Source organism: Rosa rugosa, chromosome 7 (assembly GCF_958449725.1).
Source record: "Rosa rugosa chromosome 7, drRosRugo1.1, whole genome shotgun sequence".
Taxonomy (NCBI): Eukaryota; Viridiplantae; Streptophyta; class Magnoliopsida; order Rosales; family Rosaceae; genus Rosa; species Rosa rugosa.
In genome coordinates, this window is record NC_084826.1 from 28,914,766 (window position 1) to 28,982,872 (window position 68,107).

A 68,107-nucleotide genomic window follows, 5' to 3' on the forward strand; every position below is an offset into this window, starting at 1 on the left:
TGGGATTTTCCGGGGTATTACAGTACCAACATCAACTTTCTGTCACGGCACCGTTAAATTTACCACGTGTGACTGTGTGAGGCACGTGAGGTACAAAATGAAGGTAAAATGACTGATTTGCCCGATAATTGAAATTTTAAATATTTTTTTTGGTAAAAACATTTTAAATATTTTTTTTTTGGTAAAAAGACTGATTTACCTTTAATTTTTTTAATTAATTTTTTTCACCCCTCCACCTCTCGTCTTCTTCCTCTCCCCTCGATCAACCACTCTCTAAAAAGACTGGTTGTCCTCGCCAATTCCTCCCACAACAACACCTCAGTACTCCTCGATTTCAGGCACACAGCGCTGACGCTGTTGACCTTGACGAAAGGATCGGCGGCGCACTTCATCACCGATTTCAGATCTTTGACAAGCGAGGCTTCAAGAAGACTATGTCCTTCATTTTGGAGGACGAAATTGAAATTGAAATTGGGATTGGGATTTGGATTTGGATTGGGTTCTCTGGAAACTTCGACGGTACTCAAAGCGGGACTTGAGATCGAGGAAGGAGGAGGGTGGAGAGATCATCTATATCATTACTTGCTGGTGTTTTTGTTGTAGTTAATAACTTGATATTAATGGATTTTGAGTTTGAGTTCGAGTTTTGGTGGAGGTGTGGGTGTGGGTGGTGACGAAAAATGAAATTCAGGGTTTCTGCAACGTCTTCTTGGTTCTTCTTCTTCATTGCCCATTTCACAACAGGTATGCATTGATGTTGTTGAGGCGATTTCAAAGGAGGAATGAAATTTTGTGTTAATTCGATCTGATACATCTGTGATTGTTTTGGTTGTTTTGCAATCCAAGTCTTCGTGCTTTCTCTGTTGGACTTGGAGGTGTTGAAGAGGCCATCGACCTCGCGGCGGAAGCTGATAAGGCAGCGGGTCTTCTCCTAGATCCAATGCTCGACCCGCTTCTTCGGGACGCAGACCTCATGGTCCTCGCCGCAGCTGCTGGTGTTGCCACCAATTAAGGCAGACTTGGGAGTTGAATAGGGTTGAATGATTTTGCAGAAACAAGTTGGACTTGGTTTTGTGTTTTGTGTTTTAGAAGTGAATCGAACGAGAAGCTTTGCTAAAAAAAATTATTTCTCATTCTTTTTTGTTCTTGGAGTTCCCAGATATTTCATTTCTCTTTCAAAATGGGTTTGTTGAGTTTAAGAAGATGAACAAGAATGGGTTCAAGAACATGAACAATTGAGATTTCTTTTGTTTTTTATTTTTTTGCCTTTTTGCTGGGTTTGAGAAGATGAACATGAAGAAATGTTAGGTTCATACTTATCGGATTGGGATTTTTTTTTTTTTTTTTTTGAGAATATATTGGATTGATCTTGGTTAATAGAAAAAGCAAAAAAAATTAATCATCTTTTATTTTCAATATAGAAAATTATTATGTTTTTATCATCAATTTTAAATTTATTCATTTAGGATTTGATGGAGTGAAAAAGTTTTTTTTGCCCTCATTTTCGGCCTCACATGCATCAGACGTGACTCGAACTGACGGAGCCGTGACGGAAAGTTGATGTAGGTACTACGTTGACAAGAAAATATAAGTCTAGGTATCACATTGATACGTTTGAAAATTCAGGTATCATTTTGACAGTCCTCAGAGCCTCCAGACACTGTTCGTGCATTTTTCCCTTTAGGATTTGATGGAGTGGAAAAGTCTTTTTTGCCCTCATTTTCGGCCTCACATGCGTCACACGTGACTCGAACTGACGGAGCCGTAACGGAAAATTGATGTAGGTACTACGTTGACAAGAAAATATAAATCCAGGTATCACATTGATACGTTTGAAAGTTCAGGTATCATTTTGACAGTCCTCAGAGTCTCCAAACACTGTTAGAGCAAGAGAGATTATGTTAGTGACATTGAATTTTAACTCTTTATTACCTAATAAAGCAATTCTCTAATTATAACTTTCAGTGTGCTCGTTCCTGACCAGATTTTGTATCCTGTAAAGATGCAGATAAGCAATAAAAAATGAATAAGTATCACCAGTTTAGTAAATTCAAGGATATCACCGAAATTGTAATATTACGTATCCAATAATTGATAATCTGGGGTCTCTTTTATCCCCTAGTTGATAACACAGGGAAAGAGTGAAAGTGTACATATTTAGTCTTAGAATGACAGTAAAGAACAAGTACTACCACAGAAGGAAAGATGCAAATTATGGAAGTAAAACATACCTCAAGCCAAAATCAAAAACAGATAGTTAACTTGAGAATCAAATGAGTAAACTCATTGAACCGATGCCATAAACCAAAAACAAGCTGTTCTTGACACCTGTAATTTGATAACACAGGGAAAGAGTGAGTTCACTCTCTATTGGAAAAAGAGGAATTATACTCACAAATAATACATCAACAGTAAAATTGGAGAGTTGCAATTACAAATAAACAGAATAATATACTGAAGTACACGAACTTTTGTTGTTCCTTGCAGAGCCCAAATTACGCTAAGAAAAAGAATGAACCTGGTGGTGATCAATATGTACACTTAAACAACATCCAAATGTCATATTGCATTCAGTGCTAGATGTCATAAGAAAATGTCTTATTGCAATGCAGAATGCAGACCTATACAAATTGAGTGAGAAACTTTAAGGTATCAAATCCCCATGGGCTTAATAAGCAATTATTACTGATGCACCTGTTTTATAAAAGAAAAAAAGAAGGTGTTTTAATATGGAATGAGGTATACACTCCCCCTCAGTAATGTATGAGGGTTGTTCAAGCTCCATGACCACACTAGATGAAGATCGTAGTTGGCTGACAATGACATAAATTTCCGGCATTACCAGTAAATTCGTATAGCCATGTACATGAAACTTAACAGACATGGAGAGATAAAGGAAGGAATTACCCTTGATAGAATTCTGCAATATTCATTCAATTAGAGGTTTCGACCTCCATAGCTTCACCATCTGCTGGCCCATTGTTCGATAGGTTTTTTGAGTTGTTCATGCAAGCAAAGTTCTGATCCGCAGATGGATTTGTTCTTCAAACTGTCAGGAAATACTCCATTTGATTTGACAAGGTCGCTAAGCCAGCTGTTTTGCGTTCCATGACATCGTAGTAGAAAGCAGGTGCACCATAATATTTTCCTGACAGATCCAAAGGGCCACTTACCAAGTTATCGAATCGCTGGGAACTGATCAAAACTAAGTCAAACAACTCGATTACCCTCTAGAAAGCCATTGATTATTCCATACTATATAAAGCTAAACATGTTTGGATAATGCAAACCTAAATCCCCAGACCACGGAATAACTCTCCTACTCTGAAGCATATAGCTCTGATAAGACTCTACCTTCAAAAAATTCATCAACTTCAGAGGTCCAGCCGTCCCACATCCCCTGAGACTGAACAAGTATCAGAACCATCGGTCTTGTTCAGATTGGAAGTCCCAATCATCATCGGAGTCACCACCCCATTCATGATTTGGAATATTCCATCCTTGAGTTGGAGAAAACGCCCCACAAATTTCAATCAAACTGAGGCAAATCAATGTCAACCCCAAATTCAATGAATACACATACAAAACACAAAACAACATTTCAAAATTGAGATTGAGATTGAGATTGTCACCTGGGCTGAGACAAGATAGTCCGAAGCCATTCGCGTGTCTCGCCGACTTCAGATTTGAACTCTGAAGGGGAGAGAGAGAGAGAGAGAGAGAGGAGGGAGAAAAAACAAAGAGAGATTAGAAGAAGGAAAGGGGCCTTGTGTCAATTGAGCGTTCGATCAGCTCTTCACTGATCCGACGGACGGCTAGAATAGATCACCACAGCTGATAAAAGGATTAAAAGACATATAGATTAAACAAATAATATTTTGTATCTACTGTATACCATACACACTGATGATCAGTGAGAGGAAAAAAAAACCCACCAATGTTTTATATCAGTGTGAAGAGCCTCATTTTGGCACTGATGATTTTTAGTGGCTAAAAAGGGGTTGCTAATGAGGGGAAAATTGTAGTAGTGGAGAGTAAATTTCTTAGGCCAAAACCTAATTAAGCAATACCACTCATTATAAATTTATTTTAAGGTCGCTATAAAAACTTTGATCTCGATTACCACCCCTAAAAAGTTTATTTATACACCTAATAAACATACTTATCCTTATTTTATTTTATTATTATTATTTTTTTAGAAAAAAAGGGCTGGTGCGGCTGCTCTGACGCCTTATCCATTAATGAAACAGTAGAATACATGGGGGGGATATAGTGTAGTACCCCGGAAATTCATTATTATTTTCCGAAGATTTTCCGGAATTTAACTAGTGCTTGTTGGAAGATTTTGTGGTGCATGGATGAGGCGGAAGTGTTTCGGACGAATTTTTATTCGAAAAGTATGGTTTTAGGGGGGGGCACGCAAATGTTGACTTTTCATACGTTGTGATTCTCAGAAAACTTCATTCATGAAAGTCGTAGAACGCGTCGATACGAGTTTGTGGACATGCGGAACGCGAATATCGGAGTTAGTATGAAGAAGTTATGAGCTTCGGAAAAACTTTCCATTTTTGTATAAAGGACGAATTTTTGTGAAAATTGCAAAAAAAAACCCAGATTTCCCTAAAAGGAAACCCGATCTTCCTTCTCTCTCCGCGAGCCGCGCGCTGTACCTCCCTTCGCCGGCCTCGTTCTCCACCGTCCGGCCACCATAGGACGTCAAACAAAGTGGGCTTTCTTCGCCTCGATCTCCTCTACAAGTCTGTGGAAGAAATTCACCAAGATTCGAGCTGTGGAAGGAGAATCGTTGACGAGAAGAAGCCGCGGCGGAGCTAAAATCGCCATTGTCAGTTCTTCCTCCTCCGGCCACCATAGCCAGTGTTTCTTGAGGGGTTTTGTAGCCCAGAGGCTGGGGAAGGTTTCTCCCAAGGTGGGTTGCAGCAATTTCACGTGTGGAGGACGAATCGAGGATTTGAAACTCTAGGGTTTCAAATCGGCCCCTTTTGTTCTAAGGTAAAATTTCATCAATTGGCTTATAATTTGACTTCGATGTAGTTGGGAAAGTTTTAATTCGTGTTGTGAAGAAGATTTTTGGTTTAGGAAGTTTGGCCAAATTCCGAGTTTGGGCCGGCAGCGGCGCCGCCACTGTGGCGGTGTTTTCCGGCAGGTTCCGGCCGCCTCTGGGGCAGTTTCTGCTCTTCATTGTGATCTACTCGTCGATACGAGCATTTCGATATATAGATTATAATTTTTGGAGATCGAATGAGTATGTTATGATTTTTACGATTTCGAACCGTTCGATTATTTGATCCTTGAGGATTCGAGTGTTCGATCGTCTTGTGGCTTTGACATATCAATCGTAGAAGTATTCCGGAGACTTTGGGTGGTCTCGGATGTGGTTTCGCCTCGATTGGCGTCACTTTTGTCGTTTTAGTTCAAAACAGGGGTTCAGACTACAATCACTTTGTGATTCGTGCACTGAATCGAGACCGTATGTGTTTAGGTACTTGACAAGCTTGTGTTGAGCGGATTGCGGCGATTTGTGCTTGTCTTGGTTAGCGTGAGAAGACGCAGCAGGATTCAGATGTGAGTAAATCTCACGATATTCGTTATGAGCATAATTATCATATTGTCTTGGAGTTATTAGGTTAACTATGACTATAGTTGGTATTAGTGGCATTCTTGAGTGGATGACTACTTGTGTATGTATGTATATATATATATATATATATATATATATATATATATATTGGTGGCTTTGTTGTGATGTGAACAATAATTGAAATGAGTTCATTATTGCTCGAGAATGGTGAAATTGTGTATTGAGTTGTGATTGTAGAATTTCATGTGTTGAGATACCATGGGTCTAGTATGACTGTCTTAATTGAGATTTAAGATATGGTAGCTTGTGTAGGAATATTTGTGTAATGAATCGATGAAATCTGTGTGATAATCAGTTGGATGATTGCTATCTATGTGATGACCGGCGAAATTTGTGTGATGATCAGTACGATGATGGCTATATGTGTGATGACCGGTGAAATCTGTGTGATGACTGCTGTGATGGTCGGAGCTACCTACGGATGTCAGAGTGTGGGGTTATGATGATTACTATGACTTGAATTGCTTGTCTTAATGTGACCTCCTGAACTAAAACTAGACGCAGGGGTTACTATGAATTGTTTCGCTTGTTTTGAATTGTGATTACCTTGTTTTCTTCTTGATTTTATTGATTGATGGTTTGATTTATCTTAAGGGCCATAGTGGTGACGATTGTGCTCTGTGGTGAGGAGAGGAAGGTGATTCATTGTTTTCACATTTGATGTCATGTTGATGACAAAAGCTTTCGGTGGGAAGGAAATGAGTGTGATCTTTGTGACTCGCCGTTGTGCGTCAAAAGATTTCCAAACATTACTTGAGGAGGTTTTGTTTGACTGGAATTTGTGTAATTGGATGCTAGGTTGAGAATCTGAGCATGTGGTTTTAGTCACGAGTTGACCTACATAAGCATGTTATGGAAGGTTATGAAACAGATGGTTGTACTTGTGACACTATGCCAAAAAGGCTTTCAGACGACACGCATCAGACGACATAAGTTTTGTTTTATGTCGTCTGAGTTTTTCAGACGACATAATTTTTTTTTCTGTCGTCTGAATATACACTAAAACCATACTGGTTTAATTTGAAAAAATGGTGAGCATTCAGACAACACATTTGTGTAGTTGTAGAAGGTGGTGATTTCCTCTCTCAAATTTGGATAAATGGTGAGCATTTAGACAACACATTTGTGTAGTTGTAGAAGGTGGTGATTTCCTATCTCAAATTTGGATAAATGGTGAGCATTCAGACAACACATTTGTGTAGTTGTAGAATGTGGTGATTTCCTATCAAATTTGGAGGGATCGATATCCAAAAATTGATTGAGTATTTTCCCTCTCAAATAGCCACGCTCTAATTGACTAGAATTTGTGACATTCAGACAACATTTAAATGTCGTCTGAGTGTAGAGCTTGTTTTAAAATTTTCCAAGTTATTTTGACTTGTGCTTTTGGACATAGATCCCTCGCAATTAAGTCATTTTCTGTCATTCTCACTCGATCAGCTCTCTCAGCTTGACCTAGAACTCGCAAAACTGAAAACCTCAAAAACCAGCCTCTCTCTTTCTCACTCAGCTTTCTCATATCTCGATTCTCATTCTCTCCTTCGTCTTCTCTCTCTCTCAATTCTTCTTAGTTTTGATTTTAGGGTTTGATTTCAATTAGGTTTTCCTTCTATTTAGGGATGGGGTGATTGGATTTTACTTTTCCTCTTATCCTCGCCAAAATGACCAACACTGTTCGGTGTTCTAATTACTGAAAACCAAGACCTCTCTCTCTCTGACTCTCAACCTCCTTCAATGTCGACGGCGGCGAAACGGCGGCATTCAGTGACTCTTGTCTTGGTCTCTCCATGAATATGAAGTGAATCACTTAGTGACTCGTTGTCCCTCTCTCTCAATCTCTCCTGGACGGTCGTCGGCACTAGCCCTCTCCCTCTATCCTCAAAGGTCGACGGCACCGACTCTTTCTCCTCGAATTAGATCAGGTGCAAGTTCTCGTTTAAGCTTTGTTTTTGAAAAAGGTGTTGGCTTTGGTGAATTTCTCCGGGATTTATGTGATCTGGGTTTTCGTTCGATTTGGTTTTTATTGTGTTTTTCATGCTTTTCTTGCTAGCTTTGGTTGCTGGGATATTGAAGACAAAATAAAAGAGAAGAAAATGAAATGGGCTCTGTTTGATTGTTGGTTTGATCTTATTTGAGCTTCTGAATCTGTTTCTTTTGTTCAAATTTTGAAGACTATGAAGAGTTAATTAGGATGGGGCTTGGCAATTAGATCCATATAGATTCCAAATTTTGGTTGTTCCTGACTTTTGTTCTTCCGCCGACTGCTACTCTGAGTGCTCTCCCAAATCTCTCTCCTCACTTTTCAGATGAAAGTCACGAAATTCTTCCAGAAATTTGTCCAGGTAATTCTCTCTTGCTCGAATTCCATGTCTCTTCTAGTTCTTCAATTGGGTAGATACGAAAGGTCGAGATTTAGGATTCTAGGTTATGATGATTTGTGTTTGGGTACTGGGTGATGATAATTTGCATTTGGGTACTGGGTTGGTGAGTGGGTCTGTAGGAATGTAAGAGATGAAAGCCTCTGGTTCTCCTTTGTTCTTTAATTTCAAATTGATTGTTTGTGCTACTACTGTGCTTCGTATCTCTTGGTTCATTTGTGCTGATCAAATCTTAGTAAGAATAATGTTTTGTAGTTCATTTCTAGGTTGTCTAGTTATGATCATTGTTCTATACCTTCATTATATGTTTATTATTTTCTCATTCCCATCTTTGCTGCTCTTTATTGGTCAAAGAGCAATTGAACCATATATATGAGAACCGAGCTGTATAAGAAAAGAAAAAAAAAAATAGTACAAGGCACATGGATTAGGGTCTCAATTATGAAAATTAAACTAGAAACTTCATGATTCATCGGTTTACAAAAGTATTGTAAACATATCTTAAAGTTTTAATTGAAAATTGTTTTTCTTTGTTTAATATTAGGATAATGGTGTTGTATAATTTGTATGGCACTATGACAGTAAGTTTGAATTGAAAATGGTTTTGTTGGTTTGATACATTGGTATTTTTTATTATATGGCAATATGTTTAGATCAAAATTTCCATATCTATTTTATCTTTTATAGGTTATGATGGCTCCGATTAGGAAGTATCCTTCTGGGGTTAAAAAAAGAAAAGAGAAGCAAAAGAGAGAGGCATTGGTTAAGCTTCAAGCCGGATCCCTTCGTAAGTACTTTAACTCAAATAATGAACAAGTACAAGAGAATGAGAATGATAATGTGAATGAGAGTACAGAAGAGAAATTTTTTTTAAATATATTTAAAGGTAGGGAGCCCCAATTTTTTTTTTCCGCCTAGAGCCCTGGAAATCCCAGGGCCGGCTCTGCCCTTTTATTATTACCAGCTACGACTGCCATGCCCCCATTGATGAATATGGTGAGAAATTTGAATTCATGATAAATATGTGTAAGCATTTCTTCAGATGTATATTATAAAGTGTGAAAAATTACCAGCTTGCAGTCATCTAACTCGTAACTAACTTGATAGGCTTGATCAGGTAACCCAAGTATGGTCATTTCAGATTTTAGTCATTCTAACACATAACCATGGTCATTTTTTTCTCTTCCTTTTAAGTTAGCAAAACTTTTAGTTCAGGTCATCATCTGTTGTAATAATAGAGGAAACAGTGAATAGCAATTTGTTAGACTCTTGATTTATGGTCAAGACCTCTCTTCTTGTAGAATGCATTCTATGTAGTAAGTTTCAATCAACATAACTATAAGATGGCAGTTCTGCCTGATTATACTGCATAGGAAGAGAGGTTGTCTTCTTGTGATATCCGTAATTTTTTAATTGAGTGCTTGTTATCTAGACTAGTAACTTGGTATCATCCCACTGTTGTGCTTATTGTTTTCTTTTTCTTCTTTATTGTTTTATCTTTGCTTTATTGTGTTTGCTATTGTGTGGACTGAAACAAGGCATTGTTTTTTTTTTCTTTTCTTTTTTTAAGTTTGCTCTTGTAATTGCTTGACGTGGCTAGAGTTTAGAAAGACACCAAACTAGTTTACCTTTTGGCTATTCAAATGTTGTTCTTATTTGAACTTGTAAAGGGAGGCCGCTGGAGCTTTAAGGAGTGGGTAGAGAACTTGCTTTGGACAGGAAATTAGGTCGGAGAAGAGAATAAACGATAAGAATTTGGTTTGGTTTGGGTATTGACAAAACTAAGGGGAGATCAATCTTTTTGGTTTCTCAACGGATTTTGAAGGTTAATTTCCTTCTCTCTTCATTTTGTTTTGACTCTTGAAAGAGGAGCTGGAACCTTGTTATTTGTAGTGTGATTTTGTTGGTTTACTTTTGTTGTTCAGTATCAATGTTTCATGCACACAAGGTGTTTGACAAAATAATTCTAAATTGCTTTATTCAGGTTACCATGTAGTCTTGGAGTAGTTTTATTCATTGCTTTTGGTTGTTTATCTTACTAAGTCATGAATAACTATTCAATTAAAGACTTCTAAGGTTGGATACTTTTGTGTGTTTTGAAGGTGTTGACGGATGTACTTGAACTTTTGCTCTTTGTGGTTAGAGGACCTATTTTGTACCAGGTGAGAGTCTTACTAAAAGAAGCTACCAACTATATGTTGATTTTGTTAAACTCTACCTTTATCGAGAGTGTAATCATACTCTGAAACTTCTGAATGTGTGTTGGATTGTATATATGTGTGGGTGTTTGAACTTGTGTTTTGTTCTACTTGGGATTTCTCAAATTTATTTACTTTCTTGTACCTTTTCTGGTGGTAAACTTTTGTTACAGCTTATGAACTCACAATTAATAGGGATTGGGGTGTGACACTTATGCTCTGTATCTTCAAATCAGCACCATCAGAATGTCATAAATATTCGTTACTCACTCTAGGGGCTGGTCTTTCATGGATAGACCAGGCTTTTTGCTTGCAATATCCTTCATTATAACTCAAATGGGACTGAAGTACAATGAACTTATTTATACTCGACTCAACTAATTACATCAGAATATATGATTCTTTTGATAAAATTAAATGCTTGTGCCCTACCCCTTGCAGATTGCTACAGCTATATCTGCCACTGCAACCTGGGAATTTACACATATCAAGTATCGGTTGGGGCTCGAAGGGTGTTGTTTGGTTGTTTAACATTGCTACTTATATGCTGCCCATTATGCACTGAGTAGACATGCTTCAGCAACTGAACAGAAAAGGGAGGTAGAGATTACAAGCATGCTGATATCATTGTAGGAAAAATTTAGAAAGTAAAGTTCTGGATATTACAAAATCTGGATTTACAACAGCATGGTTGCCCGCATGAACTCATTCCTCTGCCTCAGAAGGTTGGTGCATGAAATTCATTGTTGGGGAGCTATTGCAGCCTGGGGGATATCTCAAATTGATTGAGTTGGGTCTTGAAGGTAAGCAATCACCTAATCTAGAATTGTGTGCATTTTGAAATTGTTTAATTTAACTTCATACTTCTACTGAAGTTGAATGATTATTACTAAACTAGTACCTAAATTTTGATGAACATTGAACAATATCTATTCCTGACCACAGATTGTGCAAATGAGTAGATTGATGCCCAGAAGTGTTTGGTTACGCTCTTTACAAAGATGGGAAGGATACAACACTGTCTTATCCCTTGGAGGCTTGGAGGCATCTGCTCATATGGACCAGTTTCTCTTCTCTCTGGTCTTAACCCTTGTCCATTACACTTGTTTCTCCATTTCTTTGCAGCTGCCATCTATGGTGTTGGCCGCTTAATGCTTCCGTTCCCTTCACCTAAACGCATGTGGCTTGGGTTTCTATTGATCTTGGTATGTCAAAGAAATTATTTACACTTCTTTCTTGTGTTCACGTTTGTCAGTTATGTATAAATTTCCATGTAAACATAACTGGCTGCTTATAAATATCTCTCTGGTGTTCTATTTTCAGAGTGCATCACACATCATATTCAGTCTCTTAAGGTAAGTTCTAAGTTTGAATTGGTTAATGACTTAATGGGTAGTTGGGTACTGAATCTATTTCAATATTTTGCAATTGGATTGAACAATTGGAGTATTGGACAGTTTGAACTTTGAAGAGAAGAATTTGTTCTTCAGTGGTTCACTTCTTCATATCTATTTGAATGAGTTTGTTGCTTCTAATTTTGGTACTTAGTCTTGATTTGGATGAGTTAGCTACTTCTAATTTTGCTTATTTACGTGAATTTTTCTATTTGGCTGAGATTGATTTTGTTTTGTGTTTTCCTTTTGTAGATCATAGTGATTTTCATTGCTGGTAGTCTGGTACATATGATATGCTGCTTTCCTTTTCGTGTTGTATGATGACGAGTTAAGTACAAGGTTAGTACAGGTCCAAAATAGGAGTAATTGTGATGATGCTTATTATATATGAAGCTTGTCGCCTCCATTGCTTAATGTCTAAAATAAGAGATCCCAGGTCTGTTAGTGTTAGTTAATGCTCTGCTGGTTCATTTTTTATTTTTGTAAGCTGCCGTTTCAATTGGTTAATGCTCTATTGCTCTACTATTTCAAATTTTCAATTCTTTGATTTCTTTGATTTTTGATTCTTTGGTGCTTTGTGTGTTTTGTCTTCTTCGCTCTTGGTGTGTTTTGTCTTCGTCTTTTTTTTTTTTTTTTTTCCCTTCTTGTTTTGGGTACACAAAGGAAGCCTAAGGCCTGGGAAGGGAAGGGGAGGGGCTAAGCTGGCCTTGGGTTTTGAGTAAATGTTCTAAATGGGGTGCTCTGGTCCGAAAGTGAGTCAGCAATTTACAGGACACTAGGATCAGTAATAAAGCAGTGAGCTAGCAGCAATGTACTTTTCAGGACACCATGACATTATGATCTAACAGTCTACTTGTGTGTACTTTTCAGCAATCAAATGAAGCACTATGTCATGCTAAATAAAGTTTAGGGTCAACCACTGATTTAATCATATGGTATATCACTCCTAGAGGTAACTAAAACGTAAGGAATAATTGAGTTTATGGTAACTGGATTGTTCATTGGAAGATACTGGACTGTTCATGCTAATGGTAACTGCAGCGCGTGCAATTATTTTGGTACATTCAGGATTAACAAGTGCCAATTTGGTTGTCTCCAACCGACTCAACAATGGTATGTATAAACTTGTTTACCACTGGATCAGAAAAAAGCATTAAGTACCTATTTACTAGTTTCCTATATTCTATCTATGTTTCAGGTATCATGTTCCTCGGTATTGGCTCAAGCCATCCCAAAATTTGTTGGTGGTATTTGAGGAGCTTGCTGGCGATGTTACAAAGATTGATCTTCTGAAAGTCACCCACGTGTTGAGAAATGGCAGACCAAGAACCTACTATATGCATGCAGTACTGAAGGAGCAAACTGAAGGAGCAAAAGAAGCCTAAACTTCGTCTAGAGTGTACAAACGAGCAATCCATTTCTACTATTAAATTTTCAAGCTTCGGTACTCCACCTAGAAGCTATGGGAACTGTAACCATGGTACCTGTCACGATGTGCTGAATAAGGTACCCTCACAGTAGTGTCACGCTGCTACTGCTTTGCTTCAGTTCAGGGTCAAAAGTTTTTCCATTTACCCAAGTTCAAGATCAATAAAACCTTGGACAAACTTGCAGTATTGCTAGCTATTTTGCTATGTTGTTTACTTGGTTGCCCGAATTGTGTAGTGCTTCTAGGTTATTACCTTGCAGTACTGCATGCATATATTTTGTTAGCTACCTAGATTATTAGATATGGGCCATTTTGAACTAATGTTCATGATTAGGCATGTGTACACGAGACGATGATGAATTATTTTCAGAATGATTTTGGATGTGGATTTTATGGTTTCAGGAATAGCCAATTTTAATTTCCAGAATGCACGCATACCAATTGTACAGGGGACTACTAAAATGTGTCATCACAAACTGCAAGCTACAACAAAAGCACACCAAAATGTGTGGTTGCAGCTGCACAGACACAACACAAAAACCAATAATAAGTCTATTGTCTGTTTGACAATGGGACAACAGAAAATTGTAGTCTGAAAGCCAAAACAACAACATAAGTTAGTTCAAAGTACTGGCTAAAGTGTATAACAACAACAAATAAGTGTGATTGGACGTGATTACAAATAATATAAAACACGTACTATTAGTGGTCCTTGTTATATTCAGACCACAAAAATTTGTCGTCTAAATAAATTCAAACGACAGTAAATTGTCGTCGTAATGAGATTGACATAACAGAAATCTATTGTCTAAACCATTTCCCAACATCACATATGTATAATTGCAAAATCTTTCACACAACACTTAAATGTCATACAAATCAACCATAGAACGACACTTAATTGTCCTCTGATACAATTTACGACCACATATAATTGTCGTGTAAAGTAAATTAACACAACCTTTAAGTGGTGTTGTATGAGAGAAGACACTACATATGAGTCTTCATATTTCTTATTTAAGGGCATTCAGACCACACAAATAAGTCTTGCAATATGCTTCACAGAATAGTATTTCAAAAAATACTGTCATTGTTTTGTTTATCAGACAATACAAAACCGTTGTTTGAATGCTTTTAAAGATACAGATCACAATGTTCCCAAAATGCAAAACTCATCAGACGACACATGTTTTATGTCGTCTGAAAATTCAGACGACAGAACTCTTCTGTCGTTCGATACGCCCAAGAGACGACACCGTACTAGACAACACATTTTTGTTCGTTCAGACGACAGAACAGTTCTGTCGTCTGAAGGCCTTTTTGATATAGTGTGAGTTATGTGCTTATCGTTGTTTAGGTTGAGGTGACTTAAGAATGTGTTTCTGCTTTATGGTTTTGAGTTTACTCATACAAACTTTCATAAGCTTACCGGGTTTGTTGTGTGGCAACCCGGTACACTATTCGATGGTGTAGGGGTTGATCCTGCAGGTCAAGGAAATCGTGGCTGAAGCTAAGACCTTGTAGCAGCTGATCGGGTAGGAAGCTAATTTTGTGGCTTTACTGTTGTTAAGACTTCCGCTGTGTAGTAAGCTCTGAGGAGCAGTTTCTTATTATATTGTTAACGCAATTTAATTCGCAAACTTTGTGTAATGTAATATGTGACTCTAAAGAACGAGTCTATATTCACATTGTGGGTTCGGGACATAGCTTGTTGCCTTTGTTTAAATGAAAATTTTCTTAGCTGTTTTGTTTGATGTCCGAACCATCACACCCAGAGTTCTTGTGTTTGATTGATTTTGTTCTCTTAATTGTGATTGAAATTCGGGGCGTGACACATAGTGCCTTAACCCCAAATTACAATAAGTCTCAAGCGAACCACCTGAGATAATAACAGGCGTCTCACCTAAAAATATGCATTCTAACATGCACCCTTTAGCGAAGAGTGTTCTACAGGCTACTCCATTTGCTTTACAATTGTGGTGACAAACCGGAAAGACAATGCTCACGCGGAGCCATGAGTTACCAATATTATCAGCTTTCCCAGTATGCTGCCACCGGAAATATAACTCAGTGACACTTAGCTTTATTCTGTCACTAGGAGGCTGCGACCATTTGACAAAGCAAAGAACTTGCCTCCTACCTAGAGTAGACACAGCACGCAAGGTGAACAGGACGGGACAAAGCCCACATCTTCAAACCAAAACGTGGTCGGAACTTATTGAAAGTGTAAAATAAGTTACAACTAAAAAGCCAAAAGAACTGAAAATTAAAAGCAACACAGCTCATATTAGGACCAACACCAGGACCTAGGCCCAAGATCCGGCAAAAAATGTGGGAAAGCCCCACCAGGCCCAGAAGAGTTCCTGCCGCAACCCCACCGTCGCACGCACACCCCCATCCACCCATCAAAACTTCACCACCGCCGTTAATGCCCTGCCACTCACTGGACCGAAGATGACGACCCCCGTTGACCAGATGCCAGATCTAGTAGGGTTTGGCCAGATCAGATTAGATCGATCACCCCATGGCACCACCGATCTCAGATCAGATCGATATCCCCATGGCCGAAAGATCGCTGATCCCAGCTTCTCTCTGCTGCGGGGCCCACTACTCCGTCGAGCATTAGCGCTCCGTAGCGGTGAACGCGCTTACACCTCCCTCTCAAGTCCGACAGCCACCATTGGCCCCGAACTCTCTTCTGGCCATCGTAATCTCCTTTTCCCATCTTTAACCCGGATTGCAGACCCAAAATCCTACCACCAACCAAGAAAGCATCCAAGAGAGGCGCTAAACACCAAGTCCTGTCCGACGAACGACGTCGCTAGGTCGTGCTGTCGGACGGAGAAGAAAATTTGGGCAGAGGCTACGTACAAGGCGTGTGGAAGCACGTTCTAGGTTTTTTCTGTTTTTTTTTTATTAAAGCCTCACATACTTGATCCTTATTGCGGTGTTTAACTATGTTTAGCCATCGTTAGCCTTCGATTGTTAACATGCCTATATAATCTAGGACTATCAATTTCCAACTTGGATATGTAGAGTCACAACGTACATGCATCCAAACGCAAAGCATTTTCTATACCATATAACAATTGTAATTGCAAAAGTTTAAGGATAAAAAGAAAAAATTGAAACCCTAGTACCAAGATCCACTTGTAGGTTCAGAGGACTACCACATATCACCCAAAATAGAGAACAACATGTCGCGTGAAACTAGATAGGACGATGCTTTCTTTTAAATCCTAAGTAACGCAAGCAACTATAGCAAAAAACTTACCATAACAAGCTAGGAGAATGCAAAACTAATGTAGCATCGACCAAATGCCTACTGCCCTAATTAATTAATTTTTATTTTTTAGTTTTCTGTCTGAAGTACAAAGCCTCAATATCATCCAAAGTGAAGCTGAAATTATACTACGGGGGGTGTATTGTATATGGAATTACTGGCATTTTTAAAGAAGTCTATGGAATTTAAAAGTCCGAGTGTATTCAATACAGACTTTTAACAATCCATAAAAGTCTAGGTGTATTCAATCAGGATTTTAAAAAATCTTTATGAATTCCACCAAAGTCTAGGGGTATTCAATTAGGACTTTTAAAAATGAATAGAAGTTTAGGGGTATTCAAAATATCATTCATACATACGGAATTAGAAAATCATGGAAAATCATGGACTTTATAGTGTTTAGTATAAATACCAAACTCCAATATTTGTCCAGCCATCAGAGCAAAGATTTTGAGCGTGGAAAAGTCTATCAAAGTTCTGCTCTCTGCCCGCGAAGAGGTTGGTCCTCCATCATCTCTCTTTCTTAAATTTTTTGTTGTCTTTTCTCTAATGTTTTGTGGTATCAACTTCTAATACCTAACATGTTCATTGTTGTTGTTGAATTTGATTTTTTTGTTTTTCAATTGTGATGCTTGGAACCCTAATAACCAAAATATTATCATCTACTCCTAAAACCCTAAACCCAAATTTGTCGTCTATACGTATATGCTTAATGCTTTTACGGTTTGATCATAGTCCTGCGTCTTGCACTATTGTTGTTATTGCAATTGTCATCCTTATTAGACTATTCTGAAAGAAGCTGTTGGTTGCTGCGTCTATTTCTTTTTTTTTTTTTTTTTGGCGAATGAAGCACGCAAACTAACAGGCCATGATCTCCCAATTGGATTTTCAAGCTTCATGGTCTTCTCATTCATAAGACCTTAGCTACACCGAGTTCTTTTGGAAACCCAATGTGATATTTTGAATGCTTTGTCAAAATTCTTAATTTGAAAACATGAATTCTCCGATTTGAACAAGATGGATCCATCTGATGTTTCTTCTAAGTAACCATTAGCAGGTCTCTTTCCCGACATTTGCAGGCTCTCCCAATCCTTGCCTGGGCCATATTATAGAAAGTAGAAGAAGTCTTGGTCATGCTGTTTTGAGCTAAAGTCATTGTGTAGCCGAAGGGTGGTTGTCTCCATTATTTTCCTGGAAACTCCAGACTGCTTTTGGAATTGTCCAGGAAGAATAGTCACGCTCTTATATGTTAGACTAGGAAACTTCTAAAAGCTAGGAAACACAGGAGAAAGGAATATAGAGTCCTATATAATATCTATTCTATGATGGAGTTAGTACACTTTTTCACTGATGATCGAGTACCATTATATATCCGATTGTATAGAACTAGATCAGTACCACCTTCACTACTAATGTCAACTAGACAAACTTGAGCATTGTCTCCTATCAGAAAGCAATTCCCAATCATTTTATTGGAGGTGGATGTCTGCACAAAAATATCTGTCAACATATTCAAATTCTGCATTATTGGCTCACTGAACGAAATCTTATGCATAATTGCATAAACCCATGTTCAAAAGGATATGTTCACATGGTTTTTCTCGACTAGTCTCATTCCTTTATAAAAAAGTGAAACAGCAGTCAATGTGCAAAATCTCCTGCTGGTTCAACTCACATAGTTGGCATGGGTATCCTTGAAAGGTTTCATGTGATTCCATGGATTTAATCAAATTTCTGATCTACAAACTGCACAGTTTAGATCAAGAAATAATAATTTTTCTGTCAAGAATGGACACAGCAATCTGCAACAGATATTCAGATCATACAAGCATTTTTTTTTTTTAATATCTCCTAGTTAAGCAATTGACAGATCCTGATAGTAGAAAAAAAGACTGTCTTCAACTAATAATTGCATTTTTTTTTTATATCGATCATGTAACTCATAATTGGGGCTGCACCCAAATCCAACTAAACCATGCAATTTAAGGCATAAAGATAAACTTAATCAGATAAGCTTAGACAAGGTTGCAGTAAATTTCAATATATAACATGCTAGCCTTGCTTGACAAGTCTAAGATAAATAAGTTGCAGTGTCCACTCTAAACTAATCTCTAGTTTGTTTTCATTCTTATTTTTTAGATCGGACTATAGGAACATATAACTACATATATTTTTCTTAATTCATAAGAAACAACAATTTATTGATACAAACAGAGGACACAGAAGTGGTCTTGTAATTTTTTTCCGGTCTATACTTCTTTTTTTTTTATATATATTATTATTGAAGACTCATTTTCTCATGGCTTCTGGTACTTCAAAGTTGTACATACATTGCTTTGAATTATAATGTTTTGGTTGATAAAAGTTGCATGTATGATTACTTCTACACAATCGTATAGATGGGAGATTCACAAGGGAATGGTAAAAGAAAGGATTACAAAACTTGGAACACTGAAGAAAGCAACGTTTTGCTTCAACTTATGGTTGAAGGCGCCAAACTTGGATTTCGTGATATTAATGGTGTGATAAGCAAACAAACAGTAGAGGCGAAGCTACTTCCTAAACTTAAGGAAAAACTTGGTTATGAAATAACTTTTAGTCATTACCAAAGTAGAGTGAAATGGTTTAAGAAACAATACACCAATTACTCTCAGCTTATGCGCCATAGTTCTGGATTTGGGTGGGATCCCATCACAAAAAGATTCACTGCTGATGATGAAGTATGGGCAGATTATTTGAAGGTGAGCTTATTGCCTTTTTGTTTATTCTAATTTGGATTTATAATTACTTCAAATGTTTATCATCATATTGACAATTGTGTTTTTTTTTTCCTACTAGTCACATCCAACGCATGGGCACTTTCGGTCAGAAACTTTTCCAGACTATGAGGACTTGAAAATTGCAGTTGGAAATGGAACTGCAACTGGAATGGGCTCAATCAGTCTAGGTGATGATACAGATGCAACAACATTTGGAGCGGAGGAAAATGAATCTTGGGGAATTGGTGGCATAGATGGATTAGTTTTTGATAGAAATACTAACATGTTCGTACAAAATGAAAATGAGTCATCACAACAACCTTCCCAAGGTACCAGTATAGATGCTCCAGCTCCACCACATAGCAGGACTCAAGGAAAACGGAGTAGAACTGACTATGAAAATCTTTAGAGAGGTGTATAGAATGTATCCTGACGTTTTTCAAAAATTATGTAGCATCCTAAAAGTGAAAACACCTTTGCGAGATACAAGACACATTTGTGTTGAAGAAATGCTCGCAACCTTTCTACTTGTTGTCGGCCAAAACAATCGATACAGTGAAGCTCGGCTGATATTTGAGCGATCTCATTTCACTGTTAGCAAAAGTTTCAACAAAGTCTTGAAGGCCTTGAATACAATAGCACCGGAGTTTATGGCTAAACCTGAGTCCGTGCCACCTAACATAAGAGAAAGTACAAGGTTTTATCCTTACTTTAAGGTAAGCAATGCAACTTTTATGGATGGTTATTTATTTCATTGTACAGTAATGAAGATATTATTTCATTTTCTTTTCAACTATTTTATATCTTTTTTCATTGTTTCAGGATTGCGTCGGAGCTATAGATGGCACACATATTCCAGCAACGGTAGTTGGACGTGAGGTTAGCAGATATCGAAATCGACATGGGAAGATATCACAAAATGTATTAGCAGCTTGTAACTTTGATTTACAGTTCACATATGTAATTAGTGGATGGGAGGGTTCCGCTCATGATTCAAAAGTATTGAATGATGCGATTTCTAGACGAAATGGACTCAAAGTGCCACCAGGTATAGTTTTACTTGCATTAAAAAAGTTCAGAACACTTATTACAATTTATGTCATATAACATGCTAATTGCATATATATTTTTTTATTATTAGGTAAATATTACTTAGGGGACTGCGGATTTCCAAATCGACGCCGGTTTTTAGCTCCATTTCGAGGTACTCGATATCATCTCAAAGATTTTGGTGGTGAAGGAAACCATCCTGTCAATGCAATTGAGTTATTCAATCTTCGTCATGCTTCCTTGAGGAATGTAATTGAGAGAATATTTGGAATATTTAAGTCGCGTTTCACAATCTTCAAATCAGCACCACCATTTTCATATAAGACACAAGCAGAGCTAGTTTTGGCTTGTGCAGGACTGCACAATTTTCTTCGACAGGAATGCCGTTCAGATGAATTTCCTCCCGAACCAGAAGAAGATCCGATAGACAATCACGAAGATAATTTTGAATGGGATGATTTTCAAACCCAAGATCAGCAGAGAGAAAATGCTAATGAATGGAGAATGAGTATTGCTACTCATATGTGGACAGATGCCCAACCAAATGCCAACAATGAAAACAATAACAATGAAGAAAGTGAAAATGAAGGAGAAAAATAAATCATATCATTGTTTCAGAGACGTCTGCTTCTTTAGCATGAAACTTTTTTTTTTCCCGTCTCTTATTTTTGGTACCTTTTGGTTGATTATATTTGGAGATTTTTCCTTTATTTTCTTATACGTTTGTTTCATAACATTATTTGAGCTTCTCTGATTTCTACGCTAATGGACGTTAGTTAACATAGCTACTGCATCGTATTCTATTCTCTGACTCATAAACTAGCTTTTTTTCTTTTTTTCTTTTTTGTAAATATTGTGAAATCTATAGAAGTCATTCATATAAAGTCTGTAGATTTTTATAAATCAGTAAAAAGTCTATGCTAAAAGTCAATGGTTTTAAGAAATCAATAGAAGTCTATGAACTTTTTATAGAGTCCATGGACTTTTGAAAAAGTCTATCATTTAAAAAAAGTCCACATAAATCCAAATACAATACACCCCCCCCCCCCCCCCGTACATATAAAAGATGAGTTAACTGTTCATCACTGTTCATTCGTGAGCAAAAAGATGATTTTGCCCTCATTTGAATTTTTTTTTATGGCTCTGCAACTGACCTATTTTTTCCTTTCTCTTCCTCCCTTCTGCCTCCTAAACCGAACAGCAGTAGATGAGTATATAACCAAATCTATCACGTCTCCATCTGTCTGCACCAACTTTAGCTCTTACACAGTTTTAACTTCGCCATCAAGATCAACCTTCATCAAAACTTGGTAAGCCTTGAGTCTCTATTTCATTAAACCTGATAAAAGGTTTTCTGTTTTGCAATTTCTCTGATCTTATTCCGTCTCTCAAAATTAATTCATCTTAGATTGGATTTTTGTGATTTGTGTCAAAAATTAATTGATTTTTGAATTTCAGGATATTTTACGAAGAGACTGTAGCGAAGAGACTTTGTTTTTCGAATTTCAGGTCTTACTTTCTCCTTACTATTTTGAATTCTGTCTTTTTTAATTATGATTGGTTTTAATTCTGGGTGAAATCATTGAAGTAAATCAATCAGTGTATTAAAATGCATTGATTCTAATGAAAAAAAGTATCAGTCTTTGTAAATCAAGATGGAGATATTCCAATTGGACAGATAGTGATGCAAATTTGCAATTCGGAGGTGTTGGGTCTGACAAGATGACACTAATACTATTGCTTCATAAGATTTATATTATGGTTTTCGATATAATCAATAACAAAGAATTTTATATGAACTTCAATCTTGGCTAGGGACGTAAAGCTTCTAATTTATGTTTCACTTCTTCGACACTAATCGGAAGGGTTTGGTTTGCAGTTGTAAGGCAATTAAAGCAAGCTTTGGGATTGGATTGTCTTCTCTATACTCCCGATGCTGATTTTTCATGCTTTGCCAACCTAGCATTTACTTTTCCAAAAGATTACTACATTGAAGGAGAAGGTTTACTGCTGCATCAAGAAAAGATGCCCTTCATTATTGTATTATTGTTTATCATTTGATTATATAAATGGGGATCAAACTCATAAAAGAAGAAAAAAAATGAGCAAATGAAGCATACAACCAGGAGTGATACTTGGATGAGAAATAAGAAACTACAAACTAAACTAACCATTTGACAACCCCCATTTGAAAGTGCAATAATCTCTGGTCAAGGATATCGAAACCATTGTCACTGCCATGGTTTCGTGGTTTTTGAAACACATTATGACAGAACCAAGCTCCTATGTGTATATAGGTAGCCATTGCAATAGAAGGATGCAAATTGATGTTCAGGAGAAGAAAAGAAGGTGAATTATAATTTGATTCATATAAGAAATGTTTGGAAGTAGAGAAGAAAGCCAATACATATATCAAAAGAACTATGAGGAAGGGATGAGATGATTCTCAGAGTAGAGGAGGAAGATCAGAAAATTCAAGATCGGGTAAAGTGGAAGGAGCAGTTCAGGCATCTAGAACAAGCACATGTATGAATTGTGTTGCTCCCTATCCATACACATTCTACTACTAAGAAGCACATTTATGTAGTTTTGTGTGAAATTGATTTAACTTATACTACTATTGATGTCTGTAAATGTCAATGAAATGCTGATGTGATTATTTAGGTGTTGGTAGTTTTCATCCTAGGTTATTAGACAAATTTAGTTTTGGGGTGATTTACAAGTATTCACAAATAAGCTTGAATTTATAATTGTTTTTTTTTCATAACCTATGTATCATACATTTTCGATGAACTTTGCATACAAATTGGTTAACAATAACAATTTCAGCTGCATAGCGCGGGAACCTTTCTAGTACAAGTAAAATTAGAGCTTGTGGTTTAAACCAAGAACGAATATTTACAATATGAAGTCTGAAAAATATGAAATTAAGATTTGTCAACTAAAGGTAGAATATTAAAGTGCTCAGCGATAGACATATCCGATAGATAAGCATGAAATCTCCACACCTGAACCAATAATTTTAGACCAGTTGGACATCAATAAAGAAAGACTGGCTAGATTGCAATAGAAGAAAGATTGTCGATTTTGATCAAAATACCCACCATGAAATAAGGCTCAAGTCATTGTTAGCTTTGGCTCATAAAGTATCCCAAAAATTCTTTTCTTAAAAGGCTCTATTTATTAGGCTTGGGCACGGTCCCGGATTGGCACCGTCTTTTTAGGGATCGGGACCGGACCGCAGGGAAGGATTTCGGGTCTGGCCTGCAGTTTCTAAAATCAAGGTTCGGCTTGAACCCGGACCAACACAGAACTGGCCGGTGCCGGGTTTAGGTTCCTGCCTAAACCTGCTTAAAACCTACTTAACAGACAATTTCAGATTTCTAGATTTCACAGTTCACACTTCATAGTTGAAACAGTAAGGCTACAAACATTCAGGATTCAAGTATTCAACAATTCAAACCAACTGAACGCCAATAACACTGAACATTAGTCAACAACTATTCAACAATCAACACTCAAGACCAAGTCAGCAACTGAAAACTTTTCTCAAATTAAACAACCATTCTGCTGAGTGCAAAGCCATAAGTTAAGGTTAAACAATCATTGTCCAAGTCTCCAACTGAGTGACTAACCAGTAACCAACTCTCCATGTCTAATTGTCGAAACAAATTAAAAACAAAGAAAACAAACTAAACTGAAGTACTGAACTGACTGAAACAAATTAAAGTAAAACAACTCCGAGATCAAATCATCAAACACTTCATCAAAGGTCACAACTTCCAAGTAGCTGCTCTTCATTTTTTTTTCTTACACAAGTCATGAAGCAAAGGCAAAGTCACACACTGATTACTGATTTACAGTACATTCTCCTCTATCTCTATTATGAGAGCCTCGAGAGCGGGACTCGCGTTGAGGTCAGGAATGAAATCCCTCGCGGACGTAGGAGGGGGGTCTGTACCAAAACCTAGACCAACGGAAAGCATGGGACTTTAAATGTACAATACGCAAACATTCAATTCAAAGTTTCAAAGTTCAAATCACATTCACAGTTAATAAGTTAACTAATTAAGTACCTTTAGATTTCTTTGATGCCACTAATTTACTGACTTTATCAGTTTTTGAGGTTCCTCCTGCACTTGTCTTTGAAGGAGTTGCAACCACACTTTTATTGGAGACTTTTGCAGACTTTGAGGTTCCAGCTGCAGTTGCTGGAACATCTTCAGTTTCAACCACCACTTGTTTTCCCTTGTCTTGTACATGATCTACAAAAAACAATGAGACATTTAAATTATGGTTAGAATGTCAGCCATCAAATTAACAAGTGAAATAATGGTAAATGAGGAAAAAAAAATAACAAAGATTCAAAACAAATAAGTAGTTGTACCTCTTTCCATTTTCTCATAAAATTCAAGCTCTTCTATTCTTGGATAATATTGAATGTCAGATTGATCTTTCTTTTTTTATCCAATTATGCAAACAAATTAATGCCAACACAAATTAATGCAACTGTGCTGACTTGGATTGCAAGTACATCCCTTGCAACAGCAGCAAGGTTTGGATATGCAGCCATTTATCTTCCACCGTATAAGCAGCTTCCACTCTTCATCTTCTTTAGGCTTCTCCATTGGATCAAGGAGGTACCTATCCACTTCACTCTCAGCAACATCTTCTTCAGATTCTGCTAGGGCTCTCTGCCACGCTTCTAACATCTCAGCCATTTTTCCAGACATTTTCTTATTCTTGGACTTCAAAGATGTGGTTGTTGCTTTTATGCTGCTGAAAACCACATAGCTTGTTACACTGCTACTTTTGAAGAGGCACTATTTGATGTTGCATGCAGATCAGTTAAGGACAACAACAGCTCTTTAACTTCATTGTACTTTGCTTTCACTGTCTCAGCATCATAATTTAATTAGCATTTCAATACAAATATGACTTATATTTTTCAACTTGAACTTGGGATCCAAGACAAGGGCTACCAACAACAACTGATTCATATCATCAATACTTTCTAAATTTTGATCTCATCTTCACTACCATCTCAACCATTATTTTTTCTGTTACACTTCCATCACTCATCTCAGCTACACAAAGAGTACATCAATCTCCGCTTGTATTGCGACAATGTCATGAAAAGCCTTGTGAGCAGTGAGGTATTTGGTTGCACTAATTCTCATTGTCACATCATAAAAGACCCTCAAGAACTTAACAAAAATTTCAGCTTTATCCCAATTTGCATCAACTGGTGGCTTCACTTTGGAGTTTTTGATTTTTTTTTTTTTTTGTTCTGAACTTCAACTTCAATCTCTTCTTCCTCCTCAACAGTGTTCTAAAACTCAGCTCTCCAACTCGATTAATGTCAAATCGGTGGAGTTGGGCAGTTGATTAATCACCTGGGCGGGTGGTGGTTGGGTGCTAAGCGGCTCGTCTAGGTAGATTTTGATCTTCATATATATATTTTTTTTTTCCGGCCTGCTCCTCTCTGTAACTGCGAGACACGATCTGCATCTTTGTCAATCCAAAACCCAATGAAATCAGCCTCTCTCAATTGACCACCATAGTGACCGCGACTCTGCCCGTTGACCACCGTGTGCTTCTCTCTCTCCCCACTACCTGACTTCTCAATCCAATTCCGAGGCTCAGAACTTCATCTCTGATATTGCTCCTCCCTCTCATTCTTCAACCTTCGTCTTTGTCTCTTCTTGTTATTCAGTTTTCAATAAATTTTCTTCAGTTTTTGATTGGGTCTATTGATTTGAGTAATTGATTGGGTTTTCTGAAATTATTGTTTCTTATTAATTGGGTATATGAAATCCACGCTTGGCTTGCTGCAGTTGCATATTGTTTGGAATTGAATCAATTGACTAGGGTTTCATTAATGCAATTGCTGGTTGTTTAATGTTTATTAAAACAATTGCTCATTGTTTGGAAAATCAAGTGGATGATCTTATTTTGGGGGGAGAAATTCTTGGAGAATATCCAAACATAGAAAATGGTGGTGATCAGTGCGCTGTGTGCTTTGATCTAGTTTGAACTCAAGTTGCAGACTTTCTTTTTAATTAACTTTTTAAGCGAGCACACTACATGGCAGTGTGGTGTTTTGTTGTTAATGTTGTTATCTTCATTTTCATTGAACTGATTCAGACTAGGAGTACTGCAATTTTGAGAGTTTCTTCCATTTTGTTTAGCAAAGTTGTTAGACTATGGTTATGCAAACTTTGCCAATTAAGTGAGGTTCTATATAGAAGTATATTAATTAGTCAATATATAAATAGATGCTATAAAAATAAAATAAAAATTTTAAAATACAAAACCGCCTAGACTTCTAGGCGCTAGTCCCTTGGCTACTGATAAGCTCATAAATGTACATGATTTTATATTGATTTCTTCATGTTTTCTTAGCTAGTTTTCCATCTATATGAGTCATTTACTTTATTTTTATGTTTTGTAGGTGTTATGGAGCAAAGTAGAAGAAAGGAAGCTAAATCAGTAAATCTGCCTGTGCAGATTAGTCAACTTCAACATGAAACTGAGAACGGCTCAGCACGAACCAGACAGTGAGCTTTATATGGTTGGAAATCCTTGGATGTCTAGTTTCCAGAACTTTTAACAGTTTTTCCATATCATTTTTCTACAAGAAGTTATGGCCAATTTAGTACATCAAGGTCGAGCAGTCCGAGAATCTGACAGTTGGCAAAGCTGCAGCACACAATCTTTGACAGCATTTGCAGCACACATGCGTCTTTGACAGCAGCTGCAGCAATTAATCTTGACAAACTGAAGCTCATGTCCACTAATCCTTGGCAAAGTTGCAGCACACAATCTTTGGCAAAGTTGCAGCACACAATCTTTGGCAAAGTTGCAGCACACAATAATCTTTGACAAGATATTTCCAGCCGTAATACATGGTGGTAGGAGCTCTATAAGAGCAGGGGCTGGAATGGACAGCAAGGGGAGATTAGAGAGGAGATTTTGAGAGAGAGACATTCAGTTTAGACGTAGGTGTGCCGCACAAGAGGAAAAAGAACGACATCCTTTCTGCCATCATCTCTTCCTCTTCCTTTCTTCCAGTTTTTGTTTTCTTCACGACTATGTCTAGCTAAATCCTTTTGTAGCTAGGGGAGATTTCAAAGCCCCGAACATGTTCAATTCATATTGATGACAATTCAGTTTTTGGTTTTCTATATTGTCAATTGAGTGTTTGTTTCACTGTGTTTACAAGATGAATCTTTATTTTTTTGTTTAGGTGCGCAACTAAATGAATAAGTTATGGTTCTAATGCTAGGAGTAACACTAGATTCGTATATGTCGTGCGTTCATTCCAATTGAGTAGCAAAATATTTTCTCGAATTACATGTGACTCAAACCCTAGGATTAGCAAGACTACCAACGTAATTGTGACCCTAGATTTATCAAAACCCTTTTCTTGCTTAATGATTTTGATATGTTAAACTTAGCGAGCTTGTCTAGGTTGCATAATTGAAAATAGATTAAGTGGTGAGCTTGTATTCACTTAATGAGGAACTAAGAAAGGCCAGGGTAATGGGTTAATTCGAGCTTGTGAGTTAATTTCAGGTAAATTCAATTGAGAATTAGGATTTCATAACTGAGCTTTAATATGACTAAGTATGTTTGGTGGTAGAGAATGAGTCCTTAGCTTTGTTTCTATCAATAGCTTTAAAGTTATAAAATCTGTTTCTGCTTTGTTATCTTTCTATGTTCAGTTTTACGTGAATTGTTTCAGGTATCAAATCAACTCCAATTTTCCTGAAATTTTGGGTACATGTATTTATATGTGTCTTTAGTGTCCTGTTAAATTTTCAGAAAATTTCATCTAGTCTAGGTTAGTTAAATAATTTCTTTTCGTTAACTGTTAAGTAGCATAGTTTAGAGTAGTTTGTGACATTTGATTAGCAGTTTAGGAACAATCTTCAGTGGGTAATGACCTTTGCTTGATCACTATATTACCAACGATGATATTTGAGTGCAAGGTTTAAGTTGTGCATCTTTTAGACGTATCAGCCACCGCCCGACTAACGCCTACCGATTTTTAGAACCTTTCTCCTCAACACTTTCATCTTCATCAAAGTACCCCAAATACTTCTGCTCTTCCTAGCCTCCTCAGACAACCTATCAAAAACTATCCTCAACTCTACAGTTGTGTCAAGCATTAAAAATGTCGAATTCCAACATGTTGGAACATCCAACACAGGAATTTTTTGACTTTCCAACTCCTCCTTTTCAATGCATAACTTAAAGCAGTCCAATCTATTAGAACTACTTCTAATATATTTCATAGCATTTCTAATTGTTGCATAGCTTCTGCCCATAATAAACAAACCAGCCCTAACAATAATATTCAAGATGTGAGCCAAACACCACATGCATGAACTTGCCACCAAACATTGGGGGGTTCTTCCATCCTGCCACTTTCCTTTTTAGATAATCTATTGCGACCTTATTTGCACTAGAATTATCAACAGACACAGTCGATCAAAACCTTATCTATCTTCCACTGCACCAAACAATTTTCTAAAATCTTTCCTATTGTTGTCCCTTTGTGATTGGGGATTACACAACAATTCAGGATTCTCTTGTGCAATTTCCAACCATAATCTATGAAGTGTGCTGTTAACACCATGTAGTTGATGTTTTGTACAGATGTCCACGTATATGTAGTTAAGCACACTCTGTGGCTACTTAAATGCATCCTAAGCTCATCTTTCTTCCTCTCATACATCTCCAAGAAACACCTTACTATTTTTCTCCTAGAAGGCACCTCAAATCGAGAAACAGCTACCTTGCAGAACCACCTAAACCCTTCATTCTCAATTTGGTTAAATGATAGTTCATCTATAATTAACTATCATTTCATAAGCAGCTTGGACACAAGCTAGCTTCTTGTGTCCGGCGTTTGTTAACATTTAAGGTGGTTCAGTTTGTCCATCACTAATTAACACTTGTTGTGTGTCTTCTAAATTCTCCCTACCATACTTCTTACAAACCTTTTCAACATGTCTACGCAAAGTACTGGTACCATTAAAAGAAGAATCAACACCAAGGTCAGTGCCACAATACTTGCATTTTGCGCGTTTCTCAAATCCAACTTGCTCTTTGATCCCATCTTTCTCTTTGAATAGTGAACTGTCGTACTTGTCATAATACTCCCACACCCACGACCTTGGGGTAGCCTTCTTAGTTTGCCTTTCTCTTTTTCTCTTTTTCGGCTCACCCTGGGATGCCTGAGTTGGTGCACCTTCTTCTTGACCTTCTACTGCAACTTCTAGTTCCTTATTCTCACCTTGTTGGGAGACAGCAACAATCTCATGATTCTCACCACCTCTATCAGCTTCTAGACCTTGAGAATGAGAACTAACAGGTGATGGTAGAGCTAAGTCCGAGTGGCTCGAATTCTATTAGCTTGACATCGAAGAGAGAGGAGTAGCCGAGCAGGAGCTGATTACTTAACTAGTCGAATCTCCTGTTCAAAAGTCCATAAAAATTAAAAGAGTTAATGTTTCATCAGCACAGTTTCAAGTTTCGACGAGAACAAGTCAATATTCTCAAAATTCAAGAGAGCAAAAACCAATTCGCAAATATACAAATATATAATCCATGACTTTAAATTCATCGAATCATCGTAATGCAAGAGGTATCTACATCATTACTTTAAATTCACAACCTGAGTCTATGAGATGCTTCACTAATCACTAGCAAAACATATGTGCCACAACGTCAACGCACATAATTCAAGCTATGAATTTGATATCTTCATAGTCAGAAGTCATAACAGACAGCTCAAATTAAGAACTTTGCAATCAAAGATTCAAAATACGATAACAATTAAAGCACATTTATGGACCATATAAAGAAGATCTAACTACAGAAGTCATGACGTCAGGTTGCTTACCAGGTGATTCGGAGAGTAGGTTTGGATACTGAGATGACTGGATATTTTATAGGAGAAATGGAGAGGTCTAGCCGTCCACAGCCCAGAGGCTGAGTAGGAGAGGAGAGCTGAATGAGTGAATTCGATTTTCTAATTTAGGGATTTAGGGTTTGATTGTTTTGTTATTATTTTTTATCACTTGTGGTCATGTTATGGGAAGAGCATAGACTCAAAAAACTGACCTATAAATAGGAAACACGTGTAACACTTAGGATTTTTCAGTCCACAAAGTCATCCAAAATCAAGGACCGGGATGGGACAGGCAAACAAGCACACTAGGCCCGACCCAACCCGAAAACCCTCAATTTTCACACAAAAAAACTCAGACCGAACCGGCCGGTCCGGATCGAATCGGTGCTGTTTTTCAGATTTTCGGTCATTTATGCTGAGCCTTACTATTTATGCCTAAAAAGTTCTTGACACCAAGACCGTGCCACCTAATTCCGAGTTCTGACATGGGAGCACAACACTATTACAAGCAAGGGTTGAAAGTAAGAACATTGTCCATCCAACTGATATTAATTTCAAGCTCAGGCTAATTGTGCACCTGTGTGAGGACCGTTGAGCCCAAGCATATATCAAGCCGACTCGCCTTATATAGAAAGAGTCGATCCATACTGGTAAACATTTGTGCAAAATAGCTCTAAACCCATTTGTGACTTTCTCTAAACATTGGAACCCTAGCCTAAGTAAGTAAATGACATATCTAACTAAAAGAAATTTCCAACTATGAGTTGATTAAATGACGACAAGTTATGGTATAAAAGGTTTAGACCTTGGAAATTCAGCGAACAATGGTTCTTTTATGTAGGTAAGGTGTTCCTCCTTTTTGCTCACACACAATATGGATAGATAAATGAATCGATCTATGTGGAAGTGTGATTAAACCAAACATGCATAATGATTTTATTTGGCCCTACAAAATTAGGTATCTACCTCCGAAAACCAAGACTTTTTTTGGTTATTATTACAATACAAATTAAAGATGAGGAAAACCAGTGTGTGAAACGGGTACTACAACCATTATTTTTGCTTCCGAGTTTGGACAACTTTTGTGACCTTTTTCTTAGAATTTACTTCGATGGTGAATGTTCTTCTAGTTTACTCCAAGTCTCCAATGGAGTCCTTTTCCAATTTCAATTGCAGAGAAGTTATTTACAACTTCATAAATAATGTGAAGGTTGTAAACTAATTGAAAATGAACGTACGTAAAACTGCTCAAATCCCCGATTAACTCCAAATTTTGTGCATATATATTTTAGTGTGTCTACTTTATGCCTATATATTTTCGTAATTTTTTGTTGAGTCTAGCTTAATAATTAATGTCATTCAGTTTGGTGTGTAGTTTAGAGTTTAGTATAAAATTGAGTCAAGACTAGCATACGTTTAGATACAATCCTCTGCAGGAAACCCCTACTTGTCATTGCTATTAACGACTAATCAATTAAGCTTACAGGGTTTAATTGCGAGGGTAATACAATGCGCTACAATATGCTTTAGTAGAGCATTAGAATGATGTACGTAACAGATTATGCTCTAGTAGAGCAACCCTTAACATCATTCGAATATCTTAAATGGGTAAATTCCTCCTATGGTACCTGAGGTATTGCTACTTGGACAGTTTGATACCTGATGTATTAAAGGAGACAGTTTGGTACTTGAAGTTAGACTCCGTTTGACACTTTGGTACTTCTGTTAATTTTTCTGTTAAATGTAAGGATAAAATTGACATTTAGAATATATGTATAAAAACATAATAAAAAAACATGAGTTTGTGGGTTGATTTTCTTCATAATTTTATAGGTATGAATTAATGCTTATGGGTTATGTTGAAGGTGAAATATTCGAATTTTATGTTTAAGAAATATAGTAATCATATAGTGAACACCCATGAGAGTACTCCATTGAAACTAGTCTCGTACAACTAAATTTTTTTAAGGGCTAAAATCTGTTTAGTCCCTGTACTACGCCTCTCTCATCGTTTCAGTCCCTGACATTCCAATTTAATCTGAAAAGTTCTTGAGGTCTCAATTTCCGTCTAATAGGTCATTTCCGCGGGAAATTAGGAATTCGCCTTGGGTGAAATGTCCAATATACACCTCAGTTATTTCTTTTTTCTTTTTTTTCCTTTTTAATTTATTTTTTTCCTTTTTTTCTTTTTCCTTTTTAATTTTTTTTTCTTTTTCCTTTTTAATTTCATTTTTCCTTTTTTTATTTTTATTTTTTTTCCTTTTTCCATTTTAATTTCTTTTTTCCTTTTTTTATTTTTATTTTTTTTCCTTTTTCCATTTTAATTTCTTTTTTTTTCTTTTTGCTTTTTCCTTTTTAATTTCTTTTTTTTCTTGTTTCTTTTTTCTTTTTCATTTTTAATTTCTTTTTTTTCTTTTTCCTTTTATTTTTCTTTTTTTCCTTTTTCCATTTTAATTTATTTTTCTTTTTAATTTATTTTTTCCTTTTTTTATTTTTCATTTTTCCTTTTTAATTTCTTTTTTCCTTTTTTCTTTTTTCTTTTTTCTTTTTTCTTTTTTCTTTTTTCTTTTTTCTTTTTTCTTTTTTCTTTTTTCTTTTTTCTTTTTTCTTTTTTCTTTTTTCTTTTTTCTTTTTTCTTTTTTCTTTTTTCTTTTTAATGACCATCGTATTCTGCTACATCAGTAGCGCCATGTCAGCGAACCAATCCAGATCGACCCGAAACCCCAATTCTTGTTCTCCACGCCAGCGGCCATTTTTCTTTTCCATCACTATTCTTCTTCTTCACTTCTGGTTTTTGTCAACTTGGCCATCAAAAATCACCATTTCAACCAAACCCAAAATCCAAATCACCATTTTGAGCAAGACCCAAAAACCTCAGAGTTTGAAAAAATGGTAGTTTTCAGTGAAAAGTTAAAAAATGGTAAATTTCAGTGAAAAGTTTCCAAATTGAGGCTTGATGTGGAGAGAGAAAATGGGATTTGAGTGTGAGAGAGAGAAGTAGGCTGTGAAAACAAGAGGGGAGTGGTTTAGCAGCGAATTTCCGAGCTGATTGGGAAACATATGGGTTGTGGAGTTTGATTGGAATGGGATTGGTGGGTTGAGGAAGTAGAAAGTAGGCAAAACGAAAAAGAAAAAAGAACTTAAAAAGGAAAAAAAATTAAAAAGGAACAAGAAAAAAAGAAGAAATAGCAAAAAAGAAAAAAGGAAAAAAAGAAATTAAAAAGGAAAAAAAAAGAAATTAAAAAGGAAAAATGAAAAAAAATCAAAAAAAAAATTAAAAAGGAAAAAGAAAAAAATGAAAAAAAGAAATTAAAAAGGAAAAAAAAAAGAAAAAAAAGAAATTAAAATGGAAAAAGGAAAAAAATAAAAATAAAAAAAGGAAAAATGAAATTAAAAAGGAAAAAGAAAAAAGAAAAAAAAAATTAAAAAGGAAAAAGAAAAAAAGGAAAAAAATAAATTAAAAAAGAAAAAAGAAATAACTGAGGGGTATATTGGACATTTCACTCAATGCCAATTTCTAATTTCCCGCGGAAATGACCTATTAGACGGAAATTGAGACCTCAGGGACTTTTCAGATTAAATTGGAATGTCAGAGACTGAAACGATGAGAGAGGCATAGTACAAGGACTAAACAGACTTTAGCCCTTTTTTTAAACATAAAATTCAATTATGTCAACTTTAACATAACCCAAAAGCATTAATTCATTTTCATTTTCTCCTAAATGACCTAAAAAATGATGAAGACCTAAAATAATGCCAAATAATATCATTGCATTGTGTTTATGAAGAGGAGGAAAAATCCAAGTTTTGGAAAAATCAGTGGATTCATAGAGAATAGTACACACAAAAAAATCTGATTATTATATTTCTTTAACATAAAATTCGAATATTTCACATTCAACATAACTCATAAACATTAATTCATACCTATAAATTTATGAAGAACGGCAATCAACCCTAAACCCACAAACTCATGTTTTTTTATTATGTTTTTATACATATATTCTAAATGTAGGGGTCGTCAACGGGCCGGGCCGGGCCGGGCCTTGCTATATTTTTAAATAATAGCGGGCCGGGCCGGGCCGGGCTTTATTAAAAATAGACGGATCCAAGCCCGTCCATATAAAGCGGGCTTTGCGGGCTTTTTCGGGCCTGGCCGGGCTTGGCCTTGTGGGCTTTTTTGGGCCGGGCCTTGCGGGCTTTATGTATAAATAAATATTTAAAGACACAAATTTTTTTTTTTTTAATCAAGCTTTGGAAATTCATTGGATAATGATCAAATACAATCAAAGATAACATATCTATAATTCTATATTGTACCAAAAAAAAATCTTTATTTATATATAGATACTAATTTATTGATAAATAAATTTTTAAAGGCACTAATTTTTTATAAATCTATATTTATACATCATACACTCCAAAGAGCAACATATAGCAATTCAAAGAAAATGAGAAAACTGACCGTTGGATGTGATTATTACAATAAAATAAGAGTGTGGTTAAAAATTTAGTCAATTTCACCATAGTTTCAAACCCGATCGGATTGGTCAACTGTAGTCACTTGCATGTTTTCTTGGTTGACCGATGGCGTGATGAACGCAAAACTTGCTTATTTTTTTACATCACGTTTGTAAATATTTCATCGATGGATGTGTGTGGACATAAGATAAAAATTTCAATTTTTAATTACAAATACATTGGCCTATACTAATTTGTCTCCTAAAGTTGTATGACTTATATATTGCATTTAAATTGTTGAGGTCCATTCTAAAACAACCGTGAAGTGGAAGATGAATTTGGAGAAATCAACCGCTCGATTGAGAGATTGTAATATTTTATGGTGGTTGTAAAAAAATCTAGCCAATTTGGTTATCGTTTCGAATTCGATCAACTAGGTCAAACGTAGTTACTCTTATAAATCTATATTTATATATCATACACTCCAAAGAGCAACCCCTATCAATTCAAAGAAAATGAAAAAACTGACCGTTGGATGAGTTTATTACAATAAATTATGAGTGTGATAAAAAATTTAGCCAATTTCACAATATTTTCGAATTCGATCGGATTGGTCAACCGTAGTCACTTATATGTTTTCTTGGTTGACCGATGGCGTGACAACCGCGAAACGTGCTTATTTTTTCACATCACGTTTGTATATATTCCATCGATGGATGTGCATGGACATAAGATAAAAAAAATTAATTTTAATTACAAACACATTGGCCTATACCAATTTTCTTCCTAAAGTTGTATGACTTATACATTGCATTTAAATTGTTGAGGTCCATTCTAAAACAACCATGAAGTGGAAGATGAATTTGGAGAAACCAACCGCTCGATTGAGAGATTGTAATATTTTATGGTGGTTGTAAAAAATACAGCCAATTTGGTTTTCGTTTCGAATTCGATCAACTAGGTCAAACCTAGTTACTCTTCTAAACCTATATTTATATATCACACGCTCCAAAGAGCAACCCTATCAATTCAAAGAAAATGGGAAAACCGACCGTTGGATGTGATTATTACAATAAATTATGAGTGTGGTTAAAAATTTAGTCAATTTCACCATAGTTTCGAACTCGATCGGATTAGTTAACTGTAGTCACTTGCATGTTTTCTTGGTTGACCGATAGCGTGATGAATGCAAAACTTGTTTATTTTTTTACATCACGCTTGTAAATAATTCATCGATGGATGTGTGTGGACATAAGATAAAAATTTCAATTTTTAATTACAAATACGTTGGCCTATACTAATTTGTCTCCTAAAGTTGTATGACTTATACATTGCATTTAAATTGTTGAGGTCCATTCTAAAACAACCATGAAGTGGAAGATGAATTTGGAGAAACCAACCGCTCGATTGAGAGATTGTAATATTTTATGGTGGTTGTAAAAAATCTAGCAAATTTGCTTATCGTTTCGAATTCGATCAACTAGGTCAAACGTAGTTACTCTTATAAACCTATATTTATATATCATACACTCCTAAGAGCAACCCCTATCAATTCAAAGAAAATGGAAAAACCGACCGTTGGATGAGTTTATTACAATAAATTATTAGTGTGGTAAAAAATTTAGCCAATTTCACCATATTTTCGAATCCGATCGAATTGGTCAACCGATATTTAGAATATATATATATATATATATGCACATATTTTATATAGAAGTATAAGAACTTCCACACACACACGTATATATATATATATATATATATATATATATATATATGTGTGTGTGTGTTTATATATATATAGATATATCTATATATATATAAACACACACACACATACATGATATATATATATATATATATATATATATATATATATATATATATATATATATAACACACACATATTATATATATATAACCAAAATAAACCCTAATGCGACTCTGAAGCCGCTCCCAAACCCTATTCCTCTTCCTCACGGCAGTATCCTTTACGGCCCCCTGTGCACTGCAAATGGCGTCCATTGACGACGTCACAGCGAGCTTCGCTACATCCCTTGCCTTAGCAGGCTCTGACGTAGTTGACATCTCACACTTGAATGGCTCAGAGAGGCGCTCAAACTCTCAGGCTTTTCTCTTAGCCAAACCGCTGACAAAGAAACCATTCGGCACTCAAGATCTCCTTCGCCACTTCCGACGCATCTGGGTCATCGATGGAGTCTTTAAGGTTCAAGATTGTACCCAAGGTCGTTTTGCCTTCTCCTTTGATCTGAAACGTGACCGAAATAAGATCTTAAGGGGAGGGCCGTGGTATTTCAACAAAGCCCCAGTTCTACTTCAGCAATATGATGGCCTGGAGGATCCCCTCCACATCCCCATGCATCTGCTCTTCTTCTGGGTCAAAATCACAGGTATCCCGCCAGCCCTAGAAGATAAGAAAACTATCATGAATGTTGCTTCTGTGGCGGGTAAGTATTTGGACTTTGATCAAAGACTTTTTGACAATAAAGGTCAGATTAGGGTTCACGTTGCTCATGCCATATCTCATCCATTTTTTCTGAAGAGGACTCTCAAAATCATTCCGGGAGTAGTAAAAGAAATTACCTTTTTCTTTGAGAACTTACGTGGACAATGCAGGGGTTGCCATCTTTTGTTTCATGAGCAGGGAGTTTGCCCTAATGCTGATGCACCAACTGTGGATGAAACTGCTGCAAGTGCGACGCAACTGGGGAAATCTCTAACATCCCAATTCCCAGGTTTTTCCGATCTTCGTTTCCAGAATGGAACATTTCGGTTTCAGGGCATACAAACCCCTATACTGCCCCCAATTACGCGCAACCTGTTTGGCACTCCTGTCATGCACAAGCACCGCAAGCCTATTGTGCTCCGCAGTGAAGACTTCAAGCATGTTAATGAGGCAAATGGTTTAGCCTTGGTCCCTGTTGAAGTGGAGTCCTCCACGGCGAAACGAGGCCGTCCTCCATCGCCATATACATCCCCAAGAAAACTGAAGCTTCTGTTTCATGAAGGTGAGACTGCTGCTAGCTCATCTATGGTGCCCAAGAAATTGAAGGTCCCGGAATTCCACACAAAATTTTCAGCTAAATCCCTAGGTCTCATTGAAGCTCCAGGGGGTATCTTAGTTCCTAAGGAAGGCTCACTCCCTCAGGCATCTATGCAGCTGCTCAAGGTGGATCAAAAAAAGAAAAAAGGCCGGCCTCTGGGATCGAAAAACAAAAACCCTTCACTGAAGAAGGTTGCAGCTGAAAAGGTGCTTAGCGTGCTTTGCCCTGGAAAACCTCCTAGCCCTAGTTTTAAGGGCAAGGAGAAGATTTAGTTTTACGTTTCTTTGAACTATGCCTATTTACTTGTCATTGGTAACATAGTTTATAGGCTTTTCTTTGAATAAGTGAGCATGGGTACCGTCAAATGATAGGACCTAATCTATGTATCGCTGTGGTTTCACCACAAACTCTTTATCTACCCAAAGTCGGTAGAGGGAGGATATGTAATGGTCCTTTCTGGCCTGAGAATTATTTATATATCGACATGATATTCTTCAAAAAAAAACATATTATATATATATTTATAAACACACACACATATATAGATATATCTATATATAACACACACACACACACACACACACACACACAGATATATATATATAATATTTTACGGGCTTTTACGGGCCGGGCCTAGCGGGCTTTTGCGGGCCGGGCCTAGCGGGCCTTTGGCGGGCAGGGCCGGGTTTTTGCTGGCCGGCCCACTACCCACCCGAGGCGGGCTTTGCGGGCTTTTTAACGGGCCGGGCCAGGCTTTTAGCCCTCAGGGCTCGCGGGCCTCCATCAGTCCACTTGATCCGCGGGCTTTTTGATGAGGCCTATCTAAATGTCAATTTTATCCTTACATTTAACATAAAAATTAACAGAAGTACCAAAGTGTCAAACAGAGTCTAACTTCAAGTACCAAACTGTCTCCTTTAATACATCGGGTATCAAACTGTCCAAGTAGCAATACCTACCATAGGAGGAATTTACCCTATCTTAAATCCATGGTTTCATCCTCATCAAATTGAATCATGGAATATATTATGAGGTTGAGGTGAGGCCGTGATCGCCTCTTGCTCTATGGTTGCTTCCTGCTTTTTTCCCAACACGTTTGACTCTCTTGACTCAAAGTTGCAAGAATTTGGTCCATATATCGGTTTCTCTCAACCGACTCTCACGGGAGAAGAGAGAAAATTACCCAGAGCGAGAGGAAAGAAAGCGGAACACTGGGTACTACTTAGGTCTTAGGTAAGTGGACACACAAAAGAAGAGAAGGAAAAAAAATGATAAAAAAATAATTGAGAGAGACGGATAGTAATGATAAAACCTTCGTACCTAACAATAATGAGACATCAAAACCACCTTGTTCTTCATTCTCTGCCCCATGCGTGCAAATCATACCAGCCCCAACTCTCCAAGTTCTTTGCGAGTCAATAGTAAACGAGTTAGCCCACCAACCCTCTAGTACATCATTCCTAGCTAGTTTCTTCACTTCTATACCAATTTATCGTCTCTGTAATTATTATTTGAAGAAATTGAAAGCAATGACATGTACATACAATGATCTATATATCTTTGAGTACGGCTTCGGCAAGTCCATAGTAGTATTCTTCAGAGATCGATCATCTACTCTAGGGTCCCAGCAGATAGTGTGTGCGCTTTAGTAATCATCTTGCAGAAACACAATCATCATACTCCATACTTGCTGAGGTAAGAGATCAAGAGTCATCGAAATAGGTGGCCAACATATATAAGAGAGTACTCCAATACAATTAACAATAAATATGTCTAAATTCCAAAGGGTGTGAAGTCACCTGATCTGTCTCCATCTCTTTCGCTCATATTGGTGCTGCTTTGCACATATATTTCTTTCCAAAAAAAAACAAGACGCAAGACCCGGCATTAGCTACGACGCAACATCGATGATATCTCAACCACAACACATTACTTATATTTTCGACCAGCACCTTACTGATTAATTGATCGGTCTCATTTCTCTCAATCAATTGAGATATGGCTTCAGCGATTCTTTCATGGTTGAGTTTCGTATTAATAACACTGGGAGTACTAGGTGCACTGTTTGTTAACCCTTCATGTTCCACTTCAAGAAGAGCTCTAGATCTCCACGACCATGGCTTACAGGTGCAAAGTGGGTTCAAGGTGACTCTCAAACACGTGGATTCTGGAAAGAACCTAACCAGACTCGAACGTCTTCAACGCCGAATCAAACGAGGACGAAAGAGGCTGCAAAGGCTGAATGCAATGAAGCTCAAGAGCTCTACATCACCAGATAGTCATACCAAAGTTGAAACTCCGGTTCATGCAGGCCTGGGAGAGTTTTTGATGACGTTATCGATTGGTACTCCGGCAAAGAGCTTTTCAGCAATTGTGGACACGGGGAGCGATCTTATATGGACTCAGTGCGAGCCATGCAAGCAATGTTATAAGCAGCCAACCCCAATTTTCAACCCGAAAGAGTCTTCTACTTTCTCAAAGGTGTCATGTACAAGCGAGCTATGTGATGCACTGCCCTCCTCGAAATGCACTAACAAAAGCTGTGAGTATTACTACACTTATGGCGATTCTTCATCAACGGATGGGATTCTCGCAACCGAAACGTTCTCTTTCGGAGACGAAGACTCCAGCGACGTTTCCATTCCCAAAATTAGTTTTGGATGTGGGGGAGACAACGAGGGTGGCGGGTTCAACCAAGGCGCGGGGCTCGTGGGGTTGGGCCGCGGAACCTTGTCCTTGGTTTCGCAGCTCAAGGAACCCAAGTTCTCCTATTGCCTTCCTTCCGTAGACGACACGCAAAGTACGAGCACACTTTTGATGGGGTCATTAGCAAGCTTGAACAGCAGTACATCATCATCTGATGTTGCAAACATCAAAACCACCCCTTTGATCAAAAACCCATCACAGCCTACTTTTTACTATCTTTCCCTTGAAGGAATCACCTTAGGGGGCACTCGCTTGCCTATCGCAAAAGACACATTCACCCTAGGAGATGATGGTGGCGGTGGCCTAATCATAGACTCTGGGACAACCCTTACTTATCTTGCAGAGGATGCTTACGATGCTGTTGTGAAAGAATTCACTTCCCAGATGGAACTTCCGGAGAAAGATGCGATCGACACGGTAGGGCTAGACCTGTGCTTCGAATTGCCAGAGGATGCTACCAAAGTAGAGGTGCCCAAGCTGGTATTTCATTTCAAGGATGCAGATTTGGAACTGCCTAGTGAGAATTATATGATTGCGGATTCGGACGTTGGAGTCATTTGCTTGGCTGCTGGGAGCGCCGGGGATATGTCTGTGTTTGGGAATTATCAGCAGCAGAATATGTTGGTTCTGCATGATCTAGTCAAGGAGACGATCTCGTTTGTTCCTACAAAATGCGACCAGTTGTGATGAAGTTGTTGGTGTGTGTATGTATACATGTTGTTTGCTATATTGTCATGAATTTCGATCATTTTATTCCTCTCTTTATTTTGGTAGGGGAAAAGCAAGGTTGATCTATACATCTAGGATAAACATGTACGGAATCCATATGTGGTTAAGGACTTGAACTCTTAATTACATAAATTTGTAAATCAACCACGTATGTATACAATTTGTTTTGGTTCGACCTGAACCTCCATATATATGTATTTTTACTCTCTTTCTCCGCGAGTGTCCGTCCATCTCACCCAATTTTTCAGTTGACTAGAACAGAGTGTCTCAAGACGATTGCAGAGTGTTAGCCATTTCAGAACTGCTGATTCTTTAAATCTTTCAAATTAGACTCAATGAAATTCATAGACCATTCAATAGACGTAACGAAGAGATAAAGAGCATATTAATAATTTGTTAACGCAGTAAAACCGTCAACTGAGGTAAACAACTGTGGAATTTAACTCCTGAAGGGCAAGTCCAAAGCAGTTCACTAGGTGAATGTGAACAAGTATGAACTTACAACCGACATGAATAGCTCTGATCTCAGCTATTTCTTACTAGGCTCCTCTAGACGGTTGCACAATCACCATGTTGTTCTTCACCTTTTGATTTGCCTCTCTTCTCCTTTGGTAAAATCCTTCATCAACCAATTGAACTAAGCTACTGTACATGATAACTATGTCAAAAATCTCTTGGAGTTTTGGGCTGTTCAATGTACAAAAGAGTGACAGCCGTGTGGTGATGCGGTATTACCAAATGGAGAACAGAATATGATTTTGCATGACAGTAAAATGCCAGCAACTCCTACATCTTCATCACCTTTTCACCCGGACCTGAACGAGAAACCTGGTCTTTGACAGAACTGAAACACCCACAGGGAGGGGATAAGAGAGAGTGGTACCATTTTTCTCGGATCTTGTTACGAAGCATGGAAAGACAAGATAGGTAGGGTCGTAGGGAAATGTAATACTCACTTCTGAAAGCTAGAACGAGGTATCGTGCTTTGGGAGTAATGAAGAAAAATTAAATCTCCAGCTGTTTCAACTGCTGGCTCTGGAGACCCTTGTGTATTCATATTTGGAACAGTTGTGGAGCTTACACCTATAACAAAACTTCAACAACATTCAGATGTATTTACAGACATGCAGTGTGTTAAAATTAGGTTATCAAGTGCAGCAGCTACAAAATATTAATGTTCCACACAATGAAGCTCAGAAGTTATCACAAGCAAGAAATGGTACATGCTACAATTGTCACTCTCCTTTACTACTTGATATTTACTGGCAATTCTTTGGGACCCTGATGGTCTATCATCTGTAAAAATGAGTTTACTATATGATGCGGAAAATAATATTGTAAATAATGAACTAAACAAACTGTTTTAGATATAAATAAATTGGAATTTTCAGCCAGCAATAGACATAGCAATAAACAAATACCAATATCGATTTCAGTAGGTTTGATATCTTTTTCAATGTTTGTCGTTAAGCAAGTAATGATGTTCCAATTGTCATTTAGTTTACCTATTTCAGTTGGAGTTTGGATCAAGTAAGTGACTTGATACGAAAGCTTGCTAACAAAATATCTTGATCAAAATCCAATCCTAAAAGTTTTCAATACACGTCTATTAGTCATTGATGGGCAGTTGGTTCAAGGGAACCATATCTAACTTCACAGTGACCACTAACCACCTATTTGTTGGAGGGCCAATTTGGTTGTTTTGGTTTGCAGAACAGAGTCCTGGAATGAAATGTCCTCATTTTTGACATTGTAGATGAAATGTGGAGAGTTCTATATTGTCAATACCATGTTTATGAACAGGAATAAAACTACAAACCAATTATTATGTTACAATTTTATCAATCAGGAAAAACTGTTTGGAAGTCCTATTCTATATATTAGCTTAATCAACAGATCCAACTGGCATAGACATGCAAATGCAATGATGATCAATTAAGGCATCACATACAAAAGATGAAAAGAGAAGGGAAAAGTCTACCTTCAAATATTATGACACAGAAGAACAATAGTGTGATGATCATGGCAGATATGCCACTTTGCACAGATGATGACTTGGTTGCTTTCGTCTTCTTTGCTGCCTTAATTTGTTGAATTCTTGCTCGCTTTCTCCTAGCAAGCTCCACGATCTCCCTAACCAACTTCTGATCAGCAGCATCGAGTGTTGGACCTTTAGGAGGTCGCGGTGGCTTCAGAGCATTCCTAGAGTTGGTATTCCTGTGCCTCTCATTCTCATATGTTTTTTCTGCAAGGTTCAAATGCCCTCGACTCTCTTCTGAATTCATTACTACCTTTACCTCCCCACTTTCAATCATAACTTGGCCATATCTTTCCAAACTCCTAGATGATTGAATGCCATATTTGCACATAATTGACTCACCGGAACTCAAAAACACCCCCAAATTACTATTCAAGAATTTGTTTTTGAGTCTCTTGCTCCAAAGAAGCTCCAAGCCTGCATCTTCTTGACTAGTATTGCCTCCACTTTCAATGTCTAAATCTTCAACTGCAGCCATATGAATCTTTCAAAGAAACCAACTGATCTTAAATGACCTCTTAAGAAAACCCTTTTAGGCTATCCCTTAATATGTAGGTCTTTGCTCATAACAAGCCCAGAATTGTGAAGGAACCACATTGAACCATCAAGAACTGCAAAGTAAAACAGAATTGGCTCCTTTACCAGCATAACCCCAAGGACCCAATGTAATTAGTACAAAGAACCCAGAAACGTGTTCTTCCTTGGAAATCTGCAAGTAATTTATGGAAATGCTCAAGGTAATGGAAAAACAAACAGCGTATGAACAAACAACAAAACTGAACCCCGTAGGTTTTATAGAAGTATAGAACCGAGCTAATGTATGCTCGCAAGTCTAAATGCCGCTGAAATAGTGTTGTAGTTACCAATGCCATAAACCACAAGGCTATATAAAACGACAAGAGAAACAGTACGTACGTAAAACCGGTGAAGATAGCATAATACAACCGTCAAAGTCGAAATATATAAACATATATTTTTGCCGGCAGAAAATAAATGAACAAACAAAAAAAGCCAGAGAAAGCATGAAATGAAAACTTGGAGGAAAAGTTAATTTCTAACCCACTAATAATTATATGAGTCAAGTAACTGATCATGGGGATGTAGCTCAGATGGTAGAGCGCTCGCTTAGCATGCGAGAGGTACGGGGATCGATACCCCGCATCTCCATTTTTTTGTTTTTATTCTTCTTGTTTGAAGAGGAAGGACGTGCTAAGCAATCACCCAATCAGGCTACGGACGGCTTTATGCTTTGTGGCGCAAATTGGACTCCACTACTGCATCTCCTGTTTTCCTATATTAAAAAACAGATAATTCCCCGTTAATAAAAAAACTGACCTCTTCTTTTTGGCCTATAATAAAAACCCCTCAAAAGTTTGAGATTGAGGGAGGAGGGAATGTCACCTAATTCTTTAATATATATATATATCTATACTATTATTAATAGAACAGGCTTTGTTAGCCAAAATCTTAAATTTTGACAGAATTAACCCTAGAAGATTAATAAACTTTGAAAATTAATTAAATCACAATGATAATTAAGACATTTACAAAATATATTTTTATTAAAAAAATTTGAAAAAAAAATATCCACAACCCACTTTTCTCTCTCCCATTTTCTTTTCTCTGCAATAACCAACTTTTTTCTTTTTTATTTTCTGAAAAAAAAAAATTTAATAACTTGCACATGCAGAGCATGTGTGGAAAAATGCTAGTATATATATATACTAGCCTCTTGACATGCATTCCGTGCTTGCCAATTTGCTTTTATTAAAAAAATTTAAAAACTGAAAATTTTAAGGAAATTAAACAAAAAGAAAAAAAATTTGAAGGCAGCAAATTACCACTGACAATTTACAAACGTGGGTTTTTTTTTCCTTTATTTTTTGTTTGTAGTTTCTTGAAAAGAAGAAACTGATTTTGTTTATTTACTATTTTAGCCTTGTAATATTATTTTTATTTTTTAAACAATTCAATCAATAAAGGGTATAATAAGAGTATCAAAAATTTAACCATCATTCCCAACAATTTGCTTTATATAATAGATACTAGCCATAGAACCTAATCTCCCAAATTAAACTCAAACGGTCATTGCATATGTGTTGGTGCGGGTTCGAGTCTCCCCAACCTCAAAGACTGGAATTTATTTTTATTTCAAAAAAAAAAAAAAAAGATCATGAGAGAGAAAAGTGGATTGTGGCTTTTTTTTGTTTATTTTTTAATAAAAATATATTTTATAAATGTCATAATTGTCCTTGTAATTTAATTAACTAATAAACTAATCTTCTAGGGCCAATTCTGTCAAAATTTTAGATTTTGGCTAACAAAGCCTCTTTTCTTAATAATAGTATAGATATATAAAAGAATACAAAATAAATTAAAAGTAAAACACAAAGAGGTTGTTGAGATGATGCAATTTTGGTTGGATGCATTTGCAAAGAGGGAGGAACTTTAATGGAGTGTACCAAAGTCATTGGCCGCTGACCAAATGTTGATTTCTTTATAGAAATTAATTATCCTGAAATTTAGGGTTATGACCACGGACCAATCGGATTTTTTTTTACTTGGGCAAACTTTCTGAAAAATTGACATGATTGGTAATTTTGCTAAAAGATTATGTTAACATGATTGAATAATTCAAAGGAATAAAAGACATTGAATTATGCATGAGTCGTTATTGAATCATCTCCATGCATGTGGTGAATCGCCCATCAACGGTGGTTGGCGTCCGTGGATGTTGGTGGCGATGGAGCTGCTAGTATATTTGATCATTTGATGGTGGTTTTAAATATTTTAACAAAATGTGGAGCCGTGGAGGCCAGGTGACTTATGTGAAAAAGAGGAAGTTTGAGGAAAAGTTGAAATGGAAAAGACCTATTGGGAAGAGGTCACAATATAAGAAAATTATAGTACAAAACTAGTGTAGTTTTTTTTTTTTTTTCTGTATACCAAATAATAGTTTAGTAAATAGACTAAAATTTTGTGGTTATAACCCACTAATACTGATATGCCACGTATTTAGTTCACCTCCTTACTATATTCAAGTCATTTACTATAAGTTTTATTTTTCTCGATTTCTATTTAACTATTGCGGGGCCCGAGGAGTTGACTTTTTATAGAATGAAAATTCGGGGAAATTTTCTTATTGAGAGCTGTAGAGGACGTTAAACTGAGTCCGTGAACACATGGCACGCTTAAATCGGAGTTCGTAAGTTACTATTCCGAGAAAGGGGTATAAAAGCGGACTTACTAGAAATGGTAAGTCATTTTCACATTCGGCCCAAAGTAGAAATCTAGAAAATTCTCTCCAACCGACCTAGAAACCCAACCCAAACGATATCTTCGTCGTTCGGCCACATGACAGCGCGCCACCGGTCCTGTTCGAACTGCGTTGTTGTCCCCTTGAGCTCTGTGGCGGTGGTTTGTGATGATTTGGCCTGAAGAAAGTGAATCGAAGAAAAAAGGCATTCAACCTTGCCGTGCGAGTCGACCAGGTCGAAACTCCGTTTTCCGGCCACCTCCGGCGACGATACTTGTTGGGCTTTGAAGCTCTTGGGACGCACATTAATCCTTCGAAACATCTTGATCCAACTTGGATTGTGGTGCCAAAATCAAGCAATTGAAATTCTAGGATTTTTTTTTATTCTTTCGAGGTAAATTTCGGCCTTTCTATTCATTTCTGGGCTTTGTTGTAGTTCTAAGAATGAAAGGGGTTGATGAGAGGAACATTTTGGCATATGTGTTAATAACCGAATCGGGGGTTGACTTGGTAGTGCGTGAGAGGCGGCGCGTGGGGCTGATTCTGGCCTTCTAGTTTGGCTAGTTTAGTTGAATTTAACGTGTAGAAAATGTAGATATGATTTTAGTGGAAATCAGAGAAAGTTAGATATTGATCGGGAATTTTCAAAGTTCGGAGTTTCGGTTGTCGATTTACAAAAATCCGACTGTTGGATTTCCCTCGATTCAGCTACAGAATATTTCAATTTGTCAATTGATGTTGGTGGTGAAGTTTGGGTTGAATCCTAGAAGGATTGGAGACGTTAGTTACGAGAGGTCGGTGTTTAGAGTCCAGTTTCTAATTAACGTAAATTTAAATTATGGTCTTTGGTTTGGTTGTTCATGAGTGCTACTGTATACAAGACGTGAGGAGGACCCACGCGAGGAAAGTTTTGATCGACGGCAGACTTAGCCATATATGGTGAGTGGACTTTTGTTTTAAAATTAATATGCATGTAAATATTTTTCGTAAGATGTTAAAAGAAAAGCACATTATGTGCCTTCGTCAAAGAAACAGACGAAGAGGGAATCAATGACTTGCAATCACATCACAATCAGTATTTACTATCATTATTGTAATTGATGTTAATCATTTCCATTGTAATTCCATCCCTATATAAAGGGGCTATGAAATGAAATGAGTAGACTAATTTCAATTCTCATTTTACTTTTACACGTTATCAGCACGCTCAGAGTAAATAGCCAAGAAAAACAACCCTAGTTTTCAAGTTTGTTTTTTTCTCCCGTCGAAAAAAAAAAGACTTGTTCTTCTTCAGTGCCGCCACCAATTCTCAAAAAAAAAAAAAAAAAAAAAAAAAAAATCCGGATCGGCCTTCGTCTCCCTCTCAAGCTAGTTTTCCTCCACCGTGCCATCCGGCCCACCCGCCTGCAGTCGCTGCCACCAAAACTCACCGGTCAGACCGGCCTCAGCTCTACCATGCGCAGCCCCTCGCCTCCGCCTACAGCCCAGACCGGCCTCGTCCCTCTGCCAAGACTGTCGTCAAAGGACTCCCACCTGCAGCACCAGATTTCGGCGATCCGACCGGCCTTCGCGTTTAGAGAAGCCCATTTCTGCCGGAAACTCACTGTTCCATCGGAGGAGCCCAGCTTGCCTGCATCACCGATCGGCCTCGTCCCTCGTCCCAGATCAGCCACCCCATTTGCAAAAGGAAGAAGAGCAGGAGAAAAAAAAAGTGTCCCGGCCCAAAGAAAAGGTCCGGCCCAAATTAAAAAAAAAAAAAAAAAACAGAGAGAAAAAAATGGGCCTTGAGTGGTGACATGTGGCCCAGCAGAAACAAAAAAAAAAAAAAAAAGCCCTGCGGCCCAGAGAAAAAAAACAAAAAACAGGCCAAGAAAAAGAAAGAAAAAAAGGCCCCGTGGCCCACTGCTGAAAAGAGAGAGGAAGCGGCCCAGTTTTTTTCAAGCCCAAAAACATCGCTACGCACGCCTGCATCAACACGCGCGTGTGCTAGGATTGTTTTATTTTTTCGAATCCAAGTATGTTCTCTTTAATTTATTTAATTTCATACTATGATATATTTAATTATTTATTTTCTTGAGCATGCTTTATATTTTATTGTTTATGTTTTTATAATGAACTTTTGAGCATGTTTAGTTAGATAATATTGATCCTCTTAAAGCATGCCTTGTTATTTATGTTTTATATTTTTTTTTTTTTGAAGAATATCATGTCGATATATTAATATTACTCAAGCCAGAAATGACCATTACATATCCTCCCTCTACCATCTCTGGCCAGATAAAGAGTTTGTGGTAAAACCACAGCGATACATAGATTAGGTCCGATCATTTGACGGTACTCATGCTCACTTATTCAAAAAAGCCTATTTAACTATGGACAATAATGCATAGTAATAGACAAGCAAATTCGAAAAAAGACTAACTAAATAATGGGTACAAAAACCCATTAGTTATTCTGGACCCAAGAGAGAGCAGGCCCAAAATCAGTTCCACAACCCTAGGTCCAACCATCAACCCACAAAGCCCATCAAGAACAAACCCTAGCTGCCACCAAGTTGTTATTGCCGCCATCAGCAATATGGCCGCTGTCCGGCCTAGCATCCATGCCAACCAATTCGAGGGTAGCCACACATCCACCTCCTTTGTCGAACTCCCCAAGGTCTGGGCTTGGATTTGAGCCCAAAGACATCCCGACCACATGCTCTTTGATCTGGATACCCAAACTCTTTTGCGCTCCATTTGCAGCTTCAGCAGTATCTGCAACTCCGGCCACAACCAATCCGCGAGCGCAGCATGATGACCAATAGTGCCTCCACTCATGGACGTCGTAGAGGAGACCCTATCATTGCCAAGAAGAACTGACCTGATAGGCGGCATACAGGCAGCTGCAACGTCGAGATTGATGGCCTCCACGAGGAGGGTACGAGCGACAATGAAGTCTCCGATGGAATGAATAGTATCGCCCTTGGGTTTGGCTTCGTTGGCTATATCAGATGATTCTGTCAAGAAACGTAGGCCATCGTCTAGGTTTAGGAGTAACCAAGCAATCTGTCGGCCATTGACGGGCAAGAGACGCCGCCATGGCCAAAGCCGACCATCGCAGTCCCTTGAAGATGCAGGGGACCATGTATGCCTAGGACGATCAGAGGATGGTGATAAACGAAGTTGTTCATTATTTGGATGGCCATATCCATCATTTTTGTCACCGTAGGACGGTGGCGATGCTAGGATGAGCGCGAGTGTGAGCGCCGCTAGGGGGAATAGAGTGCTAGGGTTTCTCATGGCAAAAAAATGTTATTTATGTTTTATATGATTATCTTTAAGCATGATTATATATTTTATTGTTTATGCTTTATTATGAAATTTTGAGCATGTTTTTTTAATTACGCTTATATAAATTATGCCTACGCATGCCTTGTATTATGCTATTGTTTACATTTTATTTTATGTATGATGTATTATTGCTATTATTATGTGTAGTATATAATTTGTTGTATATTTGTGAAATTTGAGCATGCCATGTAGTTTATTTTTATATATGCTATGTTTAAATGTGCTATGGTTATTTTTACAATGCAACATATACAATCCGCTTTGCCATGATAATGAAAATTCATGCGCATTATACACACACACTTACCATGATAAAGTATTTTCACATAGCATCAAAAAAAATGTGACCATTACGAATCTTGGTCTTGAAATCTAATTCATATGTTTGGAAAATAATTCACGTGGATGTCTTTATGACTGCATAATTTATTTCTTCTCTCTTGTTTATGTAGATGGCTGATCTCACTCGACCTGAATTTGACATTTTGGACTCAGAAGGACTTGAGTACCACCGTTGGGTTTCCGATGTAGAAACTGCCTTTGTGGCAAAAGACTACACTGCCACCATCAAAACTCCCACTGACCCCAAAGACGATGGACCGTCTGACAAAGTGAAAGCAAATGCCTTAATGTTTCTGAGGCGACATATTGATCCTAGCCTACGCTGGGAGCACCTTCAATTGAAGACACCCAAAGAACTGTGGGATGCCCTTAAGGGACGTTTTGGGAACATTCATGACACCTTGCTCCCAGAACTGACCGTTCCGTGGAATGAAATCCGCTTGCTTGACTACAAAAGGGTCAATGACTTCAACAAGGATATGTTGCGCCTAAAGGCACGTCTAAATTTCTATGGAAAGGAACTCACAGAAGATGATATGATCCAAAAGACACTTTCTACTTTTCCTACTTCAGCGCTTATACTAGCGAACCAGTATAGGCTGGAGTATGACAACAAAAGAATCACAACCTTCAATAAGCTAATCAACCTACTGCAAGTGGCTGAGAGGCATAATGAGGTTCTCTTGAACAACAATGTCAGGCCCACTGGGACAAAGAAGATTCACGAGGCTAATTATGGCAAAGTGAAAGGTGGAAAGAACCCCAATACAAAGGGGGTTGGACGTGTTTATCCCTACCCACGTGGCAATAATGCACCACGTGGCAAGGGACGTGGGGGTCGTGATATGGGCCATGGAGGCCCTCCCAATGTATGGCGCAGAGATGGTGGTGCTGGCCCTAGTGGTCATGGAAACAAGGTGTAAAGGGCACCTAAGAACCCTTCAGTCAAACAGGATAGAGTTGGCAATGAACCATGCTATAGGTGTGGAGTCATTGGGCATTGGTATAAGAACTACCAAGCCAGCAACATAGTTGCAGCCACTTACAAGTTACAAGAGGTATAGGGAGTCTAAAGAACAAGAGGCTCACTATATGGAAGAAGGAGGCCATGACCAAGACGTCAACCTCACAATTGCAGACTTTAATAGCAACAAGGAACTTGCTCAGCCAATCGATGCACTAGATTTTGACTGATCTGCCTTATTTATTTTAGGGGAAAATTCTGTTTAGTCCCTGTACTATGACTCTATCATCGTTTCAGTCCATGACATTCTAATTTAATCTGAAAAGTCCCTAAAGTTACAATTTCCGTCTAATAGGTCATTGCCGTCTAAATGCTCCGTTAACTGGCTGACGTGGCACACAATTAGACGCCAACTCAGCGCCATGTAAGCGAGGTAAATAGTGAAATGTCCAATATATCCCTATGTTCTTTTTCCCTTCCTTTTTTCTTTTTAAAGTTCTTTTATTTTTATTTTTTCTTTTCTCCCTATCTTCTGCCTCGTTCATACCACACCCGTTCTGAACCAAAATCACCGAACACCGACCCATATGGCATTTACTCCCACATGACTTTGCTGGTTCTTCTTCGACCTCTATTGAAATAGCACGGCTAAGCATACCAAGCACGAAACAGGTCGTCTTCCCGAACCATTGTGGGCATGAGCAACCAGATCTTTGTGCGGAGGCGTCCAAAATCATAGAGCTCCAGCGACTTCGAGCTCTGACTGCTCTAAAGTAGATGGAGCTTCGTTTTTCTTCAGCTCTCCGGGGGCTCATCCTCTTCTCCGGTGAGGATTTTGGGGTCTTCTTGGTTCCCAAAGGAAGAGAAATTTGATTTGAAAATGGGGTTTGTGTTGTGATTGATTATTCACAAATTGGGTTTCTAAATTAACCTTGATTTTGATTCTGATTGCTATGAAATTGAATTTTGCAACTTGATGTTGGTGAATCACTGGCCGGGTAAGACCCATTTTGATGATGGTGGTCTCATTTCATTCTTCATTTTCTTTCACCCATTCAAATTCTACATTTCGACCGATTCTTCTCTCCCTGGAATTGGATTCATACTCGCAACTTTCGAATTTCGGTTATGGTCGTCAGGTAAACCAGGCCCGATTCTCACTTTGGTCTCATCCTTTTCTTTTTTTCATTGCGATTGTAATTTCTGTGATTAGACTATTGTGTATCATTGAATTTGGGGGAATGGTCTCGATAGATTGATATTGATCCTGTGAAAAGTTTTGAAATTTTGAACTTGTATATAATCCCCAAATTTACTAGACTGTTTTAAGAATCAAGTAGTTGTCTTTGCCCGATGATTGTCACTAATAGTAGTGAAACTCATTGATTGAATTGGAAGAGTTTTCATGGGTAGATTTGGCTGCAAATTCTGCAGCTGAGAATGTAGGTTCTAGGTCTTCTGCTAACAGCACTGTCGGTCAACCTATGTCCCCCCGCATCATCGTCACCTTCCTCATTCATCGGACCCACATGCTCCGGGGTATAATGCGCTTGCTGGGAATGATCGAGGTGGGTATAGAGGGAGTGGCGGCGGTGGCGGCCGCAGTGGTGGGTTTTCGGGTAATTTTGGGTTTCGGAGAAAGAATTGGGGTTAGTTTGAGGTGGAATTTGGTTTTTGATGAACTCGGGAAATATCCAGATGTTGGATATGTTGGTTTGATCGATTATGCAGGTGTAGTTCTTGGAATTTGCTGATATATGATGGCAATGGGATTGGTGGTTGAGCTCGAGAGAGAGCTCAGTGGTGGTGGTTGTGGTGGTTTGGGTGTGAAGACTAAAGAAGAATAAGGTAGGAAGAAAAGAAAAAAAAAATGGAATAAAAGAAATTAAAAAGAAAAAAAGGAAGGGAGAAAAATCCTAGGGTTATATTGGATTTTTCACTATTATCAAGCTGATTTGGCGTGACTTGGATTGCCACGTCAGCAACTTAACGGCCCAATTTGACGGAAATTGTTACTTCAGGGACTTTTCAGATTAAATTAGAATGTCAGGGACTGAAACGATGATAGAGTCATAGTACAGGGACTAAACAAAATTTTTCCCTTTATTTCATTTTCCAAAGACGATTGTGAAGGCAGAATGCCTCATTTTTAATTAGACTATTGATTGGTCTTAAAGAATGGTTTGATGAATTAGATTTCTGAACAAGACCTTGCTTTGATTATCGTTGGCTTATTAATAAATTTTGAATAATTCTAAAGCACTGAATTTATTCAAATTTATTTACTATACACATATTTACATGGTTCGAAATAGCACTATAAAGATGTAAAGCAATACATCTAGAAAAAGAAAAAAATTATTTGAATAAAAAGATTATCATTCTACCTAAAATAAAAATACTCTAAAGAATATGAGATATATTTAATGTCACAGACACTCTATATGCACCAAGAGCTAATCGAACCTTGTTAAGTTTCAAAGATATTCGTGCCAACGGTTATCATGTAAAAACACACTGTGAGAATGGAACTGAATACCTTTATATTACCTCTAATAAATGTGGAAGGAAACGCATTTTAGAGAAACTTATGAGTCAATCTAGTGGACTGTACCTCACTACGATTCGGATCATTGAATCCTATACTGTCACCAACAATGAAATGTGGGACACTGACTCATACAGGCTTTGGCATGACCGCCTAGGGCACCCCGGTCGTGACATGATGATCCGTATTTTAAAGAACTCATGTGGACATCCCTTCTTTTGAGTGAAAAATAAAATGGGACAAAAATCCGTCACACTGCAAGGTGTCGGTCCTAGTACTGTTCAAATGCAGTCATTGCTTTCTGAAGTACCAGAAGCACTACCTCCCTCCCATTATGCCTCATTGACTATTTCAAAGGCACATCACTCGTTTTGCAAAACCTGCTCTTTAGCAAAAACAGGATCGAGACCTTCCTATGCTAAAGATACAAACCAAAACATTCCATTCTTACAAAGGATACAAAGAGATATATGTGGACCTATCCATCCAGAATGCGGACCATTCAAGTACTTTATGGTTCTGGTGGATGCTGCGACACGCTGGTCACATGTCGCTTTATTGTCCACAAGAAATGCTGCATTTGCAAAACTCCTAGCACAGATTATACGTTTAAGGGCTCACCACCTTGATCACCCTATCAAGTTTATACGGCTTGATAACGCTGGACAGTTTACATCAAAATCATTTGATGATTATTGCATGTCTATCGGGATCGATGTAGAGCATCATGTACCCCATGTGCGTACACAAAATGGTCTCGCAGAAGCCACCATCAAAAGGCTACAGATGGTGGCTAGGGCATTGGTTATGCGCACCAATCTGCCTATATCTGCATGGGGTTATGCAATATTGCACGCAGCTTTACTTATTCGTTTCAGACCCACTGCTAGCCAACCATTTTCTACGTACCCGTTGGTAACTGGATATGAGCCTGACATTTCACACTTACGCATATTTAGTTGTGCAGTATATGTGCCTATTGCGCCCCCACAGCGCACCAAAATGGGTCCCCAGACACGATTAAGTATTTCTGTTGGATACGAATCCCCAACGATTATCCGCTATTTGGAACCCTTGACAGGCGATCTCTTTACCGCTAGATTTGCGGATTGTCACTTTGATGAGACAGTCTTCCCGTCGTTAGGGGGAGATAGGAAAAAGGATTTTCCAAGGGAACGACAGGAATTATCGTGGTTTGTCCCCACTCTGTCTCATTTTGATCCCCGCACTTCACAATGTGACAGTGAAGTAAAAAGAATAATCGATCTTCAGAACGTAGCAGATTCGATGCCTGATACGTTTACTGATATCGCAAAAGTGATGAGATCACATATACCAGCTACAAACATGCCTGTAAGGTTAGAAGTTCCCAACAAAGGGCACAGCGCCGCAGATAGAGGCGCTGCAACCACACTTAGTAGAGGTGTGGTTGAGGCCGTGGCTCCCCAAAGGAAGTGAGGGAGGCCACTTGGTTCGATTGACACTCACTCAAGGAAGAAGAGGGTGAGTAAGGCACAAACCGATCCATTAATCATCAATGTAGAGAATCCCTCTCATGAGATTGTCTCTGATTATAGTTATGTCCATGAATCAATACTGGAGGACGCTCCGATGTTTGAAATGATTCCAGAGAACAAAGAAATCTCAATGGATTATGAGAGTGCGTATGAGTTGATAGAAAGATCTTCCATACACATTGATGATGTATTTGCATACACTGTTGCTCAAGAAATCATAGAGCACGATGATATCGAACCACACTCTGTTGCTGAATGTCAACAAAGAGTAGATTGGCCTAAATGGAAAGAAGCAATCCAGGTAGAACTAGATTCTCTGGCAAAGAGACAGGTATTTGGTCCGGTAGTGCTAACCCCACCAAGTGTAAAGATTGTAGAACATAAATGGGTCTTTGTTAGAAAGCGTAATGAGAAGAATGAAGTCCTACGGTACAAGGCTCGCCTTGTGGTGCAAGGTTTCTCACAACGCTCTGGAATTGACTACGAGGAGACATACTCTCCCGTAATAGACGTTATAACGTTCCGCTACTTAGTTAGCTTGGTAGTTTCCGAAGGACTGGAAATGCAGCTCATGGATGTGGTTACTGCATATCTCTATGGGGATCTTGATTCAGAGATATATATAAAAGTTCATGATGGCCTAACATTACCCAAGTCAAGTGACTCTAAAGCACGAAGTGCGTTTGCAATTAGGTTGAAACGCTCACTTTACGGATTGAAACAATTCGGGCGGATGTGGTATACCCGTCTAAGTGACTACTTGATTGGGAAGGGATATAAGATCGATGAATTGTGCCCCTACGTATTCATAAAGAAAACAAGTTCCGGATTTGCAATTGTAGATGTATATGTCGATGATATGAACATAATAGGTACTCTTGATGAAATAAGAGAAACTGTGAGCTACTTGAAATCCGAATTTGAGAAGAAGGATTTTGGGAAAACTCGATTCTGTTTAGGCCTTGAACTAGAACACCGAGTTTGTGGAATACTAATCCACCAGTCTGCGTATGTCCAAAAGTCAGGTGATTTAACATAGAAAAAGCGCATCCTGCTAGCACTCCCATGATTGGTCGAAGTTTGGATGCAAGGAAAGATCCATTTCGTCCAAAGGAAGATGACAAAGAGGTGTTGGGAGCTGAAATTCCCTATCTAAGTGCAATAGGCGCATTATTGTACTTAGCCCAATGTACTCGACCAAACATTGCATTCTCAGTGAACTTGTTAGCTAGATTTAGCTTAACGCCAACGCAGCGTCACTGGAATGGTATCAAGAACATTTTTCGATACCTAAAAGGAACCATTGACTTGAGACTATTCTTTCCCTACAGAGAAACAAGAGGGACCATAGATGGAACTGCAATCCCTAAAGGAAATGTTGATGGCGAAAACGCCATTCACTACACTAAAACGCCAAATGACGTTTTGGTCGGTTTTGCTGATGCTGGGTACCTCTCTGACCCACATAACGGTCGTTCCCAAACTGGTTATGTATTTACCATTGGGAACACAGCGATATCTTGGAGATCAATCAAGCAAACCCTTGTGGCTACCTCCTCGAACCACTCAGAGATCATTGCTCTATATGAGGCAGTTCGTGAGTGTATTTGGTTAAGAGCTATCATTACACATATTCGAGAGACTAGTGGTTTGAGTTCTACCACTGAAGAGCCTACTTGCATTTATGAAGATAATGCAGCTTGCATCAAACAGATGAAGCTAGAATATATCAAGGGTGATAATACAAAACACATATCGCCAAAGTTTTCCAACAATCAGCAACAACAGGCCCTCCTCAAGATTCAAGTGAATCAAGTAAGGTCTGAGGAGAATGTGGCAGATTTGTTCACCAAATCATTGCCTAAGGCCATATTTGAGAAACATGTGAAAAGCATAGGAGTGCGAAGACTTTCCAAGCTCCCTTGATTAATGTAAGGATCAGGGGGAGGCGTAGACGTCAGGGGGAGTCTAACACACACATGTCATCCTCAAATGTAAAAGGTGCGTTGTGCTCTTTTCCTTCGACCAAGGTGTATTTTTTGTCCCACAAGGTTTTTATTGTTACTTGGCAAGGTTTTTAGTGAGGCAACAACTTATGCACCATTTTGTCTTTGACTTGGCACAAGGGGGAGTGTTAAAGAAAAATCACATTATGTGCCTTCGTCAAAGAAACAGACGAAGAGGGAATCAAGGAATTGCAATCACATCACAATCAGTATTTACTATCATTATTGTAATTGATGTTAATCATTTCCATTGTAATTCCATCCCTATATAAAGGGGCTATGAAATGAAATGAGTAGACCAATTCCAATTCTCATTTTACTTTTACATAAGAGAGAATTTTAAGAACAGTACATGAACTTAAGTCCACTGAGAATTAAGGTTGCCGACTTTTCGAAACTATCACATAAGTACATAGATTTATAAACCCGACACACTTTTAGCACATGTCATCACTAACACCGTTACTAGGTATGCCACTTGGTATGCAACACCACCAATTACTGTGGACATTCAAAATTTCTCTCTACACCCAATTACAGGTGCATACTCATCTCGGATAGGTGAGGGCTCCATCTCCATCGTCCTTATCTTCCAGCCATTTTTCCTTTTGAAACTTTCCATCTCCGAATTAACAACTCTTTGTGCATAGGCCACCCCACTTAATAGAGGCCTCTCAAAGGCAGTTCTAGTTGTGTGTTCTGCAAAAGTTTCTTTCATTTTTTGCAGACACAAAAACTCAATCAAAAATTGCACAGCTGAAACCATAGAGCCACATCGAATCATCTTAGCTTCCTGAAAATCACTAAAAAGAAAAACCATTGGGAACTTTGACATTTGCTCACTAACTCATTTTTCCCCTATCCTTCCCTAATCTGATAGAAAAACAAACAGATCCCCAACAATCTTGATCAGAAAAAAAAAAAAAAAAAAAAAAAAAAAAAAAAAAGCCCCAACAAGCTATGATCAAAATTCAAGCACATACCTGATCAATTGCTGATGGGTTCTTGAGGTAATGAAATGTCGAAACAAGGATGGCTCTCCATTTCAGTATTTTAATCCCAATACTCTCAAATCTTTCTTTCTTCAATCAAATCAAATCAAATTGAAAACAATAAATTAAAGAAAAGGGCATGAGAGAAGAGTATCTTGTTCGATTAGGGAAGACATGGTGTGCTTATGGGGATGAGTTCATGTAAAAATTGAGATTGGGAAAGTGGAGCAGATGAAGATGGTGATAATGGAGAATAAAGAAATGAAGGAGAAGAAAAAGCGAAAGAAGGTGCTGGGAAGGAAAAGCACGAGTCATAGTTGACTACTCGGAGTGACGGCTATAGACTCTTTTGGATTATTTTCCACAAGTCTGACTTTCCATGTCACCACCACCACTCAGCGACGGAGGGTGACGACGCAGCACGGAGAAGTCTTGCTCGTCACCCACTGAACTGATCTTGCAACATTCTTGCTCTTTGATCACACATGCTACTAAGCACTTCCACCCTTCTCAATTTGTTATCAGAATCCATGTAATTGTAGATTGACAAGCTCAAATATGTCATCACAAGAATCCAAAGCATCAACAGCTTCAGGAGGTCAACCGCAGAATGGAATGGAGCCGACCAAAGCTCCACAACCTCATCTCTGAATTTCAGTCCCTGACAAAAATAACATATTTTGTATTTTTTAGAATAACTAATTGCATATATTGTATGGGTCTTCTCCATGGTGCGACGAAGCTTGTTTCTCTGCAGGTTCTGGTTTCGATCTGGGATGGCAGATCGCTGATGGCGGTTTGGCAAAGGCGGCGGGGCGGCCCTCTGCAGGGTCCGGCGGCGGTGGCTGTAGGGGATTTGGGCCTGGCCCGGCCGGCAGATTGTGGGGTTCTCATTTCTTGGATTGTTGCTAGGGCTTGGGCCCTCTTTTGGGCCTGGGCTTAGCTAGTTATTTTATTTCTGTTTTATTTTATTGCTGTTATGTTTCTAGGTCGCGTCTTTGGCGTGAAATAAGAGTCTACACTTGTTGTGTAGAACTAGTAGGGCCTTGTGCCAGTGTATGCACTCAATGTGCCTTATCTACTCTAGGTTGGCAGCGAGTTTTTGGCCTCGTCAAATGGTCGTTACCGCCTAGTGGGAGGATGAAGCTAAGTGTCGTCGGATTTATCATCTGGCGGCAACATAGTAGGGAAGCTGTGCTAAAGCAGGTATTTATGCTAGGTTGTACGCGGGGTACATATAGTGTTATCTTTCCGCTATATCACTGCTATGTTAAAGCAAATGGACTAGCTATTGCACTCTTTGCTAGTTGGTGCTTGTTAGAATACAAGTCTCCTGTATAGATTTCTGATATTATTTCGGAAAAATTTCTAGATGCTTATGGTAATCAGGGGTTTAGGCTCAATGTCCCCCCCTTGTATTCGACAGTTTCCTTAATCAAGGCTTGAGGGCAGCTCCACCAGCCCTTCATTCAAAAAAAAAAAAAATTGCATATATTAAGCAACAGATAAGTTTACATCAGCATTAAGTACATCAGATAGCCATTGTGGTCTATCCACAACCTAAATTTGAAATGCAGGAAACAAAAGTGCTTTCCTAGCTAAAATGTGCGCTGCTTGGTTACATTTCCTAGGGCTATATGTATAAAACAATAAAGAGAAGAGGTGGAATAGGGCTTTCACCTCCTCCACTAATGCTCCTTCAACCGACAGATTTGTCTTCTGATCATTTAAGTCTTGAACAACTACAAGTGCATCCATTTCCAATATAAGAGAGACCACAGTGAATCCCCTTTGCCTAATAGTTTGGAGACCCAGAAAAGCCGCATAAAGTTCTGCTGCCTTAGCACTGAAATCACCTCTTAAGCCCTTTGATACAGCCAACAATAAATCTCCACGGTGATTCAGTAAAACAGCCCATATCCCTCTCACGCCGGCATTAGTATCAACAGCCCCATCCACATTTAATTTCAAAGAGGGAAAATTGGGTCTCACCCAATGTTCCGATGTAGATGCAAGTTCAATAGAGGAACGAAGAGGCATATTGGCAGAAACATAATCAGTAAACAATCTTTGGGCCTGGGAAAAGATAACTTGTGCATTTACAAATTTATGACAAAATAACTCCTCATTTCGTGCCTTCCAGATTCGGTGACACAAACAGACTGCAAAAACCAATTCATCCAAGGTTAGAACTGAAATAGCATGTCAAAAAAGTTCGAAAAAAAAAAGTCAAAAACAGCAGATAAGGAAGAAGATGCTGACCAAGATCCGGACCAGAGCTCCGACCTAGCTAGCTGGAATTCCACACATGGAAACCAGAGATTTTTTCCTTCAATTTGAGCCCAAAGTGCACCTGCTCTTCAACCCCCAATTTCCCATTGAAAATCTCATTGGTTCAATCCAATTTTGGAGATTGGTTTTTGGTTTGCGTTGGCATCAGAGAGAGAGAGAGAGAGAGAGAATTAAGTTACCCTTTGAAAAATGAATAAAATTAGAGTTAACGGTGTTAGTGACGGCATGTACTAAAAGTGTGTCAGGTGTGTAAATCCATGTACTTATGTGATAGTTTTGAAAAGTCGGCAACCTTAATTCTCAGTGGACTTAAGTTCATGTATTGTTCTTAAAAATTTCCCTTTTCGTAATTATATCATTTTATTTTCATGGGCATGTGTTTGGTTTCGGAAATGGATTGTGAATTATTTACTTGACTTAGTATTCGGTATGAATTTCAGGATTGGATTGGCTTTATGATTTGATTTGATATTAAGCTTTTCAATGAATCTTTTCGAAACCTGAATATTATTTGAGTTATGAAATTCATTAATCTCGCATATTGGATCATCGATTTGAAAATCTTACTAACTATATTAACCACATTTTGTTGACATATTTTCGAGAATGATTTTGACTAGTGTTCTCCGAGTGCGGTTGGGAATCGTACTCATGTTTGCGGTTCACGATTATTTATTTTATGCGAGATTTTTGGGAAAATATTTTATGTTGATCTTAAATTTTTTTCTTCACCATACTTGGGTTGTCATATATTATTGCTAGCTAGCTCAGTGCTCCTCCTCCTCACAATACCTTGTGGGTTGCAATTGAGCCCTTAGCCTGGGAGGCTATTATTATAGGAGCCTGGGAGGCTCTTTTTACTGTATGGTGACTTTTTCCCCATTCTAAACTTTTATGCAACCAGTAGGGCTAGTTCGTTTTTACAAATTTTCATTTTAAAGAAAAGTGTTTTATAAACGTTGCATGTATCAAGGCTTTTAAAGGGAAAAAAAACATGGGAAAGTATAAATTTCTCTTTCATTTTGATTATCAGGAATATTTTTTTTTTCTTCACTCAAGCTAACGTTTTTACATGCTTTCCCACTGGGCCCTTTGTTTTCAAATTTCTAGTTCGCAGAGTTGCTGTTCGGCTTTAGGAGTTGAGGCTTAGCACCACCGCTGTCATATTTCATTCGTAGGTTACCTGTTAACCTACTTAGCATAATTCCTTTTATTTCCTTTAGAATGCTTTGATAACCATGGGATGCTAAATATTAGATGTTTGTAAGTTATGGGCTTATGAACTGACTTTAGAATTTCATGGAGATTATAATTGTTGTTGTAGACTTGAAATGTTAGATATTGTAGTATTAATCGGTTTTGATTTATCTAGATGTATGTTGTACTTGTGGTGGAGTTGGTTGTTATAGGGAGCAGGTTGACTCCAGGAGATGAGGGTGGACTTATTTAGAAGTGTAGATTTTGTTTCTTTTACAAGTTTGGGTTGTTCATTTTGTATGGCTATTACTACTCAACCAAATAAGACAACTTAAAATTCATGAATTAGGCCGTGATTAAGAAACAAGTGAATTGTGAGTCAGCCTGTCAAGATTTGTAAATGGCTAGATCTCGAGTCAACTAGCAGATTGGTCGAACTATGTTGACCAACAATTTGTAATAGAGATAAAATCACAACAAGGTCCATGTCTCATAAATCGCACCATATGTTCACCTTAGGGCTAGTCTTACTTCAATCATAACAGAAGGTGCTTATTCTCCAAAATGTTAGAGCATGTGGGATAGACTCCCACAACTAATAAATATTTTAAGTCATTTGCCCTTATAAGTGTTCGCTTGGAACACATGATAAATGGACTTAGACCCATACTTTGGGCCTCCATATTACATGTCAAAGATGGGCCTTGGGCCTTAATTAGGGTAGGGCTCTTGGGGTCTGGTGACTTAAATCATTAACTTTCTTTTTGCATTCTGTTTTTATCAAGTTCGGATAATTATCAACATCAGTTTTCTACAGATAATTATCAACAATAGTTAATGTTGGGTGCATCACGAGTATGAAAATGTATGCAATTTATGAATGATGTGCCCTACTCCCAAGATTAGGAGGTCAAGTTTTAGTAAATGGAAAAAGTAAGAGTATCGTACCTAAGGGATTTAGTAACTCTACCCTAGCTAGATCACCGCGAAAATAAACCTAGAAAACACATGCTAAGTCTACCTTTTTACAAATTCACAAGCTTAGCCCTTTGGAAGCTAAAGATCATGAGGATGGTATTTACAATTGTGGTAGTGAACGGTTTGGTTGATTTTAATTTTTATGAAGTAAATTAAGTTGCATAAAATAAAATAAACAAATAAAAATGTAGAGACTAAATCAATAAGAAGAATAGAGACTTAGGCATCACACCTAACCTTACTCATGCACAAAATATAACCCATATATTTGATGTAATAACATGCTTTGACAAACTTCCCCTTAGTGCTTTGGTGAAGCTACCAAGAAACCAACTAATCATGCAATTTAACAATCTCTTTTGAAGCAAAGCTAAATTACACGACCTTTATACCATTCAAATCTTCCGGATCCTAAATGGCCTATGGTGCCGTGAGCCTAAATTCTTTCGGAACCTAAACTCACAACATCATGCTTTAATTTCAAGGTAAGAAATTCAAGCAACTTAATTAGTTCTTCCCGTAGGAATAGGCTAAGCCACCACCTATTTAGCTACACATGCTCACGGAATCAAGAGTTTATCAAGTTCATGTTTCCAATTCATTAATTTCCTAAAGCATGCTTCTAGGTGATAAATCTATAAACACACTTAGGATACATAAAAGTATAGTAGCCAAAAGATTCATAACATGCATAAACATCAAACCACATGGAAATTTACATTATTTGCACATAAGATTGGCTAGGGAAAATCCAACTACTCACAACACATATTATTACAAATACAAGCCATGAACATCAAATTAAAGAGAGAAGAAGAGAAAAAGAGAAGAACTACCCAACCTTCCACCTAGCTCTCAAAGATGTCAAATGATGAGAGAATTGCTTCAAGGTATGGGATTTTCGGTTTTACAACCCAAAACACCATACACATCCACAAAACTCAAGAACAAAGAAGAACAAAGGCTTGGATGTGTGAAAGCAAGTTTTGTGATTGATTTAGAGTGTGTAGTAACTTCGGTTTTGGTGAAACCCAAGTACCTACACACCTATTTCTCACACAAACTCAAAGAACTATGTACAAGGTATGAAAAACTAACCTAAAACTAAAGAAAAGAGAGAATTTGATGCTCCAAAATGGGAGAGCCAAGGGGATCCACGGTTTTGGGAGAAAGGAAGGGCTATTTAAAGGCCAAGGCAATCCAAATCAAGGGTGGAGATCAAAATGAATGAAGGGCTAGATGTGATTGACAAATGTGTAAGCACAAATTATGGATCTAGTCTTTGACTCCATATAGAAATGACTTAGAAAGCCCATAGATATTTTGGTGGAGGAGAAAAAGTAAGGGTAGAAAGGTCATTGTGTAGGGGAACAAGGTAATAAATGGGAGACAAAGGTGTAAGGTGTTGTTAACGTTAGTGACCGAGGGGGTCTCTAGTTAGCTTAAGTGAGAGAGAGAGGGAGAGATTGACACGAGATGTATAGTGGTTCACCTCCCGCCTTAGCGGGAGACTACGTCCACTTGAAAGCTTATACTAGTGTGTTGAGCCTTGCGGCCCAAGAGGGATTACAAAGGATGTAATGAGATGTGTTGAGTTGTGGGAGGAGAGTTCCTTTTATAGGTGAAGGAAGCCATCTCCTTTACATGGTTTTTGATGTGGGACAAGCAAACAACTATTCTAATGTAGAAACTATTCTAGTGTAGAAATGCCTAGTTTGTGGAGGCAACTTTGCAAGGCCGGAAAGGTGGCTTCCCGGCGACGGATTTGCGACTTCTGGATACCGTAACGTAGCTTGAACATAGGGCGACAAGATGCAAGTAGCGGTTGGGCCTCACCATGGCTTGTGGGTGTCCCAAAGAGGGTGTTACTTATGCTTGGTGAGATAGCAAACTAGCTTGCTAGTAGAGGTATCTACAGGTGTAAAAATAAGATCACTTGTCAACTTTCAAATTTTGAATTTCAAAATAACCTACACCTAAAGTCTTCCCACCTAAAGTCTCTAACCCTATTCAGCTCTTCCTTGTCCTCCACACATGTTCTCGGTGTAAAAATAAGATCACATGTTCTTGGCTGGAAATGTCCGGAATCCGGCGTTGACCACCGTTGACCCGTTTGCTCACTTTCTTCTCCTTTCTTCCTTCAATTGAATCTCCACCGAGAGTTCGGAATTAGCCTTTGACTTCTTCATACCAAATATTACTCCATGAGTGTAGATCATCTTGGTAAAATTTTAGAGCCTAATTCGCCGTGGTTTTCCCGGAAATGCTGCCGGAATCAGTACAGATCCGGTTTTGCAGTTTTTGTCTTCTAGTGCAGAAATTTGCACCAATATTTTGAAGTCCTTCCACTCCGAACTAGCTCTTGATCTCTTCATAAGAAATGATCCTTAGGATGTTTATAATGGATCTGGAAATTTTTAGCTCATTTGGAGTTCATTTGGTCAGGCTTCCACCCCTCCTTCCTTATCTAGCTCGCTTTCTCCTAGCCGGAGTAGGAAAATGTGCTAAAGTTGAGTTTTTAGTGCATTTCCATGCTTCTCCATTATTTCCTAGCATGATAAGGAAAAAATAATAAATAAATATAAATAAACACAAAGGTTAAGCAAAAGTGCAAGATTAGGAGAATAATTACTAGATAATTATGGACCTAACAGTTAACACTGTTGATTTGAGTTTAAATTTGAATGAACATGTTCAACTGTTCATTCGTTGTCTTTATATATAGAGTAGGAGAACAAACATAGATGACCACTTCTCCTCTCCTCTCCCCCTCCTTATTTCTATTGAGAAACACTGAGTAGAGTTTGCTAGGATTCTAGTCGAAGTGCATCGACTTGAATCTGATAGTTGTATCCTACAAGATAGACGTCCACAAACTACATGCACAAGAGTAGGGACGAAATTCTGTCTTAGGAGATTGCTACAACCAAGTCTCTATCACACTCGACCAAGTGGTATCTTTCACTTATGTTTTGTATTTTGAGTTCGTTGTGTTTGCTTCAATCATAGAATAGAATCGCTATATTACTGCAATCCTATTTATAGGATTGATACTTCATTGCTTTCCTATACGTAACTTCATTATATGTTTCTGTAAGTTTTTGTTTTTCTAGGATTGATAACACACTTGCAATCCTTGGATGGAAATATATATATTTGTTATGAACAACATTTTATTCTTTGTAGGATTGATCTGCATCTTACTATCCCTCTATTCTAAGTTTCTAACAATCTAAGACAGGATCCCTTTTTCTTTTATTGTTGGAGCATGTGGGATAGACTTCCACATCTAATAAATGTTTTAAGTCAATTGTCCTTATAAGTGTTCACTTGGAACACATGATAAATAGACTTAGACCCATACGTTGGGCCTCCATATTTAAATGTCAAAGATGGGCCTTAGGCCTTAGGGTGGGGTTCTTGGGCTCTGCTGACTTAAATCAGAAACTTTCTTTTTGCATTCTGTTTTTATCAAGTTCGGATAATTATCAACATCAGCAACTGTTCATTCGTTGTCTTTATGTATAGAACACGAGAACAAACATAGATGAACGCTTCTCCTCTCCTCTCCCCCTCCTTATTTCTATTGAGAAACACTGAGTAGGGTTTGCCAAGATTCTAGTCGAATTGCATCGACTTAAATCTGATAGTTGTATCCTGCAAGATAGACGTCCAAGAACTAAATGCACAAGATTAGGGACAAAATTTTGTCTTAGGAGATTGCTACAAGCTCTACACTCCTGACCAATTAGTATCTTTCACTTATCTTTCGTATTTTGATTTCGTTATATTTGCTTCAATCATAGAATATGATCGTTATATTACTGCAATCCTATTCATAGAATTGATACTTCATTGCTTTCCTGTACGTAACTTTCATTATATGTTTCTGTAAGTTTTTATTTTTCTAGGATTGATAACATATTTGCAATTCTTTGACAGAAATATATATATTTGTTACGAACTACATTACTTTAAGTCAATTGTCCTTATAAGTGTTCACTTGGAACACATGATAAATGGACTTAGACCCATACGTTGGGCCTCCATATTTAAATGTCAAAGATGGGCCTTGGGCCTTAGGGTGGGGCTTTTGGGCTCTGGTGACTTAAATTAGAAACTTTCTTTTTGCATTCTGTTTATTTACTTGGAATTGATAAAATTAGGAATCAGAGACTAACTGGAATGGGAGAATGAATGAAATGGTATGGGAATATTTCATTTCCATCAAGATGTTTACTCACTGTATGGAATCGGAATAAGAATATAACTTATTACAATTGATGTTGTTTATTAATGTTCATGAATCGGAATTAAAACTAGTTCGATTACTAAAATACCCCTACAAAAATAAATGTTCGTGAAAAAATTAATATAAGGGCTAAATACAAATTACTACCCTGTTGTTTAGGTCCAAAATCAATTCAGTCCCTGAACTTCTAATTTCATCAAAAACACCCCTGCACTTTCAATTTTGATCTAATAGGTCCAATTTGTTAGTTTTCCGACAATTGAGTTATTTAACTTGTTAATGTGCCTCATATATGGCCTATGTTTTATGATGTGGTGTCGAGGTGGTCTGCATAGTCAATTTAGGAGTGAGTCCTACTATTAAAAATAAATAGTTTTTCAACAAATAATCCAACTATAACTTGAACCCATAACAGAATATTAACGAATTGGACCTATTAGATCAAAATTGAAAGTGCAGGGGTGTTTTTGATGAAATTAGAAGTCCAGGGACTGAATTGATTTTGGACCTAAACCACAGGGTACTAACTAGTATTTAGCCCTTAATATAATTTTAGGGTTATGGGTAATTTGGAGTTATTGAAAATACATTAGGATATTTTGGGTAAAAAAATGCATTCTTAAGACTTTGATTCTTAAACCCATACCCCTCCTGCGTATCAAACTCTAGATTATTCAGGAATCGATTTTTGAAATAAGATAGAACCCACACCCATTTCAATACCTATATAAGTCAGTGAACGCAAGAAAACTCATACATTGGAATCATTCCCTTCATTTCAATTCTCATTTCAAGTAAGTAAACGTGTCATTAATGTAAGTCTGATAACATATACATCTTATCAGAAGTTCATTATTCCAATCAATAATCATGCTTCATGAAAACTTTCAGAAAATGGTAACCGAACACAATTCGTATCACCACACACATTCGACAAGATTCCATTGACAAAATTCAATAATCTTGCAGAACGTTTTTGTAGGTGGAAACAACCCAGCTGGCTTCTTGATGGTACATACCACTGTAGTAAGCAATTAAGAGCAACTCCAACAGCTTCTTCATATTTTGATTTTTCTCTATTTTGAGGAAAAATGAGTCTCTTTTGCTCCAACAGATTCACTATAACTATCCACATTTTAGGGATAGTGAAAAAAGAGAAAATCAAATTTCCTAAATTTACAGCAATTTCTAAAATTTTAAGGAATAATTATGGAGATTGTAGAGATTGTTGTAAAATAAAGAATATGTTGGAACTGGAGTTGGAGAAGAAAAATAGGCTAATGCTTTGACTTTTGCTTCTCTATAATACAGAAATTTAGGGAAGTTGTTGAAGTTGCTCTTTTTTCTTCTCCATCTCCAA

The 68,107-nt window shown here is 37.8% G+C and overlaps 6 protein-coding genes, 2 long non-coding RNA genes and 1 other non-coding gene across 11 annotated transcripts; 7 read left to right on the forward strand and 2 right to left on the reverse strand.

The window, feature by feature from the left end:
* Nucleotides 1-1,524: 1,524 nt before the first annotated feature.
* Nucleotides 1,525-3,803, reverse strand: LOC133719785 (uncharacterized). 2 transcript variants are annotated; one of them, XR_009851462.1, is made up of 6 exons: nt 3,633-3,803; nt 3,355-3,538; nt 2,908-3,195; nt 2,436-2,500; nt 2,232-2,328; nt 1,525-1,994 (listed from the first exon to the last, which is right to left on the reverse strand). It is a non-coding gene; the product is annotated as an uncharacterized LOC133719785 (long non-coding RNA). The 2 variants fall into 2 exon arrangements; XR_009851463.1 differs by having other exon boundaries at nt 2,436-2,518.
* Nucleotides 3,804-7,883: 4,080 nt separating this feature from the next.
* On the forward strand, nt 7,884-11,211 carry LOC133719892 (uncharacterized). Its single transcript, XR_009851530.1, has 5 exons — nt 7,884-8,001; nt 8,725-8,824; nt 10,140-10,199; nt 10,677-11,038; nt 11,181-11,211. It is a non-coding gene; the product is annotated as an uncharacterized LOC133719892 (long non-coding RNA).
* A 4-nt stretch (nt 11,212-11,215) lies between these two features.
* Nucleotides 11,216-12,608, forward strand: LOC133719891 (squalene monooxygenase SE1-like). Its single transcript, XM_062146082.1, has 3 exons — nt 11,216-11,440; nt 11,559-11,590; nt 12,500-12,608. Exons 1-3 carry the CDS (start codon nt 11,237-11,239, stop codon nt 12,537-12,539), a joined length of 276 nt encoding a protein of 91 aa, XP_062002066.1. The 5' UTR covers nt 11,216-11,236; the 3' UTR covers nt 12,540-12,608.
* Nucleotides 12,609-18,651: 6,043 nt separating this feature from the next.
* Nucleotides 18,652-19,509, forward strand: LOC133723140 (uncharacterized protein At2g29880-like). Its single transcript, XM_062149969.1, has 2 exons — nt 18,652-19,082; nt 19,180-19,509. The coding sequence occupies exons 1-2, from the start codon at nt 18,741-18,743 to the stop codon at nt 19,507-19,509; spliced, it is 672 nt and encodes a 223-aa protein (XP_062005953.1). The 5' UTR covers nt 18,652-18,740.
* A 117-nt stretch (nt 19,510-19,626) lies between these two features.
* On the forward strand, nt 19,627-20,794 carry LOC133720285 (protein ALP1-like). The gene is made up of 3 exons (XM_062146515.1): nt 19,627-19,816; nt 19,923-20,148; nt 20,242-20,794. Exons 1-3 carry the CDS (start codon nt 19,751-19,753, stop codon nt 20,748-20,750), a joined length of 801 nt encoding a protein of 266 aa, XP_062002499.1. The 5' UTR covers nt 19,627-19,750; the 3' UTR covers nt 20,751-20,794.
* An 18,576-nt stretch (nt 20,795-39,370) lies between these two features.
* LOC133722481 (aspartic proteinase nepenthesin-1) lies at nt 39,371-41,247 on the forward strand. Its single transcript, XM_062149369.1, has one exon. The coding sequence runs from the start codon at nt 39,597-39,599 to the stop codon at nt 40,989-40,991; it is 1,395 nt and encodes a 464-aa protein (XP_062005353.1). The 5' UTR covers nt 39,371-39,596; the 3' UTR covers nt 40,992-41,247.
* A 149-nt stretch (nt 41,248-41,396) lies between these two features.
* On the reverse strand, nt 41,397-44,080 carry LOC133722482 (uncharacterized). Of its 2 annotated transcripts, XR_009852770.1 has the most exons (4): nt 43,015-44,080; nt 41,990-42,116; nt 41,769-41,877; nt 41,397-41,678 (listed from the first exon to the last, which is right to left on the reverse strand). XR_009852770.1 is itself a non-coding variant. In XM_062149370.1 (3 exons), the coding sequence occupies exons 1-3, from the start codon at nt 43,547-43,549 to the stop codon at nt 41,820-41,822; spliced, it is 720 nt and encodes a 239-aa protein (XP_062005354.1). In that variant the 5' UTR covers nt 43,550-44,078; the 3' UTR covers nt 41,397-41,819. The 2 variants fall into 2 exon arrangements, 1 of the variants encoding a protein (XP_062005354.1); XM_062149370.1 differs by having other exon boundaries at nt 41,397-41,877; nt 43,015-44,078.
* Nucleotides 44,081-44,165: 85 nt separating this feature from the next.
* TRNAA-AGC (transfer RNA alanine (anticodon AGC)) lies at nt 44,166-44,238 on the forward strand. The gene has a single exon. It is a non-coding gene; the product is annotated as a tRNA-Ala (tRNA).
* A 3,263-nt stretch (nt 44,239-47,501) lies between these two features.
* On the forward strand, nt 47,502-51,164 carry LOC133719768 (uncharacterized). Its single transcript, XM_062145940.1, has 2 exons — nt 47,502-48,342; nt 50,112-51,164. Exons 1-2 carry the CDS (start codon nt 48,124-48,126, stop codon nt 50,922-50,924), a joined length of 1,032 nt encoding a protein of 343 aa, XP_062001924.1. The 5' UTR covers nt 47,502-48,123; the 3' UTR covers nt 50,925-51,164.
* Nucleotides 51,165-68,107: the final 16,943 nt, after the last annotated feature.

Coding starts and splice junctions, on each gene's coding strand:
- LOC133722481 (XM_062149369.1), top strand. CDS start 39,597: ATGGCTTCAGCGATTCTTTCATGGTTGAGTTTCGTATTAATAACACTG.
- LOC133720285 (XM_062146515.1), top strand. CDS start 19,751: ATGGCTAAACCTGAGTCCGTGCCACCTAACATAAGAGAAAGTACAAGG. Junction 19,817..19,922: donor GGTTTTATCCTTACTTTAAG/GTAAGCAATGCA, acceptor TCATTGTTTCAG/GATTGCGTCGGAGCTATAGA. Junction 20,149..20,241: donor TGGACTCAAAGTGCCACCAG/GTATAGTTTTAC, acceptor TTTTATTATTAG/GTAAATATTACTTAGGGGAC.
- LOC133719891 (XM_062146082.1), top strand. CDS start 11,237: ATGGGAAGGATACAACACTGTCTTATCCCTTGGAGGCTTGGAGGCATC. Junction 11,441..11,558: donor TTGGGTTTCTATTGATCTTG/GTATGTCAAAGA, acceptor TTCTATTTTCAG/AGTGCATCACACATCATATT. Junction 11,591..12,499: donor ATCATATTCAGTCTCTTAAG/GTAAGTTCTAAG, acceptor TGTACTTTTCAG/CAATCAAATGAAGCACTATG.
- LOC133722482 (XM_062149370.1), bottom strand. CDS start 43,549: ATGGCTGCAGTTGAAGATTTAGACATTGAAAGTGGAGGCAATACTAGT. Junction 42,117..43,014: donor CTGTGTCATAATATTTGAAG/GTAGACTTTTCC, acceptor GTTTTGTTATAG/GTGTAAGCTCCACAACTGTT. Junction 41,878..41,989: donor CCTCGTTCTAGCTTTCAGAA/GTGAGTATTACA, acceptor TGGGTGTTTCAG/TTCTGTCAAAGACCAGGTTT.
- LOC133723140 (XM_062149969.1), top strand. CDS start 18,741: ATGGGAGATTCACAAGGGAATGGTAAAAGAAAGGATTACAAAACTTGG. Junction 19,083..19,179: donor TATGGGCAGATTATTTGAAG/GTGAGCTTATTG, acceptor TTTTCCTACTAG/TCACATCCAACGCATGGGCA.
- LOC133719768 (XM_062145940.1), top strand. CDS start 48,124: ATGTGGCCCAGCAGAAACAAAAAAAAAAAAAAAAAGCCCTGCGGCCCA. Junction 48,343..50,111: donor TTTTATTTTTTCGAATCCAA/GTATGTTCTCTT, acceptor TTGTTTATGTAG/ATGGCTGATCTCACTCGACC.